The sequence below is a fragment of the Punica granatum genome, chromosome 7 (genome assembly GCF_007655135.1).
Source record: "Punica granatum isolate Tunisia-2019 chromosome 7, ASM765513v2, whole genome shotgun sequence".
Classification (NCBI taxonomy): domain Eukaryota; kingdom Viridiplantae; phylum Streptophyta; class Magnoliopsida; order Myrtales; family Lythraceae; genus Punica; species Punica granatum.
In genome coordinates, this window is record NC_045133.1 from 3,512,713 (window position 1) to 3,573,660 (window position 60,948).

Consider the following 60,948-nt stretch of genomic DNA (forward strand, 5'->3'; position numbering starts at 1 on the left):
TTTGCTAAGAGAAATTTCTAAATAGTTAATAAAGGAAAACACTAATCTCACAATGAGACAAACAAAAGCAAGTACCACTGTGCCACATCCTCTTTCTCAATTTTTTTATTAAAATTTTAATAGTTGAGTTAAGTAAAAGTAAGTGTATGAAAAGCTTAATTATGTCGGTGATTTTTTTAGTTGGTTGTTGAAGTTTCATCCACACCCTTTTGTTGTCCTTTTTATTTGGCCGACAAAACTTGTAACTTCATTAATTATCAACCATCCTTCTTTATACATAATTTCATACTAGAGCGACGTACCCGTGCTATGCATGATGACAAATATATAAAAAGATAGAAAATATAATATGCATGGTCACACGAACAATTAAATCTAAGTAATTAGGTGAATTTGAAATATTATTTAAAAGGAAAACTTAAAGGGAAAAAAAAGTTGGATGTTTAGAAAGAGGGAAAAGGTGGGGAAGGGAAGATAAGAGTGTGAGCGAGTGAGAGAAAATAAGAAAATTTGGATAGTTATTTGAGTAAAATTACAAATATAGTCTTAATTTAGTAGTTATTATTGATGATTGAATTTATTTTACTTAGGGTATTTTTGAGAAATGAAAGTAAGATTAAATATTTTTTTGTGGCCGTTTTATTAGTAGAGAAGATAAAGAGAAGAGAAAAGGAGATAAGAGATAGGGAAAAGAGGAGAGAGAGAAGGGAGATAAACTTTAAACACCAGTTAAACAATTTTCAGCTCAATACATAAGTACACTTAGGTTTTCTTTTTTTTTTTGGGGTAAATTTTTTATATATTAAATACTGAATACTTTATTATACTTTAGCTATGAAAAGATCATGATACAATATATTAAGAAGTATTGAGTGATTATAGTTGGCTTGGAAATTATCTTCAAATGCTTCCACACTATTCCTTTTTTTCCTTTTTTCTTTTTATGCCTTTCTATTGCCAATTTCCTCTTCATATTAACTATCTTAACCAATTTATTAACCCTATTTAACATTTTTAACCAAGGATATTCGTATTTCACCCGATTAATTTCACAGCGCGCGTGAACACATTGAAAGCCCATGGCATAGGCTTAAAATTTAAGCCAAATTGTTTTATAGCGTTCAAGTGACTCATGAAAAATTTGAATCTTCATATTTTATGATTTTGTAATATATTTCTCCACATCCACAAGAAGAAAAAATGTCATCCACCCGATTAATTTCACAGCGCACGTGAACACGTTGAAAGCTCATGGCATAGGCTTAAAATTTAAGCCAAATTGTTCTATAGCGTTCAAGTAACTCATGCAAAAAATTGAAACTCCATATTTTATGATTTTGTAATATATTTCTCCACATCCACAAGAAGAAAAAGTGCCATCCACATGATATTATTTCTGAAAATAATATATTAATATATTAAAAAGGTTTTAAATATTTATTCACCATGTTTCTCTTTCAAGTGGTCCTCATCAAAATAGCACGGGATGTACAATATTATTTTCCATGTGCACGATCAATTAAATCATTTTCAATTTGTAGGGTACATTTATTAATAGCCATGTGGTTGCCACGAGAAAAAAAGCCAAATGCTTTATATCTCCTTGAAAATATTTTAATTGCAAATAGAAAAAAAAATCAGATTTCGACCCTCTATCAATGCCCAACTTGCCTTGTGTGAGAAATTCTCATTCTTCTGTGTATTATAATTATGTTACATGAATTAATATTAATTAAAAGCATGAAACATTAATAATTTAATCATATCATTAGGTGGATCCTCGTTTTTTTTTCCTTTCTCGAGGTCATGCATTAAGTAGACCAAAGAAACAATACGTTCTGCCTTCTTTTAATTTTTTATTGTTTAATAAAAAAAACAAGAAAGAAAAGTCGTATGCTCAATTGGTTAGAATGTTGTGAAAATTGAGCATCGATTCAATGTATGGTTATTAGTTTATTGTGCCCAATTACTATATTAATGACTGACCAGAATATCCACGTATGTATATAATATGCAAATTGATTGCATTTTTATTTTTTGATAATACAAATTGATTGCGTGTGCAGGTGATTTCGTAGCATCAATTGTTAATTTGTCATACACTTCTTTTGTATTAGATCATACCTGAAGGCGTATGTGTGTATATACCTATATTATACAAACCAAACGCGAATTCCTATAAGGAAATATTTGCCATGTCAATTACTTTTTTTCAGAACCCTCAATTCCATATCGATTTTCATTTCTGGTCATAAATCATACAATATTACACCAGCATCGACGCATGATGTACATTGAAGAAAGAACTGTTTGAAATATTCCCTCACTAAGGTAATATGCCACATATGACGATTTGGTTGAAGGACATGAAAGCAAAAAATATTTGTTATTTTTTTTCCTTTTGTGCTCAAAGTTTGTTTATGTTATTATTTACAAGCTTTGAAGATAAAGCCTAACTAAATTTGTCGGATTTATGTTTGATCGCCAAAAGCACGAAGATTTTTATTTTTTGGGTTGGAATGAAGTCGTATATGTAGACTCATGTCTGTACATTAAATTTATTAATTTAATTTATCGGTATATTGTGCAGCGAGGAAGCTCCGCGTGACAATTTTTAGAACTTATGCTCCTAAAAATTACATTGTTTGAATAGAATATATTCAATTATTCAGAAAAAATGCCGTTGCTTGCTGCAAATATTTTCGTGCTTAAATAGTAGAGGAAGCTCTTCGAGCCTGATCATTGTTTTTTATTTTTTATAATAAAATATTTCAGGTGTGTGAAAAAAGAAAAGCTATAAGAAATCATAAGGCAGTAATCAATTAAGAATGCACAAACATTTCATTGCCATCTAAATTGTGAACTCAGGTTTTGATTAATTAATTAATCTGCTACAAAGCTCGGGTAACTCGATTAGTCGAATCTCAAACGTTAAAAGCTCTCAATTCTTTCGGCAAAACGATCTGGAAGTCGCTATCTTCTTTTACGCGCCGGTATCAAAACTGAGAACCGTAACCATTGATGATATGGCTAAATAGTCGAGACCTCATAACTGTTAAGAGCAGCCACATATTTCAGCTTATTCCCAGATTGGATTTTTTACTTGGATTGACTTTTGGGCTTTCAGACCATATGATCGAGCCCATCAACTTTGGGCTTTCAACAGCATCAGCCGATCTCCGTGGGCCTAATCCTAGACGGCCCGCTCCTCGGTCTCAGCCATAGCGGATGCCATATTTCCTTCCCTTACATCTTGTTTGGATTGAAAGTTATGGAGGGTTATGAAGTGATGGGTTATGGAGGGATTACAATAATTCATGTTTGGCTTTTAAAATTTTTAAGAGGGGAGGGTTATGGAGGGATAACTAATCCCACCATAACGATTCATAAACTTTCTATTTTAATCCCAAAAATTTGAGGTGTTATGGAGGAATAAGAAGATCAACTATTGAGATAACGTTATAAAAAATAATAAGGGGTCAAGATTTTTTTCAAATTCTCATACCATCCCATCCCACCCTGTAATGAAGTTTATCCAAACATCTTATGGAGAATTAAAGAACCCCTTCATAATCCACTCCACCCAACCCCTCCATAACATTTCATAAGACGTTATCCAAATAAAGAAGTATGATAAACGAGGCCCGATTGTTTTCTCTTTTTCAATAAAGAAATCAAATTACATGATGTATGAAAAACATGGGGAAAATTCAAAATGAAAGCGTAAACGATTTTCGTTCCATCGTAAATCGCATCAAGACAAGGACGCACGAGACTTGATGATCCCGGCAAAATTTTACTTTCGGGCCTTTCGCTTAGCCCGATTTTGGGTAAATTTCCTTTGCCACGTGTATAGGCTCAATGGGTCCACTTGAAGCTATGGGTATGTAAATTTCCTCAGCCCACTCTGCACGCTCATTATGCTTATAGAAATACAATATGTACTATGTTATTATACATGTATTTATGTGCATATATATATATATATCCATGTATAATTATTTTATCCGAAAAGCATTTTTATATGTACCGTTTCTATGCCGCACAATCTGACGATATGAATTGCATTAAGTGACACAATTCCTTTAAAGGGCAGGGCTATGCCATGATGCGATGATTTGCCGTCTTAACGAGTATTCGTTATATTCAATGAAACAAATAGACTCATATTTCTATTTTACACTTAATTTTCCCTCTTTTCTTTTTTTGATGAATGGCTTTTATTAGCCTATACAAAAATGTATAAAAGTATAGTGTGCTCAAATCTAATATCAATATGGTTGAATTTCAATTTGTGGTACTAACATGCGTTGGCCAAGAAATTAACACGCATTCAAATGAGCTGACTTGAAATTGATATGACTCTAAATATTTCATTTTTGTAAAAGATATGACATTAAATACTAATAAAGAAATCCACACTTATGGTAATAAATATCTGCCCTATTAGTAAAGTGATGCTCTCAGATCACATTTGACATCTCATTTTCCATTTTTAACACTCAAAATTCTATCTTTGTGTAATAAATTCAACAAGGCAGCTTAAATTTTATGAATTCCATGATAAGGGGTTGTTTCAAAAATGAGTTCATCTTGTTTTTTTTTAATGGAAAAATGAACATTTTCAAGAAAATGTTAAGTGAATAGAAATACATTAGCCATCAAATATATAAAGATATTTTAGACATGAATATTATGAGGAAATAACATTATTCAGGAAAAGCTATAATAGATGATTGGTCCAAGCCGTCAACAACGATAACTACTGATGATGCTCAGAATTCCAGGCAACTAGCTACAATCATTTGCGTAGGTTTGAAAAGTTATTTGATTTATATAATGCTTTAATTATTTTTGAAGAGAAATTTTGGTAGTTTCTTGGTCCGTTTGGATTCAGAGTTAAAGTTACTTTGATTTTGATTTTAATTTTGATTGTAGAAAAGGACAAATGAGATGTGATTATAAATTTGACTTGGAAAACGTGTGTTTTTGTTGTGTAATGTGTTGAGTTAAAGTTAAAGTTAAAATTTTTGAATTGGGAAATGTGTATTTTTGTTGTGTAGTGTGTTGAGTTAAAGTTAAAGTTAAAGTTAAAATCAAGTAACTATGAATCTAAACGGGTCATTATCAGGAAAATCTTGCGTTTTTATTTATGGTTTTAATATATACTAAATTTCATAAATTTTTTAAGAATTAATTGTTTAAAAATTAATAAAATTTAAAATGAGAGTTATTTAAGTAAAGCTCCAGCGTTTCTTCTTCTTTTTTTTTCATAATTTTAGTATGTTTAAGACAATACGCCTAAGTAATATGTGAATTAAAAAATTAATTGCAGCAATACATATATATATATATATATATAAATGATATTGTAAAATACATAATACTATCTTTTAATGAACGGAAAAATTATCCGATAAAACTTATAAAAAACAAAATTCTATTGATAACAAAAACAAACTTGATTTGTATGAAATTATTATCGTCAATAAAATATTAAGAAATTATATATTATAAAAATATATAAGATACATACCGTACGAATAAAAAGATAATTTTTATTTAAAAATATATAAGAGCATATTGATTTAGAGAGAAATTGGTCGCCATAAGCTGTAGCGAGAAGTAAGAGTAAAAAGAAGATAGTATTGTTGAAAATGAACAAATCAATTATTATCGTCAATAAAATATTAAGAAATTATATATTATAAAAATATATAAGATACATACCGTACGAATAAAAAGATAATTTTTATTTAAAAATATATAAGAGCATATTGATTTAGAGAGAAATTGGTCGCCATAAGCTGTAGCGAGAAGTAAGAGTAAAAAGAAGATAGTATTGTTGAAAATGAATTTTGTTGTGTTCTATTTATAGGACAAATAGTTCATTAAATTTAGGAAAGAATTTTATATTTCGATAAAATTTTTAAGTTATTGAGAGAATGTTTTTTTTTTTTCAAAAAATTCAATTATATCCCTAAATACAAATAACATAGACGATTATAATTTATAGGTACATACAAAATCTGGTAAAATAGATTTAAAATGAAACAGTAACAACAGATACTCTTTTTTTTGAATTCATACTTAAAATTATGCAACGATAAGTTGAGCATCTTATGATTTGGATTATGTGTTGTGGCACAATCAATCCTACTTGTCGACTCTTATGTGTTATTATTATTATTATTATTATAATATTAATTGGAAAGTGTTTAGGGCTATTTTAACTAGAATTTGGAGGTAGAGGGTTCAGTAAGCACCAAATCGATAATTAATACACATGTTATTTATCGCATCAGATCGGTCATCGCTCAAATGCTTTTTGCAAGTAAGTGTCATCGATCCATGATCCAAGCTAAGATCCAATCCGATCAGAGGGTATTTGATGCGATAGAAAATTTAGAAATTCCTCGACCGTTATCGATACACTCCTGAGAGTTTGAGATAATATAACTAATTTGTTTCTGTTTCATGTGTCTTTGCTAGATTAGCCCAGCGTTTCATGTGATTAGGGGAGTATTCCGCGCGAGCAGAGAGGTTAACTTTTCTTAACCGTCACCGACCTAATCCTATCGGTGAGGGGAGGATAGATCAAAACCCTTTCGGTTTCCATATCTGCTCGGCCTCGTGATCCGATCCGGTGACGACTTACATATGCAAAGAGATAAAACAGACCGATCTAGCTCAATGCATGCGGTCGAACGTACATTTGCAAATTAATAAGTAAAAATAAATGAAGTGAATAATAAGTTTACACAAGTCAGTCCGAATTCCAGACCACGGCCACCACATTTTACTTTTATTTTGCTATTTTCTTGTTAGGCAAACGGCATAAGAAAGAAAAATCGATCCTCTTTTTTCCTTTTTTTCCCTAAAAAATTTAATTTTCTCATTCAATTCAAAGGCCCAAACAGAAGAAAATGAATGGAAAAGGAGAGACCTTTTCCTTCTTCTTCCAATCTTCTTCCGATCTTCTTCTTCTTCTTTGCCAAGTTCTTATTGTCTTTCTTCATTAATTTCTTCGAACCGTTTTCAAGGTTTTTACCAATTAACTTCTTACCCCGAAAGAGCCAGAGGACAACAATATCCACACTTTCACGCTCAAAAGTCACCTTCTCTTCCTCGTTGCTTCAACCCCTTCTCTCTCTCTCTCTCTCTCTCTCTCGGCGCAGTACAAAGCTTCAGAGACAGGCAACTTGTGGAGCAGCCAAGCCACCATTAACCTGTCGTCCTCCTGTCTCTTTCTGTATCTGTCGTCGGGCCTGTCGCAGTCTCACAGGAGCTTCATTTCAGCTTTCATGGTTTTGCAGCAGCAGCAGCAGCAGCAACTGCTCAGCTTCTCCTGTGCGGCGCCAATTTAGCCGCCGGAGAAATCAGGGAGGAAGATGGTCTTCAAAGGCAGGTTTTTCTCGTCCAAGAAATCGGACACCTCGAGCCCAGATGGATCCAACAGCCCCCGATCCTTCGGCTCGAACTCCCCCGTCCGATCCGACAAGAAGAAGCCCAAATCCGCCTCCAAGGATGACAACCCTCCCCCGCCCCGCCAAACCCTAGCCAAGGCTGGCTCCTCCAAGAAGAAGGAGCCGCTGATCAAGGGCAAGGAACCCGAGAAGTCTAAGAAGCCGGCTACTAACCCGCCTGACGAGAAGGAGGCCGCTTCCTCGGTTTCCCCGATACTGGCCTCGTCCCTTGGTCTGAATAGGATCAAGACTCGGTCTGGCCCATTGCCCCAGGAGAGCTTTTACGGGTTTCGGGGCGAGAAAGGATCGGGTTTGGGGGCCAGCAATCTCTCGAGGGGTAGTGGTGGGAACAATGGAGGGGATCGGAGCTCGGGTTCTTCAGGTTCAGGTTCTGCCTCGGGGAGTTGGGGGTCGAAGAAGAAGGAGGGCGGGCTGAGCCAGAGTAGGATGGGGATTTCAAGCGACAACTTTGGGGCCGGTTGCGCAAATTGGGTGGACAATGGGAGCAATTCGGAAGGTGTGTCCCCAGGGAGCATTCCGTCGAGGGACCAGAGTCCTAATGTGCTCCCGCCATCGGGATTGCAGAACGGGGAAACGTCTTCCGGAGCGGGTATATATATTTTCAAAAATCAATTTTTTACATTTATCTTTCGGGTTAATCTGTGAAGGTCTTATTGCAGTCTGTGTTATGGCAATGTAGTTCGTGCTATGGTTTTGCGATAGAAAATACTAGGACTAGGAAGCCTGAAGTGTTTGAATTGGTTGTTTTATACGTTATCTGTTGATGAATGTTATTACCATTTTAGTCCTAACTGGACTGCCGAGCTTAGGATGTCACTCGTATAATGGCTGGACCTCATCTTTCAGTGAACTAGCTATACTATGGCTTTCTACTTATCACTGACCGGTCTAAGTTAGTGCCGACTTAGCCTAAAAGGCTAGAGAAGAGAAACCTTTTTAAGACTTTTTCAGTGGCCTTTGTCCCAAAAGATGATCTCTTGACACTAGTGGAGTCAAATGAATGAGATTATTCTGTCTGTGACAGTGTGGGGGTCCTTTAGGTCATTGTTTATATTGCATATGAAATTAGGCAATCTGTGATAAAAGGCATTACCATCGCTTTTGGTCTTACTACCACTGGTTCTGTCATAGGGGAACAGCGACACCAAGTTTGTTAAAATTTTGGGTGGAATCAGTAGGACAGTCCTTTGACTCTTTGACTGTCTTGTTACTTGGGTCCTGCTGGGTTGACCACACAGCTAATTGAACTGTTGATACTGTATTTATTTAAATTATATAATTATTATGGCTTCCCTTCTACTATGGTGTTTGTTTTTGGAAAGGGATATTGTGATATCTGTCATTATGATCCGAAGTGTCTTTTCTGGAGTGCCATTCATTAGAATATATTTGTATGTGATGTTCAGAATATGGCTGCCTGATCTGGCGAGGATTGATTTAGATTTTCAGATAGAGCAAGTCATAGATATAGTTGAGAAATTGTGGACATTCTAAATCTCCACATGTATAGATGAATTCCCAGATAAGTTGCACCGAGGTTAGCTAGTGCTATGTTGACAAGTAATCGGGCTTTGGGTTTCGTCAAAGAAAAAGAAGTACGGGCTTGCGGTTGATTTAGTGGTGCGATATGATTGGTACATGGGGGGGCCTATAAATGCTTCAAGTTGTTGAAAAGTGGTCAGTGGGTCTTCTAGTAAACCAAACTTTTCTTAGATGGACTTCATCCAATGTTGATCATCTCCATCTACCTGGTAATCTACTACGAACTAATACATGCTTTCCAATTCAGTGTGAGCTATTCCCTTGAGCACCCAGATGCATATGTTTTGAAGGAGTGGTGGTGTACTTGAGGGGTGGAGATTCCAGTTTCAAAGTTTGGACTTTTAATTTTTGAACTTATTTGTTTAATCTGGTGACAATTTGAGGGGAGCGTCGAGTTCATCTATGTTTTTTTCTAGTTCCTATTTTTGTTCATTTTCCAGTCAATATTAGCCATGTCCATTATAGGTCATCCTTCATTTATTTTTCTTCTTGATCAAATTTATGGAGCAGGGGATTTTGTCTGTAATAATACTATGCTTTAGCCATCCTGCATGAAGAATTCATGAAATTTTGTGAATCGTTTTTTTTTTTGGGTGAAATTTTCTGAATCTTATTCATTCTGAAAATGATGTCCTTTATGTTTCTCTTTTATCCCCTTTCAAAACTGCAGTAGCTTGATGTTCTGCGTCTTTATCCATGACCTAAAAATGCTTGATTATCCTATTAGGGCGTTTGGATTCATCATGGAACCGTAGTGGAGGCCTGAGAAGTTCTGATGTTTGTACGCCAGAGGTATTCTTCATTTTTATTTCTTTATTTCTTGAAGCAGTGCCTGTGAGTTCCTTTTTCAAATCTGAAAAAAAATGTAAATGATGACTATTTTGTCATAAACTGAAACATACTTGATTTCGATTATGTTTACCTATAGGAATCGGAATCTCCTCGCTTTCAAGCCATTCTTCGTTTAACAAGTGCACCGAAGAAGAGGTTGCCTTCCGACATCAAGAGCTTCTCCCATGAACTAAACTCTAAGGGCGTACGACCTTTTCCATTTTGGAAACCTCGAGGCTTGAACAATCTAGAGGTACTAAAGGCTGCTAATTCTCTCTCAATTATATTATTTCCTCTAGAAATCTGATCAAGTTCTGAAGAGCTCTGATTATTTTTCCAGGAAATTCTAGTTGTTATAAGGGCAAAATTTGACAAAGCCAAGGAAGAAGTGGACTCTGAGCTTGCCATCTTCGCAGCCGATTTGGTTGGAATTCTCGAGAAGAATGCAGATAGTCACCCTGAGTGGCAGGAAACCATCGAAGATCTTCTAGTCTTAGCTCGGAGCTGTGCTATGACTTCACCTGGAGAGTTCTGGCTCCAGTGCGAAGGCATAGTTCAGGAGCTGGATGATCGGCGCCAGGAGCTTCCAGTGGGAACCCTGAAGCAGCTCCACACAAAGATGCTTTTTATACTGACAAGATGTACTAGGTTGTTGCAGTTCCACAAGGAGAGTGGATTGGCAGAAGATGAGCAGTTTTTGCATCTCCGCCAGTCCCGTGTGCTCCACTCCGCAGACAAGCGGATCCCACCTGGGCCTGCGAGGGGGGATACGAAGAGCTTCAGTGCTGCTCCAAAGGCCCCTAAAGCAGCTGCAGCTTCGGCAAGAAAATCTTACAGTCAAGAGCAGCGTGGAAATTTGTTTACTCCTCCTCCTGCTGTTCTTCCTCCTGCTGATGACAACTCAAAGGGCATGGACTCTCCTGGAGCCAGGAATAGAATGGCTTCATGGAAGAAATTCCCCTCTCCTGGTGGTAAAAGTGTAAAAGAACCCCCTCCTGCTAGAGAGCAAAACGAAGTTAAGGTTGAACCTGTGAAATTAATAGTGAACAAGAGAGCTACTTCTGATGATGACATCATTACTTCCACCAAGCCGACTGAACTACCTTCTACTAGAGATTCCCATGATGAATCTTCCAAGCACCAGCACAAGGTCTCTTGGGGTTACTGGGGAGACCAGTCAAATGTTTCTGAAGAAAGCTCAATAATCTGTAGGATTTGTGAGGAGGAGGTTCCGACATCCCATGTGGAGGACCACTCCCGAATTTGTGCTGTGGCTGATCGGTGTGATCAGAAGGGTTGGAGCGTAAATGAGCGGCTTCTCAGGATTGCTGAGACTCTTGAGAAGATGATGGAGTCCTCTCAGAAGGATATTCAACATGTGGGAAGTCCTGATGTTGCAAAAGTTTCGTACTCAAGTGTGACTGAGGAGTCTGATGCTCTCTCCCCAAAGTTCAGCGATTGGTCTAAAAGAGGTTCTGAGGACATGCTTGATTGTTTCCCAGAAGTTGATAACTCGGCTTTAATGGAGGATATGAAGGGCCTGCCTTCCATGTCTTGCAAGACTCGATTTGGTATCAAGTCTGACCAGGGAATGGCTACTTCGTCTGCTGGGAGTATGACTCCTAGATCTCCAATATTGACTCCAAGAACAAGTCAGATAGATTTGCTTTTAGCAGGAAAGGGTGCTTATTCAGAGAATGAAGATCTTCCACAGGTCTTCCCTCCACCCTACCCACCCCCCCTCCCCCCTCTCTGTCCATTACATTTTGCTGATCACATTGTAATATATCTGATTCACCACATATTTTCTGAGTTCGTTATGTCTTGTAACTTCATCTTTAAGATACTGTAAGCTGAAACATCTTTGATGCAGATGAATGAACTTGCTGACGTTGCTCGATGTGTTGCAAATACACCACTGGAGGATGAGAGGTCCATTCCATATCTACTCTCTTGCCTCGAAGATCTGAGGGTCGTCATTGATCGGCGGAAATTCAATGCTCTCACTGTGGAGACATTTGGTGCACGCATCGAGAAGTTGATTCGGTAGTTATTCTTTCTTATATTTGAAACTGGGACATCAGTAATATTTATGATCATGTCCAGCTGCAAGTAGCAAACTGAGAGGAATGTTGCAACTTCCTATTGCAGGCAGGACAAAATTGTTACACTTTTTAATGGCTGAAAATTGTTTCTTGAAATCTTTGCAATCTGATTCTTGCTGCCAAGGAGAAACATGCCAAAAATGGCTGGGAGGAATTAGTCTTTCAATTATTCCTCCAAAGAATACGTTTTGATTTAGTGCCTCGTGAATATAACGGGGTTATATTATACAGGGAGAAGTATTTGCAGCTCTGCGAGATGGTAGAGGATGAAAAGGTTGATATTTCCAGTACTGTAATTGATGAGGATGCTCCTTTGGAGGATGATGTGGTCCGTAGCTTGAGAACAAGTCCTGTACATCCTTCTAAAGACCGGACCACGATAGATGACTTTGAAATAATTAAACCAATTAGTCGTGGTGCCTTTGGACGAGTTTTCTTGGCCAAGAAGCGAACTACCGGGGACCTATTCGCAATAAAGGCAAGCAATTTCTTTTTTCCCTAAGTTTTCCCCCTCTTTTAGTTGGTTTTATAGAACTACTTTGGGGCTTCCTTCTTTGATGATTGCTTTTGACTGTGGTATATCTGTATGCAACAGGTTCTTAAAAAGGCAGATATGATCAGAAAGAATGCTGTGGAAAGTATTTTGGCAGAACGTGATATTTTAATCTCAGTCCGAAACCCTTTTGTGGTGAGCAGGTGTAGCTATGTTAGGGTTGTATCCTTTCTTCATAATTTTCTGGTTTGCTAACTCTTGACTAATTTCATCAGGTTCGTTTCTTCTATTCTTTCACTTGTCGGGAGAACTTGTATCTCGTGATGGAGTATTTAAATGGAGGAGACTTGTATTCTTTGTTGAGAAATTTGGGCTGCTTAGATGAAGATGTTGCCCGTGTATATATAGCAGAAGTTGTAAGCGTCATACTCTCCTTTTGAAAGAATATATATGTGTATATATATATATATATGTATGTATGTATGTATATATTATATAATATTTATATATGTTGGAATGGAATGTTCACAAATATTAAAATATTAAACTATTTTTTCACAGGTGCTTGCTCTCGAGTACTTGCATTCACTTTGTGTAGTTCATCGTGATTTGAAGCCGGATAATTTGTTGATTGCACATGATGGCCATATCAAGGTAATTCCTATGAAGTTTCTTATTTCTTATATTAGTAGTCATATAATTTTTCTTCTTTTGGGCACCTTTGAGATAATCACAATTTGTAATTTTGAAAGGAGGCAGATAATCGGTGAGATGATGACAGCTTTTTAAACAGTCTTGTTAATAAGGATCCACTCAATAGTATTATTATGGCTATTTCTCGCCTTGAATTGCTGCGAAATATTTTGAAGGTAGCATTTCTGATTGAAATTTTCTACTTCCTGAACAGTTGACAGATTTTGGACTGTCCAAGGTAGGTCTCATAAACAGCACGGATGACTTGTCGGGTCCGGCGGTGAGTGGGACTTCAATGCTAGGGGTTGATGAACAAGCTCAATTATCAGCATCTGAGGACCAGAAAGAGAGGTGGAAGAAACGCTCTGCTGTAGGCACACCGGACTACTTGGCCCCGGAGATTCTTCTTGGAACAGGACACGGTATGTATGGCCTCTACTTGAATGAAGGCGCTCTTAACTTTTTTCTGGTTTCATTATATTCTGTTACCCCCTTGTTCTGCAGGCTTTACTGCCGATTGGTGGTCAGTGGGCGTTATATTATTTGAGCTAATTGTTGGTATTCCACCCTTTAATGCTGAGCATCCACAGGTTAGAGTCAATAATAATTCATGTCAATTGAATGCTAATTCTCTCTTGAGTTCTTGATATCTTGAAACCCTTTGGCTTCTGTCTACACAAGTTACTCCATTAGTCATCTGTATTGAATCGTTTTATCTTTCTTGATTCAAGACAATATTCGATAACATTCTCAATCGTAATATACCTTGGCCTCGGGTGCCTGAAGAAATGAGCCCTGAAGCAAAAGACTTAATTGATCGGTAAGTAGATAAGAATGTTTTGCCAAATTTGGCAAAGTTCATTTACTTCCACTTGATAGCTGATTGTTTATGACAACATTCAACGTGCAGATTACTTACAGAGGATCCTTATCAGAGACTTGGAGCTCAAGGAGCATGGGAGGTAACCCTCTTGTTCACGTACTTCAATTCCTTCTGCTTGCTCCTAAAAAGAACTGAATTACTGATAGAAAGCGGCGGTGACAGGTGAAGCAACATGTGTTCTTCAAGGACATCAACTGGGACACTTTAGCGAGACAAAAGGTTTCCTAGATCATTTTCCCGAATTAACTAGAATGCGCTATAATATCAGTCTTTCCTTAACGATGTTTTAACCAACCTGCGTCACCTGGATGTTCTTTGCAGGCAGCATTTGTTCCCTCCTCAGAGAGTGTGCTGGACACAAGTTATTTCACGAGCCGGTACTCGTGGAATACTCCAGACGACAATGTCTACCCAGCAAGTGACCTTGAGGACTCCAGTGATGATGATAGCTTAAGTGGAAGCAGTTCCATGAGCAATCGCCAAGAAGAAGTGGTACTACTGACTCCTATATGATCAAGAATTGATTCTCTGCTAACTTTAAGCATGTTTTATTAATCATTGTGGTACTGGAACCCGTATATTTTTAATGTGACCGATTTGCTATTTCTCGGCAGGGCGATGATTTTGGGGGTCTTGCGGAGTTCGACTCCAGCTCATCTGTCAACTACTCATTTAGCAACTTCTCTTTCAAGGTATTACTTTTCTCAAATTTTCTGCTTATTAAAATATATTGGTGAAAAGCGGAGTTTGTTAATTTTCTTCGACACTAACTTACTTTTCCTTTGGTATCTTCAGAATCTCTCCCAGCTTGCTTCGATAAACTACGACTTGCTTTCCAAGGGATGGAAGGACGATCACCCAAAGAATTCCAGCACGTGACTGCTGAACATTTTCGAGGATGTTGGGGGCCCATTCACCTAATTGATGTTTGTATACTTTGTACATGTAAGGTTCTCAATACCGATCTTAATTCTTGAGCTCCTTTTTTGAGCAATCTGTTCCATGATGCGTGTACTTTTCTCTTTTGATGAATGCAGAAACAGGAGATGGATCTTCAAACTGAAACTCCGGGGCGCGCTCTTTCCGGCGTGTTGGTTGCTATCTTCCACGCTGTGGGGGTTTGACGAGAATCTGTTTTTGTAAGGGAGTCGGGACGAAGAATTGATGTTGACCTTTTAAAGTCACATGAATCGATGGCAAGTCGGGACCCTATGCGCGTGTATTGTTTTGCAAGTTCTTCCTCCGTAGCAATGAGAGCACATCCCCGCTTTTGTGTTCCATCTGTGTTTAATTTGTTGAAATTAAATTTTTAGCAATTAATTAGATTCAGTTTGTTTAATATAACAAAAAATGACTTAACTTAGAAGACTTAAGCTTGGTTTGTGAGTGTTCATGCCGATGGAGAATAAGTGCTGGAAGATGAATGTTGATTTCAGAATAAGTTAAACTGTTTAGAAGAAATTAATTTAAAACTCCTGAAAATAAGAAAAATAATTATTAATCCTTAAAACATAATCAGTAAAAGTATATTTTATAAGCACTTATTAATCTGTTTGAAAAAATCACATTTGTAATTTCAATTTTTGTTCAAATTGTGGTTTCAAAACGTTAAACATCAAATCTATTTAAAATTATAAGGAAAAGTAATTATGGAATTTCACACCGTACTCCAAAACGAACTTTTAACTGAAAAGTATTTACTACTCCGATCTAAAACCAGCACCCGCCCACCCACCCCTACCCCCAATGACCCCGGCCAGATCAGGTGAAGGTCACCAGCGACTACTGCCCCCTTCCTCTCCGATCTCAAAATTCTTTAATTATTATTATTGTTTTAATTTTTTGAAATAGCAAAAGAAAATCAAAGGATTCGGTCGAAATTGAACAAAAATGTTTTGGGCAATCATGTGAAATAACATTTCAAATTTTAAGCATTTAACCCACCAAATAAGAACAACTTATTTAAATAAACACCTAAAATATCAGCACTTAATTTTTCAACACTTAAATTGAAATTAAAACAAACACACAATAGTTTTTTTGCCCATTATCATCTAAAGCCTTCATTTCATGTATTTTCCTTTTCCCCATTACATTAATAAATTCATATTGGATATCTAATAATTATGGAATTTTTTTTTTTATCTTGTAACAGTGATGTATTTATCGGAAAAAAGCGTGCATCGTATCAGAAATCTATTAAGCGAGAGATCAGTTCCTCGAAAATAAATAAGCTGTAAACAAAGCACTTGAAGATCAAGTGAATGAAGGCTGATGTTCAATAAAACGTATTAGCGAGGAAGAAACCGAGTTATCAAACTTGGGCCTCGGCCCAAAAGGGTTACCTAGGGCTCTTAAGCATCCAAATAATTTGGAGCCCTAGGACCAATTGGTCTGGCCCAGCAAGGATTCTGGATCAGGCCCACTGAGGTGCAACGAAAATTATTTAAAAAATAAGTAAAAACCCTCTTTCGTGTACGCGATACTTTCCCGCTTATCGCATCCATTCTCCATTGTCATCTCGTTGAAAGAAAGATACTGTATGTGCCGGTTTGAAATAATCGGTAAATGAAGATATGATCTTATAGATATTTTAAATTTAATCGATTGTGAGTTCCACAACCAAAGGAAGATACTCAAAAGGCTCTTATTTATGTTGTAGCCTTTAGTTTGCTAAGCATATCTATCTTAATTTATGTCAGTAGATCTGCTGGAAAATGATGGATTTCGAAATAATTATTAAAATTCGAACTGAATTGGTCCACTAAAGAGTAAGGTGGCGTTTGGTTTCAGAGTTAAAAGTAACTTTGATTTTAATTTTGATTTTGATTGTGGAAAAAGACAAATGAGATGGTATTATAAATTTGACTTGGAAAACGCGTGTTTTTATTGTGTAGTGGGTAAAGTTAAAATCAAAATCATGATTCTAAAATCTGATCATGAAACCAAACATGCTAAAACTCACTTAATTGGACACCTCAAACTATTGATATGGCACAAATCTAATGATCATGGAAATGTCTAACTACTATAGTTATTTTTTCAAGTGAATAATAATATTGTAAAGACATCAATCAGTAGGGAACATGATTTGAAAAGTATTTTCTCTGCACCATAGCAGTATCCTGAAGTGGGTCCCTTTGCTGGAACATAGAAATGATGACTACTCCATTGTAATTGGCATTTGGCACGAAGAGGACTCACGGAGATATGTTTATTTTAATTTAATTAAATAAGTGTTTAAAAATTAATTATTATAAAAATGTATGTAAAAAAGGGAAAAAGATGAGAAATTACTTAATCATTAAGTAAAAAATTATTTAATGAAATAAGAAAAAAATTAACACGATAAAATAAGTCATTTTTCATTTATTGGTACTGTTTATTTCTCATAAGACTTTTTTCATCTTTTTTTATTCCTCCATTCCTTCTATAAATTTTTTTTTTAATAATTAAGTACTTAATTTTTAACTATTTAATTTATCAAACACTCCTCCGACCAAAAGATCCTCAGAGTTTTGTACTGTCTGATCAACATTTTTGTCACCCACCCTCACCAAAAACAAATAGAACATGACAGCGTCATGACAAAAGACAAGGGAAATCACCATTTTAGAGAGAGAGAGAGAGAGAGAGAGAGAAAAGAGAGGTATCCAATAATTGAAAATGAGAAATTAGCAATGGAAAAAATATATAAATATTTTTTAAAACAGCAAAGGTGAAAGCTACACAAAATTTAGGACCACAAGACAAATTCTCAGACCTGTCTGTCCCTACCATTTTTTTTTAATAATTAAAGAGAGTATCATTCATCCAACGAAGAAATGATACGAAAAATTTCACGGATGAATCCTACTGGGAGCGTTTTGATCTGAAAAATATGATTGCGTTTGACTTTAGAGTAAAATCATACTCCATTTCACTTCACTCTATATTTTTATTTATTAGAAAAATTATTACTTTTTTTTTAATCTTTTTTCTCATTCTGATAATAAATTCTCATATAAATTTTTTTTAACTATCGTTACAATTAATTTTTTAATAATAAATTCACCATTCACTTTCACATATATATATATATATACATATCTTTTATCTTTTTATTTAATTTAATAATAAATTCCCACATTTATTTTTCTTAATTATTATTATAATTAATATTTTAATATTAAATTTCATCACCTATTATTACTTAATTTTTTTCCTATATGTATAGAGTGAAATAGAGTAAAATCCCACATTATATAACAGCACTTTACCCATTTCTGGTGCCAACATTACACCAAGCCGCCCATTTTCCCATGTTCCAACTAGGGCCCACCATAGAGATCTTTAATCATAATCTTCAGCATCTTTTTTATTCTATGGAAGTTGTAACATATATAAAAGAAAAAGTACATGCCACCCTAAAAGTGACAGAGATGCACATGTTTTGCATTACTAATGAATTAATTGACATTTTCTTTTTTTGGATAGAATCATTAATCTCTCCAACCATAACCGGCTGTTTCAGCAAGGTGTTCATGGATGTAAAGGCAAATCCCCAGGAGGAAATGATCAATAAAAGTAAAGAGTTCATCGAGAGCATCTCGGTTTGCCGAAGTTTTACAAGAATGGAAGAATAAAAGTTTGGTGGATCAAATTCATCTGATAAGAGCATTACACCAAACTTCTTTTCCTTACAGAAACATCTCAATCTGAGCAGATGGAAAGTTGCATCAAAAGCATAAGTAAGAAAAAGAAAAGAAAGAAGATGAAATAATTACAGAGGATAACAATGATCCACCAAACAAAGAGGAACAAATTGAACAGGCGATCAAACTCAAAAGTGTAATTCTTGAAGAAGAAAGAGAGACGACTACATGTCGGTTGCTTCCGGCAGATGGAATGGAGAATCGGCCCGAGATTTTAAGGTACAATATGCTCTATACGGGCATTATATGCCAAATGATCCTTTAAGAGATTGTGTGTTGATATCGACTCACCGGGAAGAGAAGTCGTCTGCGTTGCTGATCTGGTCGGGTGCTTGTAGGAATTGTCCTTTTTGCCCGCTTGTGTGGATTATCTCCTCGATTTGGATCCTAACCTCAGACATGGAAGGGCGGTTGTTGGGATACTGTGCTGCACAGTCTATCCCGAGCTGTAGGAGCTTCACCATGTCCTCTTCCACGCTCGGGTCTCGCTGGAGCTCTAGGTCGAATACCTCAGAGTTCCATTCCTCGCGGACTATTGACTGGACCCACCTGGGAAGGTCGACCCCTTCCTCGTTGAGGAGGGCGTGCGTTGGGGCCTTGCCTGTAAGGAGCTCCAGAAGCAGAACTCCAAAGCTGTAGACATCAGCCTTCTGGGAGACCTTTCGTGGGTCAGTGACCTCAGGGGCACGGTAACCTGCCACACGATTTGGTGTGGTGGACGGACCCACGAGATGGGCTAGTCCAAAGTCAGACACCCGGACTTCGTAGGACTGGGTGAGGAGGATGTTGGACGATTTGATGTTCCCGTGGGAGACCATGGGCCCCCGGGAATGTATGTACTCCACGCCCCGAGCGGCTCCAAGGGCAACAGCGGACCTGATCTGCCAGTTCAATGGAGTTCTTCCCGCTCCTTTGTTTCCTGCAGGAACATAAAACGCGTAAGAACAAATGGCTTTATTTCATCTTCGGGACAATAGAATGGATCATAGTACAGAATTGTCCAATTTTATTCGGTAATTATGTCTCTAAATACCAAACATGGCATTACAGCATCGTCCCTATTGCTCGGCTATTCCATTTGTAGATAGAGAGCATGGCATTACAGATTGTCCATCCGATAGCATCAGCTATCAAACTCAGCCTCAAAAAGAAAACATACTAACAGTGTAAAATCATTTGAGTGCAATTTGATTTGATCCGACCATACCACGAATCTATGAACTTGACCAGTGGCAAATATGAAGGATACAGAACAAGCCGTGTCGAACAATACAGAGGGAATGATTAGACTATCAGGTTTTCATTGTATTACCAAGAATACCTAGCTAAAGCAACTAGAGGCAGGTCAGTCACGACGAAGAAACAAGATTCCAGGAAAGCTAAGAAATGATCAATGCAGAGAAATGATAATGAAGAAAAAGCAACAGCAATCCACTAATTGATTCATCACCAAACAAAAAGGCTTCTGTAGAAATTATTATAGCCGAAGATGTGAAAATGAGATCATAACATATGAAATAATTGAAACCAAACAAGAAATGCTGACCATGTAATAGAGCAGACAAGCTTCCCATGGGCATGTAGTCATACACCAAGAGCTTCTCATCAATGCTGTAATAGTAAGCTCGGAGAGGCACCAAGCTATCGTGGTCCATGGCCCCGACTGCCTCGATCTTCTCCTTGAACTCCTTCGCCGAGACATTCACGTCCTTCAGCCTCTTCACTGCCACCACGGTCCCGACCTCCAAGACTGCCTTGTAGGCCGTCCCAAAGGTCCCCTTCCCAAGAACCTCTGCAGAAGCCCTCAGCAGATCCTCCAAATCAAACACCCTAGCAGAGTTGCCGAAGAACACCAACTTCTTGGCATTGGCCTCTGCAGCTCCACCTCCCTTCCCACTTCCCGTCATGGCCGCTGCCGCTGCAGCCGCCACAGAATAACCATTACTGACCCCACCGTTCTCAGCCTCGGGGGCAGGCTTCTCGGCCCAAAGCTCTGTCTCAGGCTGCTTGATAGTGGCAATGTCCATCGATCTACTCGTCTTCTTGTTACGGGTCCTTCGGCATAAGAGGATCACCAATGCTACAATCAGTAGGAACCCGAGAACGGATCCGATCACAATTCCCGCCACTGCAGCCCCCGAGAGCTTCTTCTTCTTCTTGTTCTCGGTCCCATTGTTCCCGTTGCTCTGGTCGCCGGTGCCGGGCTCAGCTGGGGGCAAGTTTATATCTTCCGGGCAGGACTTAAGGGGTTTTCCACAAAGCGAAGTACCCAAGAACGAAGTAGTCGTGAAAGCCTGCAAACTATCGGGGATCGACCCGTTAAGCTGGTTGTTCGAGACATTGAACTGCTCGAGTTTTGGGAAGTTCAGGTCGGCGGGAATCGACCCAGTGAGCTGGTTATCCTCGAGGAACAAAGTCCTGAGCCGGGTAAGGTTGTTGAGGCTCAGGGGAATCTCGCCGGAGAAGTTATTGGAAGCAAGGTTGAGCCTAACTAAGTCAGGGAGGCTGAACAGAACCTCCGGAATTTGGCCGGAGAACTTGTTGCCTTGCAGGTAGAGGTTCCTCATGTTGGTGCAGAGTGCGAGATCTGAGGGGATTTGTCCAGTCAACATGTTGAACCGGAGGGAGAGCGTCCGGAGCTCAGTGAGGTTGCCGAGAATGCCGTTCGGCAAGTCGCCGGAGAGGGCGACACCGGGGAGTCGGAGGGCTGTGACCCTGTTGGATTCGCACTGAACTCCAGCCCAAGAACAGGGGCTCTGCTGGTTCACATTCCAGAGCAGAGTCCTCCCGCCGACGGCGGCCCTGAGGGCGAGCAGGGCCGCCCTGTCGGAGGTCAGATCTGGGGCGGAGAACGGGAGGAAGAAGAGCACCGCAATGGCGAGCAAAGGGAGGATTTTTGGCAGCATTTTGCTTGGAAGCGGCCAAGAGATGAAGACCCAGAGAGGGGCTTTAGGCTTGATTGGCCGGTGAAAGGTTCAAGCTTTGAAGGAAGATGAGAACATCTGGTTATGGAGTCAGTGAGAGAGTGAGACGAAGAGGAAGAAGAAGAAGACGGGTGAGCTGCATTCTCTCCGGGTTCTCTTCTTCTTCTTCTTCTTCCTCTATGCTGTGTTTAATGGCCTCTTGGGCACAGAGTGGAATTGGAAGACTACGAGCAGTCCAGTCCAGGCTGTGTCTGGAGAGAGAGAGAGAGAGACAAAGAGAGAGAGAGACTTTCAGACAGAAAATATTATTATATAATTCTTTTTCGACCCCCAAAGTCTCACATTTGTTACACATCGCGCTCTACTGTAAATGTGTCGTCAATTTGGATCCCAAGTCTCATGTCTGATCCAATGAATGGTCCTCGCAACAAAGCATCGCGGTCGTGCTAAAGCCCGATACAATAACGTCTTCCAAGCCTACACAATCCTCGGAGCTATACCGAGCAGGGAAGCTTTCGGTTTTCATCGAGTCTCACGTGGTGGTTATGGTTTAGGAAAACGTGAAAATCCGTATAAAAGTTCACGGTGCAATTAGGATAGAAAACAGATGTGCAAAGCGGATTGAACTTGAAATTTTGGGATGCAAAAGCGAAAATCCAAAAAACATATGAAATGAGGTAACCTAACTGGCTCTCGGTCTCTGGACAAAGCAAATGATGTAATGCAACGACACGTATTCTCGTTCAGAATCGAGAAATTCTGAATTTAATTTTCACCATTACGATTTCTTACCATTTTGTTTAACCGAAAAACATTTTTTCTTTTTATAAGCAATTAACCGAAAAACTTGCTATCTATAGTTGTATACAGGGACCAGTGATGATACTGATGGTGGTGGTTAGTCATTAGTCAACATGTCTTCTTTTTTAATTTTTCCTTTTCTTTTTATTTTTTTAATTTTCCCTTTTTCTTTATTTACTGCTTTTTGGCTTTTGCATCCACGCTCTTGCCTGCTTAGTGCTTATTATTCCTCTATTAAGTTAAAAAATTAAAATAGAAAAAAACATAGAAGGAGCTCTGTGGCTCTGAGGTTTTATTCTGTTCGATGCTGCCTCTGTTCTCTGTTCTGCCATGGCCCCCTCCTGTGTCCATCTCACAGAATTTCAGGAAAATGACGGAGAATGTAAAAACCTAGGCTTTCCTTCGCCGATGATTGCTCGATACGGATCGTTAATAACAATAAATATTTTCACGAAAAATATATAAAATAGTATTTTACACGTATTCGGGCGTTTTGCAAGCGCGCAATAACGGTGACTGGATTTGTCGGAGTCAATCTAATTTCAGGTACGTTCACAACGCCGAATTGTATTTGCTTCTGCACCTGTATGATAGGGATCGATCGGACCAACAAATATGGTCTATTTTCCGTAGGAGGTTGAGGAAGCAATGAAGAGTTTCACAGAGTCTCTATTCTAAGATCCATATTTTCATATCGACTTTTCGATATGTAGTAAACGTGGTACAGTGTCTTAGTTTGCAATGTTTAGTACATGCCCAATGCCCATTGGAATTAGTACCAAGAAGTAAAGTGACTTAACCAAAGTTAACCAGTCACTTTATCATTTCGAGGTACTAACATGTCCTTCTAGAAAAAGCAAAAACAAAAGACGAAACTTCATGCTTTTATCGTTAATCATCTCATCGGTCTCGCAAGTCGAATCTACGACTAGCTAGGCATGCTTGCATGAGTGTTGAGGACCTAAGGAACTGTTATGAATTGATAATATGACATTTTATCACGCGTTAAGAATTATGTTTTGAATTTTAACCCGATTTTATTTCCTATTTTGTAAAATCAAATCTCTATTTTTTAGTCAAGTAATATCTTGAAAATATCGTATTTTGGAACATTATTGATAAAGATTATAGGGATAATTACGTTGAGAGAGAATCAAAGTCTATGTATATATATCGTGAGCTTTTTTTTTTGATAAATGGTAGAGACTTTCATTAAACAAAATGGATTTACATCAAGTGCCATTTATCCAACAAAACTACCAAATAACATCAGCTATCTATGAACTATATCAAAAGGGTTAAACATGTGATTGACTATGATAGAATTTACAATTTTGTGAGAGAGACGGGGGTAAACACAGAGTTTTACTTTCACATCTGCAAAAATCTTCTGAACTATAGCTTTTGGAGATAAGTTTTGCCTTTAATAAATCATTGCGTTCCTCTCATGCCATATGCAGTAAATGTAGTGAGTCCGTGAAAGTTTCAAACTATATCGTGAGCTTTGATGTAAAGTGCGTGAGAACGTTTAGAGAGTGGGAATATTCATGAGATGGAATATCTATTCGAGGGTTAGGATTCCTCGTTTGTGGTTGGCCATTATGCTTATGTGGGATGCACTCGTATTGCACTCCACTCCACGATTATTTCTCAATGAGAAGTCACTGCCGAGCTTCCTCTGTCCGTGAATATTTTATTCAAACGTTTCCATCGCGTTTGAGGATTTACCGCATATATCTTGTGTGCATTTTCTTCTTACTTCCGCATTATCCTCGTCGATTTTCAACATAGTACTAGGACAAAAAGCTTATTGGATTAACTATATTTGCCGTAATTCCGAATCTCATAACTAATACATGGACGACGGATACAACACTAAATGGTACAATCGATTACTCATTTTCACATTCATACCCGATGATCCAATGTGAAGGTCAATGAGCAGTTTAAGTAAATTTGACATCATAGAAACAAATGAGTGCCAAATGATGGAAGAGGAAAAGTTGGCAGAACAACCGTTGAAAGTCTACCAGCATAGACAAACTTCAGCTATAAGTTTAACCTTTCTTTTTTAACGTGTTACTTTCTCCAATTTACTGCTCACACAACGATGACGCAGTGACATGTAAACGAGTTTTGCCAATTAGGTCGATCTTCTTATAATACACAAGGAGATGAACTTCATAAGTTTCGAGAACTATTCGAGCATACGGTCGAATGGCAATCGATTATTAGAGAGATGGGAGCCGTTTGATGGATAGAATAGCTACGGTACTAATTGGAAGCCATACTTTGCTTGTTTTATTTTACGCAAGAAACACACCACCCCAGTGTTGGGGCCATTTTTCCATGGAACAATTTGATCTTCCTCTTCACATGTATTTGATGTTGACTACGTGTTTTTTTTTCCTGGTTGCAAGAAAAGTTTGTCGGAATAGGAAAATGGAAATAAAATGATACAAAAAATCTAATTAATAAGGATTTGGTGTGTTTGGCAAATGAGTAATATTCATTACACTACTCCATTTTAACTTAACTTACCTTCAATTCAACAATACAATTATTACTTTTTCCATTTTTCTTCAATTTTTTTTATCTTAACTAATATTCAATTCAATTTTTAATATTAAATCATCTCAATTATTAATTACTTTTCTTATAATTTAATAACACAATCATTACTTTCTCTCAATTATTTATTACTTTTTCTCATACTTTAACAACACAATCATTACAATTCTAAATAAATATAATTATTTATTATTGGAATGGAGTGGAGTTAAACTCCACTACATTCCCAAATAAAGCCTGAAATTCGGAGACTTACATTACTCATTTAAGTCCCTTTCTTATGTCTTTAATATTTTTATTTATGTACTATATTTCTATATTCGATAATTCGAGACTATGACATCAAGTCCAAGGTTCTAAGGGCTCCCTTTGATCTCGTCCATTGTTTATAGTGTCGACATCACTTTCAGATATAATCGCAATATCACAACGTTCATTTCTTATGTCATCCGTCTGGTCTAATTATGCATCTTATAATTACGAAATCTTGGGTTTGAGATTAGTAAATTCCAATTTTAATTTTAGAAGTTGTGACTAATTCAATCATTAGTACAAGCACCATTCAACAGAGAAAAATAATTGTCTTCCAGCAAATTGATGCTGGACCTCCTAACAAACATTTCTAAATAAATTCCAACACAAAATAGAAAACTTGTATAACAAAATAATCCCTATCCATTTCATGGTTAGGCAAACCCCAATTATATTATTACAGACGTAATCTCGGCATATTATCAGCAATCGTACGTGAGAACTAAAGCGCATCGAATTACTTCTATTTACGAATATATCTATTCGGATTTGGTGCTGACGGTATGGAATCTAACTGGAAATTATGATTAAGAAGAATCTCATTGCACCAACAATTGGATGAATGAATGGAAGCATCATACTCATAAATTATCACTTTAAAAACGGAAAAAAATCCACGAGGTATTCGTTTAGTTGGTAAATTATTATATTGTCAGCAAGCGGACTTTATTTATAATGTAATGATTCGAAATCACTAAAAACACTTTACAATCACTGCAAGTGGACATATGAACGAAAAACTAAATTCGATCAATATGATGAGAATAACTCGTGATATTTAATCAAGAGAAAACATAACAATAAAGTTGAAATGGACAGACAAGAGTTTAGGTGAGACTATGAGTTAAACCCTTTCTTAAAGAAATCATATAATTAAGTTTTTGCCAACCTCAACCTAATTTAAATATTTAATACATTATAATAAAATTAATAAATATAATAATGTCCAAAATTAGCTGTTTCTCGGTAAGAGCTTTAATTATTGCACCGAAATTTACACGTATGCCAGTCCCCAACTGTCGGCTCACACGCACACCATCACAACCACTCTCATCAGCTCATTACTAATTAGGATATAACTGACTGCATCTCGTTCGTAATTTGAGAATATCACTGAAAAAGTATACATACATATATATATATATATATACGTATCTCCGCATTAAGATTAGAGCACCTTATTAAGATTGCACCAAACTCATTTATCTAATTTCTATATCCTCATCGAAATTGAAAGAATTTCAGGTCCTCGCTCCGCTTTGAGTTCGTCGATACATTGATCGAAGTATACGTCTATACTGATCTATCAATGTATGTCTCCGTGACTCTATCGAGAAAGGTTAGCGAGCGATCTTATAGCACTGAAGATCTCACATCATGGGATAGTGACTATATAAGTATACGGTGTATCCCGTGAATTTTATGCGGAATAGCTCAGGTAGTTGAGACATACAGGAGAAGGGTTAGGGACAATTTCTTTCTGGTCGCTTCACTTTGAGGGGCTAGCTAATGAGTTAAATGGTGAATTACTAGGCAATACAAGCTATGGGCCCATGTTTTTTTTGTTCTTTTTATGAACCAAATCACGAGGTTTCCACTTTTTGGTTAAAATGTTAAATCTAATATGCACTTAATCCCGATCACAAGATACTACTAGTAAGCTTCGAATCCCTGTGCTGCAAGTCACATCCAAGTCGAGCACAGTTTGCCAACCGAGCCAAATCTTGTGGTTAATACGGTCCCAAATTTAGTAGGGAGATGTGGTTGAGTCTCACCAAACTTGACCTTAATGTGTTACTGCCTTTTTTCTACAAAGTGGAAAAATGTAATTTACAAGAAAAGAAACCAACTTTTTGCAGTTAACTTGCAGCGAATGAGAACAGATTATGGACATAGGGATTTCCTAGTCTAGGGAAAACATCATAAAACATGACAAAGACAGAGATGAGAGAACTGTGGAATTGGCTGAGAGTTTTAATCCCTTCAACTGCCCCCTTAGGTTGTGCCACAGCCCTTTCAGCAAATGTTTATACTCACGGAGAGATCTCCACCGCTGGCAAAAAACCACAGTTTGTCCCTGTGATTTGTTGCCGATACCGGACATTGTCGGCGATAAGTGATTTCTGTGTACGATGAAAACCTGTGTTGCCTATGTAATATAAAATACGGCTGTACCAACTGCACTGTCCCTCAAATGCAGAACTGAGTACCTCACATCTCTATCATGTAACATGAGACGACATGGACAAGCAGTTGTGAGCTTGGCGCTGGAAACTTTCAAGATGTTTTCTCCGAAGCATGACATGACTCTGAACTGAAAGAGGCTTGATAGTAAAAAATACTGGAATTATAAGGCAAAGTCGATCACTATAAAAGCTCCCCGATTTTCAACATCTGGGGTAATGTACACAATTTCGAAAAGAAACAGAATAATTTTTCAAGTATTTGTCGAGGAGAGATCCCTTGTATGCTCATCTCTTAGTATCCTACAGTCACCAGGACCTGTATTCTGGTAGCGGAATAATTTGCAGTAACTACTCTCTTTTAAGGTAAAAATAAAAGTTATAATGAAGGCCATACAGATTGAAACGATCTCCACGGGATCTTGCTTGGTAGAAAATGGTGGTACCCATGAAATCACACTCAGAGATGCAAATCCTTCCCGAGAATTTTTCTTCCTGCAATTTTGCTCATAACATGTTACTGGATATATCGAAATCAAAGACACGATGTATTGTGTGACAGAAAATGTTGATGAAAAATTCAAGATCGGTTTAGTTGGACATGGAGGAGGCGAAAAGTAGCCCTAATGGGCCTTGGAAATCTGAAGTTTCGCCTGACTTCCTGCCCTGCCGGGCCTCCACAGTCGGGCTCAGAGTCCTCTCCAAGCCAACTAGCTAAACAAACTGGAAAGTTCAAGACGCTCAAACCTACCAAATTTGTGATTTTTAAAGAAAATGAATAACTAAATATAATGCATTTTTTTTAATGCACATCAGGCCAGGTCAATATCAGTGCTATGGTCCCGCACGGATCTATTATGGACGTAACCTTTTTAATAGAAGCCCAGATTTTTCCCCAGGCCTAACTAAAGAAGAATGGGCAACCTGGTGCATGATAAGGTCGATCCTATACGTACCCGAAAAGGTCCTTAATAGATTTCCAACGAGAATGGTCCTTCGTGTCTCTAGTTTTTTGCTTGCTGAAGCTGGCCTCAGAGTCACCTGGGCAAAGCAGACCAGACATTGAATTCAAAATCATCAATACCAAATTCAAATAATTTACATACTGGGATTTTGAGTTAACCACCTCTACCGTTGCTAGGCGTTGAGTGGATCTTCTTTGATGCCCTGAGTGATGATAATTTCTTGACAAGTACTCGCTCTTCCTCACTGCGACACAACAGAGTTAGTTCCAAAAATATCACGTATTTCACTAGCATATTTTGCTACAAAAGCTTTCAATTCACGCGTACAAACAACATAAGCAATAACTACAGAGTGGAACGAATTTAACCTTATATCTTTTGGAATAACGACATTCACGGTAAAGAGGTGATCCCCTCGTGAAGTTGGTCTATTGATGTCTGGTACCCCCATGTGGGGCAACTTTATGGTATCCCCGGGCTGAATTCCTGATGGTATTTTGAGCTCTCGATGGCCGTCCACAGTATCCACCTAAAAGTTAGACAAGCTATTGCTTATAAGTGACCAATATCAGAATGCATAAGGCGGATATAGACTCTACATAAAGCTGTAGACAGTCCAACACTCTAAACACTTTATAGTAGATCCTGAAGAAGATGATGTGGAACATTTTGGGAAATTTTTTTTTTTTAAAAAAAAAAGAGGAAAAGACAATAGAGAATATTATCCAAGTCCTGTGAAATTCTTAAGATAGATACCTTTACTGTAGTCCCTAGTATCGCATCTGTATAATCAATAGTGATTTTTGAGTAAAGATTGATTCCTTCCCTCCTAATCCCCTGTTTTTGATCAATATGGATAATTATGTAGAGATCACCAGCTATACCCCTGCCAGAACATAATGAAGAGAATGAAACAAAATAAGTCAGTTTCATCTAAACATTAATGAAATAGAAGGGTAAATGATTGCTAACAGAACAAAGAAAAATATCCCCTGAATGAAATAAAGCGGTAGAATCTGCACCTCTTATTGTCAAAATTTCCCTCTCTCTGGAGTTGCATCGTAGCTCCATCACTGACTCCAGGGGGAATGACAACTTGCATACTTCGCTTTGACTGAATGTTGCCACTGCCACTACAGCGAGTGCAATTTTCAGTAATGATCTGGCCTTCTCCGCTGCACTTGAAGCAAGTAGAAACCTGTAAAGCATTCAGTTAGTACAATGATAGTTCAAATAGAACTAAACTTGAACAAATCGGAATAGTAAGATTTGCAGCAACTGAAAGTCCAAAGGATGATCAGTGTGCTTGATAAAGTCAATTTTAATGCTCTTTCTGTGTCAAAGTTACCTGAGACATCACTCCAAAAGGAGTTTTCTGAGTTTTCATCACCCCACCTCTGCCTTCACAAGCAGTACATGATTTTATGGAGGAACTAGACTTAGCGCCGGTTCCAGCGCAACTATCACAAACTTCAGAACACGAAACTTCGATTTCCCGCTGGCCTCCGAAAATTGATTCTTCAAAGCTCAGGTAAAGTTCGTATCTGAATCAAGAGAGTATTAAATGTCAGATAAAGATTTACATAGTTACAGCTTTACTACGATGAAACAGACAATTTGGAAGTCTTCGTCGCTCCTCCATCCAATAAAAGAAGAAGACCTGGCGTAATGCAATATTCTTCTAAACTAAAAGTAAATTCAGACTAAGCCTTCATAAAACATCTTGGAAATGTATTCGGTAATATTCGGCAGTATTAATAATGAGTAAAAAAAATCTAATAATTACCGAATGTCAAGGCCCTTTCTTCCCATGGCCCCAAAACTGAAGTTGATGCCTCCTGATTCACCTCCCGCTCCAAAAGGATCCTCTGATCCACCGAAGAAAGCACTAAAGACCTCAAAGGGATCCACCTAGAGGAAGAACACATTAGCACAACGAGCAAAGCATCATCTTGCATTGGACATATTGAAACAGTCTCAAGTACACAGGAGACTGACAAGGAAAAACACGAGAAGCGGTCTTACCCCTGATGGATTGCCCGCAGAACCTCCATATTCTCCCTGTAAACCTGCCTCACCAAAACGATCATATAAAGATCTTTTCTCTTCGTCTGATAGCACCTATACACATTCTCCGTAAGCTCATGAAACAGAGGACGTAACAATGTTGAACAAGCATTACATTGAGCAGCTCGGACAAAACAGATTTAGGATCATTTGCTGCCATATAAAGGCCACGGGGAAAAGGAGGAATGCGGACAAAAACGAAGGAAAGGAGCTCAATTTCTAGCAAATGAGCATTGAATTGAGCACTGAGAGCCTGAAAAAGCCACCTCGTATGCGGCACTGATCTCCTTGAACTTATCTTCGGCTCCAGGGGTTCTGTTTACATCGGGATGGTACTGTCGGAAATCAAAGCAGACAAGAAACGAGAGCTCAGTTCATACAGTATGGGCTAATGTAATCCCACAAACCAATCAACCAATGAACAGCATGAGGATGGTAACGAACGGAGCTCACCTTACGGGCTAGTTTGCGGTAAGAGCTCTTGATTTCCTGCAAAGATGCGTTCTTGCCGACGTTCAGGGCCGAGTAGTAATCGGCTTTCGCTGCTCTGATCGCGACGCCTCGGGACCATCTCCGGTGAGTGGGAGAAGAAACGGGTTTAAGGAAAGCTCCGTTGTTCGTTCCGAAAATACTGGAATTGGCCGAGCTCAAGAAGCTGAATTTGGGCAGAATCAAGAACGAGCTCGAAAACCCAGAAGCTCGGGGCCGAACCGTGGAGGGCGGAGCCGGAGGGGGGCCGTGGAGGACCGCCATTGCCAGAGCGAGAGCGGTCAGGTGTTGTCGAGCATTGAAGCTTTTCGATTGATTGCCTGACAGAACTAACGCTGAAGGAACGAGAGGAAGGTTATGGGGGGGCTTTCGTAATATTATGAACTATTGTTATTGCCGAGATGGTTGATGAAGGACAATTTGTTTTTGCACCCTAAAGTTTTTCATGTAAACCAACTTGCCACCTGTAGTTTCGAGTTTAGGACCTCTAGGCGTAGCCCAGTCCCAGAAGTTTAAAGTGACACACTGATATGCATCGTGTTAGTTTCGTTTTGGCTCGGCCTTTGCTCTCGAATTATAAACATCGTCGAGATTCTCAACTAAAACCATCGGTAGGTGTCAATCGTTAATGATGCAAACTTCAGGGTGTAAAGTGGTCCAAATGACAACTTCAAATTACAGAATTTGATTGACTCGCAATGTGAATTGTGAAACAATGGAACCGGCTTTGCCAATTGACAGAAACTAGGAAACAAAAAAATAAAAATAAAACATTTACTTCATTAGAAAAAAAAAATGCTTAGCTTTCTTTGCATAATCGAACCTTCCTAGCTCCAAGTCCAATCCAATCAATCAGATTCTAGTTCCTCTAATGGGATGTTCCCACGAATTAATCTTCATTTTCTGCTGCAGCCATCTCAATAGTCGGCTGTGTTTCTTGGAAAGCATGCGTCCATGTTTTCGCCTTTGGCGCTCTCCTGTAGTCTTTCCTATGCCAAGGATGCTCGACGCCTGCCGTTCTTGACATGTTCCAAGAACTCCACCAACCACGAGGATGTTAGATCGAAAGCAGTTCCACAACTTCACTGCTTCTGCTGGAATCGGGAAAACAAAATCACAATGATAACTTCCAAAGCTCACAAACATGCATCATGACGCCTCAACCAAAGAGGTGGCTTCCTCCACAGAACAATCCCAGAATGGTGAGAGAGCAACTACTTTCCCGATGATGATCAGCGTGGGGGAGACTAACTCTGCCTCAGCAATTTTACCGGCAAGATCCTTCAGCTCGGAAAATACCTGAACAGAAAAAAGTTCCCACTGTTAGTCCAACTCATGTTTGCCTCGAGCATTTTGTGCTTAATGGACAGAAGCTTTTTGTTGAACTCACAGTCCGCTGTTGAGGCGTGGTCCCACGCTCGATTGCAGCAGCTGGTGTATCAGCAGAGAGACCATGATGCATCAATTTTTGGGCAAGAGAAGGGAGAGTTGAGAGGCCCATGTAAACGACTAAGGTAGAGTCGGGGTCTGCTGCATTTTCAGCTACAAACAGAGGATCGGTCCCACCTTTCCTTGAATGCCCAGTAAAGAATCTAACACTGTTCGCTACTCCCCGATGGGTTAATGGAATCCCAAGCTCCGCTGATATTCCTGAAGCGGCGGTTATGCCTGAAGAGCAGTAAACATATGAATTTACCAATGTATCCGAGGAAGAAGATTACTATTGCTTTCTAGAAGGCCAAGTCTAATTTGAATATAAAGACCTAATGGTAGCACATTCCATACCATGAAGCTCGTGGATTTCTCGAATCTTTACAGGAATATATGTTCTCTTACATAAGATGGCAGTAGTGTATTAATGAGCAAACTAAATTTTTACCTGGAATAACTTTCACATGAATCCCTTGCTGTTGCAAAAAGTCCATCTCCTCCCCACCTCTTCCAAATACCTACAGAAAGCAAGATTCGATTCCGAAAGGGAAGTCACTTCGAGATTCCAACCCATGTCAGCAGACTTTATATATCTGAATCTTTTTTCCTCGAAAATAAGAAACTTACCAGCGGATCCCCTCCTTTAAGTCTCACTACTGTAGCTCCTGCCTCTGCAAAATTGAGAAGCAGCTCGTGTATCTCCTCCTGCCCAACAAGATACAACAGATTTAGCCCTCATCCTCAATTCATCAAGTTGACAATGATACCAAACACAAGTTGGGTAACAGTTCAAGATTCATTTTTCCTTAATGATGATATATTTGAGGAACCAAACCCCCATTTCCAAGATGAACAAGTTGAAGTTTGTGCTGTTTATACTGCAGTGATTCGCACATTGTAAATCTGTCAGCAAACAAGCTGATAGATTTACAAGGTAAACTCGAAGGACCCCGAAAATCCACATCTTAAATCCCCTCAGCACGTCGAATTTGGATTGAAAGAGAGATTTTCTCACTGGATTCCTGCTTTTTAATACCGAAAAGTTCCGAAGAACCATCATGAAGCAAGCAAAGTTGAAACATTTACGATTCATTACCCACATTCAGCTGGCAAAGATCAAACAAACCCACAACCCACCTCACAAAACCTCCCAAGAAGACAAATTTCTTTACCTGCGTCCTGCTATGGTACCCTGCAGTCTTCCCGACATACAGAAGCCGGGCATCAGGGCCAACCAGATCGAGCACCTCATGGGACACCAACCTATCATAGAGCAGCAAATCAGCGCCCTTGATCACCCTCACCGCCTTCAAGGTCAGCAGCTCCGGGTCCCCGGGCCCGGTCCCGACCAAGTACACGTTCCCGGGCCCGCATTGGTCCCCTCCCCCGTCGCCCCCGTGCTGCCGCCGCCTCTTCTCCCGCAGCACGTAGAGGAGGTTCTTGAGCTCGGGGAGCTGGAGGGCAATGTCGTTTCGGCGGATTGAGTCGGAGTCGTGAGGCAGAGGTAGAGACTGGTCGAAGGGAGAGGCAGCGGCGGAGTTCTTGTAGAGCCAGCTGTCCCGAGAATACCTCTCCCCAGAGTGCTTCTCCGTGAACGGTGACGAGGAAGAAGAAGAAGAGGGAGAGGGAGAGGGAGAAGGAGAGAAGCGTAGGGAGGAAGAAATGGAGCGGGGAGTTGAGGGGCCGTGATGGGTTCGGAGATGAGGTGAAGAGGAAAGAGTTGAAGAGATTCTGCTTGCCAGAGCCGCCATTGCGGTCGGATACAGAGAGAGAAAGAGGAGAGTGGGAGCTAGGCAAGGATGACAATGAATGGAGACGCGAGAGAATATAAAAGGGAAGGGTGGAGGAGGAGGAGAATTTGTGTTTGTATGTGTTTGGGGGAGGCTGAGGAGGCAGAGTGGCTTTTGGGCTTTGGAGAGGGACATTGTGGTCTTTCGTGGACTTTCACGGTGGGTTTTCTTATAATTCTCGAAATCTTTTTTTTTTTAAATATTTTATTTACAGCTCTTTTGTAATAGCACAATCAATATTTATTTTTATTTATTTACTAATAGTAAAATACTAAATGCCCCTTAAAAGTACGCTTAGTTGTTTACAAAATTAAATACCATTTGCTATATCCTCCTAATTTATTATATTATAGATATTTAAAGTTCGTTCTTCAGTATCATGTGATAGGAAAATTTCGTTTGTTTTACAAATAATATTCAACTCAACTCAATTCAACTCCACTTATTTTCAATTCAACATCACAATCATTACTTTTTTTATTTTTTAAATGTTTTTAACAATTCAATTCGATTTTTAATATTAAATTCTCTCAACTATTCATTACTTTTTCACAATTCAACAACACAATCATTACTTAATCATTATTTTCTCTCAATTATTTATTACTTTTTCACACTTTTTCTCATAATTCAACAATACAATCATTACAAACCAATTAAAACCAAAACTCAATCCAACTCAACTCTCAATCCAAACACACTCTAAAACACCAAGATCTCACATGTCGAATTTGTCAAATCGATTGAGTAATCAGAAACATGCCTAAATTAATTGCGAAAGTTAGACATGAGCAAGAGACAGATGTTGTGGTCTTCCAAAAATATACATCATAACCTAGATTGTATCTTAATTTGAGTAATGGGCCTCAGAGAAATATCTATTTAACGTACGACTCGGGAACATAACTCCTCAATTGCTTCCAGCATGAGGTTATTATAATTTCTAATTTTGCCCATCATTAAATAAGAAAATTACCTTATGGTATTTGCGCATTAGACCCCATACTATACCGAGATGTCGTTAAGGCCCAACACTTTAAACTATAGTAGATCACTTAATCTCGCCAATAATAAAGTAGCCATAATACATAACTAGTTATTATCTATGTTGGACCATAATTATTGAATAAAATCCAACAAAAAACACTTATACTAATCGTGATTATTAAAAATACTAAATACTTAAACTTAAGTATTAAATGCTTGAACTGAAAGTACTAAACGTGTCACGATGATACGAAGTAATATTAGCAAAACTCTAAATAAAATACTCTATATTTATATGTACAGTCTATTGGAAGCAATGATAAATGCATCCCTGAAGCAACAATGCGGCAGATGATTTTGACATTATAAGGTACTTTTGTGATAACCTATACTATATCTATATCTATTTAAATTATAAAAGCCAAAATAAATCACCGAGTGAATAATACTTAAATCATAAATTACTTATGCTTGAGTGACTTTTCAAATTTCACCCAAATATAGTACAACAAATAGCCTGTTATTATCTCGTTACTTCACACATAAAATTTTAAAAGTATTTTGAGTTATAGAAGTCGAAGAGTCTTTTGTTTATATATTTATATAAAAGAAAAATTCGCCTCATGTGGACATACAATTTTATTATCTTATTATCTTCACAATAACAATATAAAATATATTCTATCTTAAGGACCAGAGACCTCCCATTATTGAGAGATACAAAAATGTATATCCAATGCACTATTCTGTAAACACCATAAGCCTCACAAAATAAATAGAGAAATTTAACCAAAATCACAAATTAAAAGAATAAAAATAAAACTAACTTTCCATGGGCAAAGTTAGTCACGAATAAATATTTGTGTTACCTGCATACCCCTTTCAAGAAAGGTCACTGTCTTTATATATATATATATATATATATAACTAAAAATTCTAACGCGTGCATGCGCGGGTTGTTTCGTCTAGTTTGCATTCAATTTGCACAACAAAAATGAATGGCGAATTTAGGTGACGAAGTTAAAAGAATTATATTGAGGCCTCTTCCTAGTGGGGCCAAGCACCATGCAACTGTTGAAACTTGTCATGGTTTAAACTCATTGGATCTTCCACATGCCCGTAAAATGAACAGGTTCGTTAGCTTACTTGAGATATATTTTTTCCGTATTTTTGCCACATTTAATACTCTTTAGAACTAGAGGTTTAAGCGAGACGATACGGCTTGCAAACTATTCGAGCTCGCTTGGTGAAAGTTCAAATTCACTCTCAGTCTTATCAAATTCGAGCCGAACCGAACAGTCTCAAGTGTCGAGTTCGAGCCTGGGTGTGCTTAACTCGAGCAGCGTGCAAGCCTTATTAAGACTTTGAATGTGTTTATTGTAATTTTTGTCAAATTAGAATTCTGTCGAATCCGAGCTGCTCGAAATGCTCACGAGCCGAGCTCGAGCTCGCCTCTCCAGGCTCGATTGAACTCGAGCCGAGCTTCGAGTCCCTTGAGTTCGGGCTCGACTACACCCCTATTTAGAAGTGACTAAGTTATTTGGTTCTTGTTCGATTGAACTTGCAGGGATAATTATAGATTAAAAAAAAAAAGTCCCCCTCGATTCATTGAAACGAGCGGTGGGCTGGTCTTTTGCTTCCGATCCTGTGGTCTCAATTAGGATGCTATTGGTAATGTGTGCCAAATATTACAGTAAAATAAAAATTTTAATAACTAATAAAGGGTATAAGTAATTTCATAAAATATCGAACCTGTAATCTCTTGATTATCAAACGATGAGTATGTTATTGAGCGACATTCACTTTTGATAGTACATTGACTACTTTAATATATTAAAAATTGAACTAAAGGCATGTTTACTTTTAGAAAAGCTTTCTTTATTTTTCTTTTCCTCTTTTCTTCTCATTCTCTAAATTTATTTTTCCAAAGAAAATTGAGATATCACATTTACAAATTCAAAATTGAGAATTTTCAAACTTATATTTAATAACTAAAAAAGAAAAATTCAAGTCATCGTGAATACAGAAAATTCACGCTGCGAGAGCTTTATCCCTTAGTGAGTCGACCAGGCTGGACTGGATTGATCGGGGTCCAATTAAGCTTCCGAATACTGGGATTCACATCGAAAAAAATAATTGGTAAAAATTCTAATTAAAGAGAAGTAAATTAGAAAACCATTAAAAATATTTTTTTCTAAATTGCTTTGAATTTAGGGAATTAAAAAGTGTCTCTTTCAAAAAACGATTTTTTTTAATTTTAGATAGGTAAATGCATATTTAAAAAAAACCTAAAGAGAAGAAAGTTAAATAACTATGAAAAATACTTCTCTAAATTGTTTTAAATTTAGGAAAATAGAAAAGTGTCTTTTCCCTAAAAAAGATTCTTTATTTTAAGTAGGCATACACACATTTTACGATTTTTCATTTTTATGAAAATTTTCAGAAAACTGGAAAATTTTCTCCGAGCAAACACAACCTATTTTTCCCCAATCTATATATAATATATAAAAGTCGAAGAGCAAGAAAAGCATTATTTAAGAACCTTCAGCTTTTGGTAAAATGTTGTTACTTGCTTGAATCAATCCATTCGATAACACTTAGCTTCAATGTTAATTGACCTTTCAATTCCATTTTAATGAATTTTAATATATTTTATTTGTGTCCATATTCGACTTATTTTGATTAATCGTCCATATTATTTTTATGTATAATTATATTTTTGGAAAATTAAATGATTTCTCGATAATTTATAAGAACTCATCGATTTGAGTGATATTTTTCAAGTTCGATGTACCAATTGTTCTATAAATACGAAGCAAAAATCATCATTTTGCATATTTTTCATTCATAATAATTTTTCGACACTCTGAATATCCCATTTTTCGATGCACTAAAGCATATTATGATATATTATTTTATAACTCGGGTTATTCGGATTTCTCTTGACTAATTATCGCAACTCACAATAAAATCCCTGTAAACCCATGGGATAAGTCATCCAGCCACACATGCCAATCCTTGGGTTCATATTGTAGAATCATTGACTCTCTATGCATATGATATCACATATAATCATGTGGCTAAATTACATATAGGTAGATAATATTTAGTCATTTTTTCATTTTGTTGTATGATTACGTCTATTTGATAAATATATGATTTTTAAGAAATAATTTCTTTATGTATATATTTATCCATTTATACATCATATATGTCAATTATTTAATTTTTGTCATATAAAAATTTACAGAGCAACGCGTAGATGCCGACTAGTTTTTATTCAATTTGTGTATCTCCATCAACTTTACGACCACCAAACCCGACTTGAGGCAATTGAACATTTATGGGCAAAAACAAAAAGAAAAAAAGTTGCACCTTGGGGACGCATATGGGCCATCTAGTGGATGGGGTTGGGAGGTGTCGGCTGGGGTGGGGGGTGTACGTGTTAGGTGGGAGGCGGCGAAGCGGGCGGGCGGGCGGGCGGGCTGGGGCTGTAAATGGACATTGGGCCTGAAGAGGATGTCGGCCCACTTTCTGATGGGGAAACAAAGATCCGGGTCATATCGGGTGCAGTCTTGCACTCCGTTGCACGTGATAACTGTTCGGATCTCCGGGGTTCAGACACTCTGAGTTTGAGCAATGAGTTTCAAAATCTCATGCTATATGGTCATGTTACGATGGTTTCCATCGTCGGCCTAGTTACGAGATAAACAGTGAATGCCTAACTTGCATGAATCACGATTTACTCTCAGTGTCATGGCTAATCGATGTATAATTGTATATAACTCGACTCAGTATAACTGTGTAAACATGAACTGGGGATAACTTTTTGAACTTTCAGCAGAGTATCCGTTTCTACAAGCAAAGTAGACTCGAAATGGTAGACAGAGGGAAAAGATGACACCTGACAAGCTATAGCATACCCAATACAATATACACAATACAGTAAAGTTTTGTGTTCTGTTCATTTCCCTTTTGCCTACCCGATCTGAACGGGAGAATTACGCATTCAGTTCGACAGAATGTGTCCTAAAACCCGATCTCAACTAGATTGCTTTCAAGTTGGCCAATAACTAATTGATTTTGACCGAAGAGTCCTCGAAACCTCATTTTCTGCACTAGCCTGCTGCTCGTTGGAGCTCCGCCATCAGTAGATGCGCCACAGATTTGTAGCCCATTTCCCGTGCTTCATTATCGAAATCCATCCAACAAAAAGCAAGGATAAAGTACCATAAGTTAAACGACATCCAGCTGAGAAGCAATAATCCGATAATGATGAGGAATGGAGAAATTTTAATCAATACCTCGACAGATTGCACGTCCTGTTGGCATTTTGTTGCGCTTCCTCAGGCACATCGAACTTCAGAAAAACAAAAGGGAACACCAACTTCTAGTTTCATCAGGCATATAATTAAATTGCTTTCACATAACGGGTCGACTTTGTAAGCTAAGAATACCTATTACATATCCAAAAGGGATTTAATCCTTTGGCCTCTACACAATGAGGGCACATCCATTCCTTGTTCTCTCTCACTTCCTCCATTTCTGCTAACAAATACCACCAGAAGAAAGTGAATCCTTTTCGAGAATTTGTCTCATATTATCGAAAACCGGAGTATACCAATCTGCTTCAAGCAATTACAGATCTTATTATCTTACCTTCTCCATATCTAACCTTGAGACAGCCTCGGCACAGAACGCCGTACCCTGAATGACAAACTGAACAATCTGTCTTTCCTGTGGTATGTAAACATGTTTGTTCATGAAAATGGTAGGAGCAGGTTCCATTTGGAAATACCAAAGGGGTCCAAGTGAAATACTAACCTATGCACGGCTCATTCACATTGAGATTACCGCATCGCTTGCAATCTTCTTCGCTGCACAATGTCTTCTGCCTGCAACATGAGTTTGCACGTAAAGCTTTCCATCACCAGGGATGCCAGCAACTCAGAAATTATTTGGGAAAGGAATGTAAACCTAAAATGTTAATGAACCTGCAGAAATGGCAACAGATTCCAAAAATAGGATCATAGACGCTGCCACGGCCTTTACTGTTGCATCTCCTAGCTGAGGCCTCGGGTGAGAGTTGATAGTCCGTATCCCCGAGATTCAGCAAAGGTTTATTTGCAGGAGTATGCTTGTTTACTACTTCAGCGCTTCCCCCTAATATTATTTTGCAGATTCAAATATTAGCTTCATTATGCATCATCCATCAGCCACAGACATCCCTCTCTCAACACCTAACTTGTCTTAGTTCGATGGAACGGTTTAAAATATCCAAAACCTTGATTCAAAACAGTGAGCTAGTGAGTTATTTAATTCATGCAACCTTTGCAAAATCCTGAAAATCCTTCTTTACCTTTGGAAAAGGGTCCAATACCACATAGGATAGCTTGGCAACATGATTTAAGAATAAAAATGGTGCCAAAAATGAACTTGTGCTCTTCTAATCAGCTATCTTTAAAATTAATGGTGCAGATCGACGATCAGGTTCAGGATGTAAAGTTAAGAAATGAAACTTTAGGGTGCAAAATATAATTTTTGCTGTTCTCTTCCATGCTTTTGTTAGTTATTCTTCTCAGAGCAGTAAGTGGAAAAAGAAAGGAAAGAGGACATGCACCGGTGCGAGGGACGGATTTGCTGAATTATCGTTCATGCATTTGAGTTGGTTGGAATGACACAGAGAGTTCTTTGTATCTGTTATGTTCCAAAACTACGGCAAACAAGGGCCCATTCACATCCTGAGTTTCAAGGTCGGTCAGTCTTGCTCGGATCGAACAGTTATCGCTATCCAAAGTCTTGATCAAGAACAGGTAGCTAGCAACTTATTTGACTAGTACAGAGGTCACAATATTGATCCTCTAAAATCATACCTGTACCCTTTAAAATCAAATTGGCTCCAAATTTATGTGCGAAAGGGTTCGGCAATATTACAGTTTAATAACAAAAACACAGTGCAAAAATCTGAACTTTGCACACTGCAGACCGCTGAGGTTTATAGATTTCGTGGTGCAATATGGTCCCAAACTTGAAACTTTAGGATGCAAAATATAATTTTCCCAGTTCTCTTTTCATGCTTTAACCTTCAAGCAGGTCTTTAAAGCGCAGCAAGTAAAAAGTAAGGGAAAGACAGAGATTGATTCTTTGACCTGCCGATACTGGGAATGGATTTGCCAAATGATTCTTCACGCGTTTGAGTCGGGCGGAACGACGAAGAGAGTTGCTTGCATCACCTGTGTTACCTGATAAACGGAAGCAAGTAAACTTCATAAAAACCTATAAGAATGTCCCGAAAACAACTGCAAATCAGGAAATGAGGTTTCTGAATCGAAGCCATGGGAGCTCAGAATCGATCAAAGGCGCAACCTTGGGCAGGTAACCTCTTCAATCGGTCAGAGCGACGCAGCGATGCAAGAGAATACACCTCTTTGGTGTGCTTCCGTACACTGGTCGCAGCTGATTTTGCAGGAGAAGCTATGGCGCGAAGGTCGGAAATGGTCTGTTGCAGCCCTAGCGAGGCCAATCGAGCCTGCACCCGCAAAACTACCTATTATCAGACCGAAATTGAACACACTGTCGGGCAAGTGAAATAGCCGGCGTAAGATGACCTTGTTCTCGAGGATCCGAGCTCGTCTGAGGTCCTCGTAGTTGATCGTCGTGTTGAGCCTCCCAATGGCCATGGTAGCATCATCTGCGTTCCATGATAAACAGAAGGAAGTAAACTACATCAAAACCTAAGCGCCCCGAAAACAACTGCAAATCAGGAAATGGGGTTTCTGAATCGATGCCATGAGAGCTCGGAACCGATCAAAGGCTCGACCTTGGGCGTGTATCCCCTTCAATCGGTTGGAGCGGCGCAGCGATGTGAGGGTGTACTCCTTCTTGGGCCATTTCCGGATATTGGTCACAGCTGATTTTGTAGGAGAAGTTATGGCGCGAAGGTCGAAGATGGTCTTTTGCAGCCCCAGCGAAGCCAATCGAGCCTGCAACCGCAAAACTACCGATTATCAGACGAAAATCTGGACTTAACCGAGGTCGAAAACACAGTCGGGCAAGTGAAATAGCCGGCGTAAGATGACCTTGTTCTCGAGGATCCGAGCTTGCCTGAGCTCCTCGTAGTCGATACTCGAGCTGAGCCTCCCAATGGCCATGGTTGAGCTTCTCGGCTAAAACCGAGAACGAAGAAGAAAGAACAGCGGTCAATGTTTTGCTGTACGACAGCAGTCCCGGGTCCGTCCGTAGAAAGTACCTTATGGGTCCAACGGCTACATTTTCTTGAGGGGAGGGAATATGTCAGAACTTCGGAGGAGAAGCGCATTGGACTTTTAAAAAATTTTCTTGTTAGCCATTCACCAAAGAAAAAAAAAAAAGTCATAATACAGCGGCACGCGTCTTTATAAATTTATAACAAGTCTCCATACTAATTACAAATAGATAGATACGAGGAGTCTCACTGACTGAGAATTGAAAAAAGGACCTTTTGACTGTACATGGACGATTTAATCGAATTACACCTCCTTTCTCGTCATCATTATTTCTTTCTATAAGGTATGAGAAGGGCTCAAGGTTCGAAGGAAGATAAATATAGTATCACAAGAGTAGGGTGTTGTTTGTTCACATCAAAAACGTCCAACACCCAATTGGAAACACGTAGGGAAATTCAGGCGTGCTAAAAAGCGGTTCCAAAAAATTGACGTGTCATTAGCCGATCCTACCGAAACAAAGTGTGTACCACGACCTCAAAAGTCCGCAGATTAAACGGCGGCTAGGTTTTAAATTTTCGAATTAAAGTGAGCCTCGGACGATTCACGATTCAAGAGCACAAATTCGAATCCGAAAATAAATAAGTGGCCCATGAGCGTACTTATTACTCTCAGTCAAATACAACTCAAAGGCTGAGTGGCAATAGGAGAAGATTCACTTGAATAAGTGTACCCACAAATCCTTGAGCGTCTTTGGCCACCGCTGTCAAAGGTAGATAAATCTTCGCCTTGATCGCTCGGAAGCTCCAAGAACAGAAGTGGTTTCAATCCATAGGGAATTGGTTGAAGAAAAGATAGAACGGGAATTGAAAGTGCAATAAATGAAAGTGCTTGGAAGGTAAAAATGCAAGAAAGATAAAGGATAGGAAAACAAAGTGCGAGAAAGAAAAAAATAAGTAAATGGTACGATTGAAGTGTTGGTCGGAGACCCTTATAACGAACTTCGATTCACGCATTTATAAGCGTTTATAATGAAACCCTAGAAAATCTCTCTAAATGAATACGTATATAATTACAATATCGCGATAATATCAGAATAAGAAATTGACTCATAACCTATCTACAAATAAAATAACAAAACATATCGGAGAGATATCCGACTTAATCGACTAAAGATATCGCGAGATGACACGAAATATTACTTCCTTGATCTCCAACAATAATCGGCTACCAAAAATCTTCTACAGCCTCTTGCAAAGCACGCATCCATGCACATGTATATATTACAACCAAATCAATTTCTTCCATGATAGGCTGCCAGACTAGGCTTCCTTCAATTGGGCCAAATTCTAATATCATGGGCCTATCTTCAATTACATGAACCTCAATCCGAACAGGCTTGATCACGGCATGCCCTCTTTAACTTGGACCAATATGCTGCTCTCCAAACTCAAGAAAATCATTGAAATTAACGATTACACATATAGACTCGGCATACTTCACATATTATGAAAAATGAGTGTAAACAGGTGTAGGGGTATAAATGAGTCGAGCCAAGCTTGAATATACAATGCTTAAGTTTGAGCTCGTCAAACATTTCCTAAGCTCAAGTTTAGGCTTGAGTTTGATTGAGCTTGAAAGCATGAGCTTGAGCTCGACTTGTCAAACAAATCAAAGGCTCGGGCTGGGCTTGTGTGAGGCTCGTCCAATGGGCCAAGTTCAATAGAAAAGTCGGGCTCAAGTTCAGGCTCGGGCTCGGGCTTAGGCTTGAGTTCGGGCTCGTTTAGGCTCAAAAAAATGCTATAAACTAAATTATAAAATAATAATGTCATGCAAAATATAATTCAAAAATACAAATTACAACTTGATATTACTCAAATTCAAATCACATGGAGTTCAATTGATAATGATGATGAAAGCTCGTTCAAGCTCGGCTCGGCTTGTTTCACTAGCAAGATCAAGCTCAAACCAAATTGATAATGATGATGAAAGCCAAATATTATCAAGCTCGGCTCGGCTTGTTTCACTGGCGAGCTCGAGCTTAATAAGAGCAAACCGAGCTCAAGCTTTTGTCCAGCCAAGCCCGAACCATTCATGAATAGTCTGGTCTCATTTACGTCCCTAGTCAGGTGCATTGCAAACCCATATGGATGCAAAATCAAACCGCATAAATGAGGAATCGAACTCAAGAACCCATGTTGTTGCTGACATGCATATGAAGATATCGCTGCACTAGTACCCATTTGATCAGATATTGTATTTCATTCTCAAGTTATCTTGTATGCTCGTGTCTTATTTAATGAATGAATAAATAAAACTTGTCATTTTTAGGTGTCCGCCATTTTGTATTCAGAAGTCGAATGAGCTCTGACTAATTCAGTTGGATCGGTTCATTAATAGATAAAATTTTCTCAATTTTGGAATTTCTTCATTTATAAGAGTTGACTTCCGAACGTTGCTTAAGAGGTACTAGCACTGAACTATCTAAACCAACCTCTAAATAAATGTTACCTTTCAATATAGGACAAATACACAAGAAATGATTGATATGTATACACGTGATTCACGCCGTGCAAATTATAATATATGTGGAGAACGAGAATGTGGCATTGTGGAGCTCGATCTCATCTATCAACTAAAATGTTACATGTTTGTTTCTCGTTGTAAAATTACAGCATATTCCTTTATTAGTTGTTAGAATTTCTATTTCATCGTATTAAATCTGTCGAATTTTCCTACGAAAAGAAAAATTACAACATATATTTACATATACACACACATACTGAGATGTTGTACGTCGAGCAATAGCAATATTTGGCCATGATTTGCACCTACCAAGATGTTGTTACCCCTCCTGAAGGGATCCTTGAAGACTGCCTGGGTCGTTAGCAAAGAACACCAAACAAACACGTCACGATCCCGTTTCCGAGATTTTTATAACGGTCCGAATAATTGTTTGGAGCAGCTCGGACTTGACAGTGGAATCAAGATGGAAACTTACTATAAGATCACTTCACTGTCCTCGCCGGGGGCCTGGCCCGTGCTGGATCCATCGAAGTTCCACTTTGGCAGCTTGTTCGGGTCGGTGACCGGCCCAGCAAGCGTCTGTTACGACATCCATTACCCGGTTAGGTTAGGTGAACGTAAAAAGGTATCCTAACCGACGATTCAGCACAGTCCGGAATCATAACAGAATAGATAATAGGTATATTCTTATGGCCGCGATTTCATTCGGTCACAAGCTCAAAGCCTCAAAAGATGGAGGCTTTTCGTATTATGGCTAGTCGGGCAATACTTCATGCATCGAAATGGAATCGGAGAAGTAGGAAAATAATTACTCTGGCTTTGCTCCGGAGGTCCATGCCCGATCCGCCGATCCTGCCATTGATACGCCGATCAAATGCATCAAAAATCCAATATTTCTTCGATCGGTGACGCTTAAATCAATTTCAACACATGAAACAAGCAACCCCAACAAGGGAGGAGACCAAAACCCGACACTCTATGACAAAAAGTCATAAACCAATCCGTAAATAAATGTTACCTTTTAATTTAGGACAAATACACAAGAAATTATTGATATGTATACACGTGATTCATGCCGTGCAAATTACATCATATGTGGAGAACGAGAGTGTGGCATTGTGGAGCTCGCTCTCCCCTGTCAACTAAGAGATTACATGTTTGATTCTCACTGTAAAACTACCACATGTTCCTTTATTAGTTGTTAAAATTTTTATTTCATTGTATTAAATCCGTTGAATTTTCCTACTAATGGAAAAGAAAAATTACAACATATATATACATATACACACACATACTGCGCCCTCCTCTGTGTCTCAAAACTACTGCACTTCCATGGAGATGTCTTCGTCCCTCCTCTCAACACCAACAATTGTTATCACCACGATCATTGCATTAGCAGTCTCTCTTTACTATATTTCTGGCCTTCGCAATATTAGAAGTGGCCAGACGGGTCGTGGAAAGAAAATGGTGCCTTCTGCAGGCGGTTCGTGGCCCTTGATCGGCCACCTCCACCTCTTAGGCGGATCGATCCCGCCCCACATAGTCCTTGCTGAGATGGCAGACAATTACGGTGCGATGTTTGCGGTCAAGCTAGGGATCCGTCAAACTGTGGTTGTGAGCACTTGGGAGATGGCCAAGGAATGCCTCACTACCAATGACCGGGCTTTAGCCACCCGGCCGAGGTCTCTGAGCTCCGAGGTGATGGGCTACAACGGCGCCTTCGTGGGCTTGAGTCCGTACGGTCCTTACTGGAGCCAAATCCGCAAGATCATCACCCGCGAGCTGCTCTCCAGCCATCAGCTTGAGCTACTCAGGCAAGTCTGTGAGTCCGAGGTCCTTGGCTGGATGAAGGACATGTACAAGGAATGCACGAGCACAGAGAGAGATATTATCGGTTTGACGAGGACAACAGTGAGAACAACAAAGGTGGACATGAAGAGGCGATTCGGGGACTTGGCCCTGAACATGATGCTCAGGATAATTGTAGGGACGGAGTACACTAAAGCTGACGGAGGAGTGAATGACGGAATGAAGTTTCTCATCAGGGATTTCATTGAGCTGGCCGGGAGGTTCGTGGCATCAGATGCGCTACCCTTCCTAAGTTGGCTAGACTTGGGCGGGTATCAAGCGGCAATGAAGAGGACCTCCCGGGGGATAGATCGGTTGCTGCAAGAATGGTTAGACGAGCACAAATCTAGGAGGAAACCAAAAGGAGAGGATGGGGCAATGAATCCAATAATAATCAACCGAGGGCAAGACTTCATGGATGTCATGCTCCCTATCCTCGAAGACGATCAAGATATTCAGAGTTATTATGATGCTGATACTATCAACAAAGCTACGTGTTTGGTATGTATATCGTTAGTCAATAGACCCAGCATATCTCATCTTCTCATTAAAATAAATAAATTAATTTTGATCACCGGGGAAAAAAAAATGGCACTATCATACCCAATTATTTGACCTATAATAACATAACGCTATATATTCACTTTTTTCATGGGTTTTAACTATATATGCTCTTGCCCACATGCCAAAAAGCACAAATCACTTGAGATTTACCTCAACCAAACTAGATTTAATAGTGCAGTCGTGCACATTTTCGTCTGATAATTAAGAAATTTTAATTTCGATATTCATTATGAAATTACTCGTATTTTTTTATTAGTTATTAGAATTTCAATTTTATTATATTAAATTTATAATCCTCCATTGTAACCGAAAAAATTAGATGAACATCCACTCCGAAGCAATACACATATATCTATATATATTATTTTAGACCTTTTCAAAGCGAAACCTGAAAAAATTATGATACATATGCCTTAAATGCATGTATAGTACATACAATTACTTACTTGAAAAGGCTTAAGTAAATTACTTTTAACTCAAGTAAATTATGTAAAACCTTAATACATGTAATTTACTTGCATGTAAAACCTTATTTGATGTACTGGTCCATTTATACGTGGGTAATTAAAGGCTCATTTGGTTTGCAAGTGTAATTTTAAAATTATAATTTAACTTAATTTTACCAACAACTAAACAAAATAACTTATTAAAAGTCAAACAGGTGGGCCCCATATATAAACATTTATACTACTCCATTATAATACAACTCCATTATAATAAATTCACAACACTATCACTCCATTTTGTCATTTTCAAAATCAAAATCTCATTTTAAAATGCTACTGTCAAACCAAACGCATTGTAAGAAAGCCTCCTGCAACGAGATGTGACGAGGGGCTTCCACTGGTGCAAGGAGGATCTCCATCAGTAATCTGCATCAATTTTTATTTTTTATAAAAAAAAATAAGCACGTAACTTTCACATTTATTTAATAATGAAATGAAACCAGGAGTTGCGATGCATGTTTGCAAACTATGTCGTCAGTGAGCGAACTCTATTAAAAGCAAGCATTTGAAATCTACTAAAATACTTCGTGATTGGGATAAGTTGATAATCGAGCGGGTATTTTTGACTGATAGCCTAGAAACATGTCAAATTAATTTATCTACCAATGTTTGCAGGCTCTGATTTTAGCTGCATCAGACACCACATCAGTATCCTTGATATGGGCCCTTTCTTTGTTACTGAACAACAAAAAAGCCCTGGAGAAGGTCCAGCAGGAACTGGACAACACCATTGGGAGGGCCAGGCAAGTCCAGGAATCAGACCTCAAGAACCTCCCTTTCCTCCAAGCAACCATCAAGGAAACCTTGAGGCTGTACCCGCCCGGCCCGCTCGCGGTCCCGCACCAGGCCTTCGAGGACTGTTGCGTTGCTGGCTACTTCGTTCCGAAGGGCACCCAAGTCCTATTTAACCTCTACAAGATCCACAGAGACCCGCGAGCCTGGCCTGAGCCCACCGAGTTCCGGCCCGAGAGGTTCCTGACCGTCCACAGGGACTTGGATGTAAGGGGACAGCATTTTGAGCTCATACCTTTTGGCAGCGGTCGTCGGATGTGCCCCGGAGTCTCGGTGGCCCTCCAAGTCCTAGGCCTCACGCTGGCTTCTTTCCTTCACACCTTCGAGGTCTGCTCTCCCGGCGAAGAGGCAGTCGACATGCAGGAAGCTAGCGGATTAACTAATCTTAAAGCCAACCCGCTGGAAGTGCTCATCACTCCTCGTGTTCCCGAAAACCTGTTTCAGTAGATGATTATCTCTTTCTATATCGAATTAATCACAGCCATCGGCAGTTGTTGGATAATTTACATAAAAAATCTCCATTACTAATCCTTTTTAAGTATTTTGGTGTTTCTAACCATCCACTTATTTTTTTTTCTCAATCATCCATTATAGTGCTATAATGAAAGGATAATAAAAACTATATATGATCGATCTTTTGAGCCCGCTTTAGGATTTTGGTCGAAGGGCGAGTCTTTATGGGATACCTAGCCAAGGTGGACGGTTATATAGTTGGACCAATCGTTATAATCAGGGGCGAATCCAAGATTTTTGTTCAGGGGGGCAAAAATATTGCTTGATGTAAATAGTACATAAATTTTTTTTTCGGGGGGGGGGGGGGGAAAGTGCAAATTTTACATAGAAAAATTCATAAATTAACATAATTTTGGGGCAAAATTATAAAAAAGTCAAAGTTCAGGGGGCAATTGCCCCCCTGGTATTACATTGGCTCCGCCTGCTTATAATTATGATATGCGGTATCCACATCATTAGTCTAATAAATGAAAAAAAATAAAAATGAACCCCTACTACCAAACACACTTCTGGTATATAGGGAAATTTTCTTACAACTTACTCCAATATAGAAGGACTATCTCTAGCTTCTTTTTATTTTTTTTTAAATTTTCCTGTTATCTGGTTCTAGCCGAATTGGAATAAGTTGGTAAATATAACTTCTATAAATTTGTGTGGTAATTTATTGACTTAATACCTTTTTAGGTTAGGGCTATTTCCATCCCTTTTTGGCTAATCCGCCCCATTTATTGTCCATCTTACCAAAATGCCCCAAGAATATATAAATTCTAATTCATATGGATAAAACTCTTAAATTACTCTCTCATTCTCACCTCTTCCTTTCTTAATCACCACACAATTTATTTCCATTTATACATTTTATTTCTCTATTTAAATATCTAGTTACAAAAATTATCGTAAAAGATTTTTTTTAACTACGTGCAAAAAATGAGAAAAAGTATAATCTTAGTTTAGAAACCAAAATCCTATTTGTTTAGTGTTTCATTATTTAATTAAAGATCTCGATGCCAAAATAATACAAATCTTTATATTCAAGCAAAATGATTTTCAAGAGAAAACAAAAACAAGATCATTTGTTTATTTGTTGATAATTTGTTAATTGTGGCGTTTTTTTATTTACTTGTTGATTATTTGTTTTTACAAAATGTACATACAAGTGATGAATTTGTGTTTTTTTTGAAAAATATATTTACACGGTTGTGCTCATATATAATTATACTTTTTAGTTTACATAAAATTTAGTTAGATAACTTTTTATACATTGTGAAAATATCAATTATACAATATTCATGAATTTTAAATTCTAATTATATGTTGGCATTATTTTAATTATTTACATGAAAAATTAATATTATCATGCTGATAAAGAAGCAATCAATGTAAATGACAAAAAAAAGCATCTAGTATATTGTATTCTCGTAATAATTCATTTGCAAATCAATTTACCTTGCATATTTGGCCAAGGAGCGAGAACACTATTTTGAAAGAAGTACACATATTCTTAAATATTTATTTCTTGGTATTTTTCGAGCAAAGAAATTACTTTTGTAAATGTATATGTGTGTGTATATATATTTGGTTATTTTTTAAAATTTTTGTGCATCAAGATTTTCAATTGATCAATCCTATGTTGTAGAAAATATTTAGGACTTACGGGAATAAAATTGTTTACTTATTCATTAGTTTATAGGAAATATGAAATTTTATTTAAATAATATTTTAGGTAAGTGCATACTTTAAATAATCTAGAAAGAAAGAGATGAGAAATCGAAGAGTGATTTAAGGCGTTTATCCATATCTAATTAGAGTTATTAATTTGCTGTTGGGAGCCGGCATTTTGGTATTATGGTCAATAAAGGGAGTGGATTAGCCAAAATGAGGGTGGAAATAACCCCATAACATCACTCAACCCAAGTTAAGTAACGCAAATTTTAAAAAAATTATGATAATATACTAGTTTAATAAAACTTTGGCATTTTCAATAGCTGGTAATATTTTGAATATTTAATTACCTTTTTATAAGGACATAATAACAATATGCCCCGTGTGAATCTCGAGAGCGAACATTGCGTTTTCCTCATACTGGCATACTTACCTGATCTATTAATAGAACTAAGTAATCGAGCAAATTAAGGTGCAAGATGAGGCAGTTTCCTCATTTATTTATTTATTTATTTATTTTTATTTTATTTTGAATTTGTAGAGACGACATAAAAATGCCATGGTATGATTTAGAATCTCTTCAATTTGTCCATTTGAAAAAAATACATGAGAAACTTATACTCGAGGACTTGAATTGTAGTTCACCATCTATATGTAATCTACTGATTTTTTTTAATAAGTTTATATGTAGTCTCATGGAGGATGAGAAAATTAGTTGTATAGTCCCTCTAGTCTACCTTTTTTATTTTTATTTTTTTGCCATAAGTAGCTTTCAATTCGTTCTGACTCCTACCCCCAGGTCCAGTCTCTATACATCGAACACTCTAGACACGGATCGTTTCATATGAATATCGATCGGAATATGTAAAATGAGCACAGCCCTACGTACGCATCAGAAAGTAGTGAGGGGATTTTGATTGATGGAGATCGGACGACGCACAGATAGGGACCACAGTAACTCCTGATGCGACCGCGTCCACAACAAGCAAAATGCCCGTCGTCTTCCTCATTTTCAACGTGGTCCAAAAGGACCGATCTTCCTCACCAAACACCTCTCTGTATATAAACAGATTCATTCAAGAACAGAGAGATTGAAGAATTATAGAGAGAGAGAGAGAGAGAGAGAGAGAGAGAGAGAGAGGAGGTGGGGATGGAGCAGAGGAGTGTTAGTGAAGTGGGGCTCGCCATTGCCGTCCACAGGCAAGTGAAGAGGATCAAGATGGAGTCGGAGAAAGCATGCGATTGGTGGCCCAAAACATCGAGGGAGAAGAGGAGGGACCCCCACCGCCAGAAGATCTCCCCGTCGCCGCTGGGGTCCGCCGGCCAGAACTTGTGAGGAAAGAGCATTGCTGTTTCAGATAGGCGTCCACTGTTCTGCTCATGTTCAATAATTTTTGGGATTTTCAGTTATTCTAATAAATATTTTGCCAAAAGTAATGTACATACATAATTTTTGACGTCCGTAATGCAAAGTCCGACTACGAAGTCTCGATGACACGTCAAAGTCGACGAATGAAGTTAAGGAACTAGAGATATATCTGTGCGACGCACGTCTTTAAAAGATTTCATAGCAATCGCGGAAAAAAATAAAAAAAGATTTCGTGACAAGAATGGATAAATTATACTACTACAAACTTTATTACAAATGTAATACTTTGATATAAAATTAACAAAATTGTAACAATCAATTACAAATCTTCTTCATTTCGTAACAATATTGTGCATTCCATCAACTTGAGACTAACGGCGTCGATGGTTGCTGATGTGACTTCCTGCGTGGATTGTTTATGTAGTGCTCGCGTGGCGTTGACATGTCATTTAAAATTAAAAATAAAGTAAAAAATGAAACCAAAATAATAAATATGAAAAACTAAAAATGTATTAAAGTTTTTTAAAAATAAATAAAAATAAAAGCAAGACAATTCTTAAAATTTAAAGTAAATAAAAATAGAATAATTAAAACTAAAACTAAGAAATTAAAAAAATTAATATTAAAATTTTAAAAAAATCTGAAATAAAAAGAGAGAGAGAGAGTGAACAATAATCGGGGATGGAGGTGGGGCGCCGCCGCCGCCCACTACTCCAACTGAAGTCGCCGGTAGGCTCACACTTTATTTTCCTTTTTGTTTTTTTTTTTTTTTGGATAGGTACACCTTATTTTCCTATGTAATTAAGGAGTTGAATGAATATATATATGGATGGAAGGCGAGTCTACTGTCTCTTGAGGGGGGTCGTGTTTTTATGGTTGATTCTATCCTTCCCTCCATACCTTCCCACATAATGCAATGCACCCTCTTGCCCCATGATGCCTCTGAGACTCGCTCTCTGAATTATCCTCCTTTGGAACCACATATTTCCATAAGCTCTCTGGTTACTATGGAAACAAAGAAACAAGAGAATCTTGGAGAGTGTCCCTCCCCAACCTCAACTGTTGCATCGCAAGTGCATAGAGCAAGCAGCTGAGTTTTTTGCCTTGCAAAAACATTCCATCACTTCCCACAAGACAACCATCTTTCGGTGGCTTCCCCCATGATAATTGGTTGAAACTCAACACTGATGGCTCCGCTAGAGGCTGCCCGGGATGTGAAGGAGCGGGAGGCCTTTTCAGAAACCATGCAGATGGCTGAATCGAGGGTTTTAGTCAATTCCTCTGGGAACTGGGAGCAACATCACAGCTGAGGCTTGGGCTCTTTGGGATGGACTTCCGATGGCACTCGACATGGGCATCCAATTCCTTATAGCGGAGTTTGATGCCAAGGTAATTTGTGATCTAATTTCTGGAAATTATCGTGATAACCTACCACTAATGCCAATCATTTTGGATTGCAAGAATCTCATACGGCGCTTCGTCGGCTTTAGGATGCAGCATACTTATCGGGAAGCCAACTCCATAGCTGACTACCTTGCAAGGCTAGCTTCTAATTAACTCTATTGATAGCCCCTACCATGACTCACGATATTATGTACTTTAATTCACCTCCCGCTGAGGTGGCTAATCTCCTTTTGGCTGATACTTTGGGCTTGTCTTGCCCTTGTTCTGTTTATATTGACGCCACTTATGTTGCGCCGGATTAGTCATTAATATATTATTCATTTCTACGGAAAAAAAAGGAATATATGGATGGATCTATTAGAAAATATCACGGGATTCTAGGCTTTTAGCAGTGACAACTACCGTATTTATTGTTTTTTTTAAGAGGAAAAGAATATTTTCGGTCCTTAACTTTTCATAGTTTGTTATTTTGAACCTAAATCTTATTTTTATTGTTACTATTGTTCTCAACCTTTCGCATTTTTGCAACCTTGGCCTGACTGTCAGCTTTTCCATGGACAAAGGCTGATGTGGATTTTTGAAGCCACTAAAAGGACGGCACGTCATACTTTTTTCTAAAAACAAATTTGGCTTTTAAAAATAAAATTAAATTCTTAAAATAATAATAATAACAATAATAACAACAACAACAACAACAACAATGAGTTGAACATAAAAGTAAGGGCCGAAAAGGGAGGAATAGCTTGTTGCTCTCACTCCACCACTGAGGTCGCTCGCATCCTCTGATGACATCGGTAACCTCGGTTGGGTGGGGTGGGGGCGGTTAGCGCTGCTGGCCTATGCCCCTACTCCTACCCTTAGAAATTAAAATGCACGTCAGTTAACATTAACGAAAAAGTTTGCATCATGAATAAAGTGGCAAAGATGCAAAAAGGTTAAGGATGAGAGTGATAAAAAAAGAATTTAGGAATAAAATGGTAAAAGCGCGAAATGTTGAAGAGTAAAAGTATCTTTTATTTTCAAAATTTGCTTTCAAAAATGTGATTTTTTAAAAGAAAACTACTAATTTTTTAAAAGATTAATTATTTTCATAATGTTCATAATCAAATAAAATATTACAATATTATTAAAATTATAACTCATGATGCTGTGAGTAATGAGGACAATAATCATGCATTTTTTTTTGGGGGGAGATAAGCAAAACTCTAGTGGTATCTTCAAGCAATTTTGTATAAGGTGCCATACGTATTTGTATCGCATGCAGTCTAATAACAACAAAGAAAGACAAAAAAAAAACTTTTGAAAATATGCTTGATTGGATTGGAAGAGTTTTACCCTTAATGAATTAATCGATTTAAATTAAATTTGTCAAGATTCGTTGAACTTTTAAATATTTTGTTAAAAAAAAATCTTTTGAAAATATCGACGACTTTTGGGGTTAAAATAATCAAATAAATTCTCAAGATTGAGTGGTTGGGATTGGAGAAACAATTTCTTGACTGGGCCACTCATGCCAATAATGGAGTCAGGCTCAGCCCTAACCATCCACTTTAACATACAAAGTGAGAGATATTTTTGTGCGATTCATGGTCAAAAGCGAAAAGAACGATTGGATACCGCCAAGAATATTATTGTAGAGAATCCACGTAAAAGACGCAAAATATTTCGGTTTGTTCATAACACACTAAATTCATATAATTTTATCGTTATGGTGTGTGCTCTATAACGCTCATATCGTATCCTTTCGAGTTGATATCTCACATATGAGTAGGGAAGAGGAAGAATTTTATCAAAATCTTTGAAAGACATCATTTTCAAGTTGTTGACAATTGACAAACAAGCCCAGTGGTTGCTTCGGATCCAATCAATTCGATGGCCATTGGTCCCTCTCATGGGGTTGTTGAGTATTTCTTTGTGGTCAAGATTCTCCACACCAGTCCATAACTATCAATGGCGATTAGCCTTCCCATGGGGTCACCCTTATTTTCGTGTGGACGAGACTATCCGTACAAGTCCATAAGTATCATAGATTAACTCCGAACAATCGGGACGGTTAGATATAAGTTTTCGAATCCAGTTGGTAAGTTTCTAATTCGATAACGTCTCTTGACTTCAGTCTTAAGCTTGTGGATGGTGCGCGGTCGATCCGGATTCATCCAGTGTAGACAGGAAGAGTTGATGAAAGGTTATATAGAGGATCGCATCGTAAAGACAATGGTTGCAGCTTAAGGAAAGAGTTCGGATAATTGAAAATCGAAAACATGTCCTTAAATTGTCCAGTTATTGTGAATACCATCAAACCAAAGAGACAGAGCCGTGGCTGTCTCAAACCCATAGACCACCATTGACACATAACATACCACCATTGACACATAACATTACAAATATGAGGACCAACTGAACTAAGAAATCCTAAGAAACTGAAGATGTTCTAACATTCACCAGAGAGACAATTCAAAGGACAAACTCCCCCATCAGGGCTTTGAAATCAATAATTGAGTCCTACGATTGCTTCATGGTTTCCACAGGATGGTGGTCTCGGCAATCATAGAGGTGACAACGTACGGGTCCATGTTCGAGGCAGGCCTCCTGTCCTCGAAGTAGCCCTTGCCCTCCTTCTCCGTGTCCCTCCCAACTCTGACCGATGCCCCGCGGTTCGCCACTCCCTGCTCGGTCAGACAAAGATTTAAAACATCAGAGTCAAGTTCTCGTTCTCCTTTACAAAGGTCCCTCATTTATGAGTCATTCCTAATCTACTTTCCGTTTCCGGGTTGGTTTCAGCTTCTATTCGTATCAGTAATTGCGCCTCTTAAGACAAAAGATATGGCGAGACGAGTTTTCTCTTCCTTTCTTACCCATGAGAAGGAGTTAATGTCGGCAGTCTCGTGCCTTCCAGTGAGGCGGCGCTCGTTACCCTCACCATAGGCGGAGATGTGCTCCTTGTGCCTCAGCCCAAGCTTCTCGATTGCTTTCTTGATAACATGGATCCCTCCGTCATTCCTCATGGACTTGGTGCTGCAGTAAATGCATACATACATACATTCAGCCCCCTTATTACCTAATATTTGCATAAAAATAACCTGAAAGAGGATTTTATTTTCATTTTCGACTTCCATTTCCGTTTACCTGTAGTTGCAGTGAGCTCCAGCACCATTCCAGTCGCCCTGTTCGAAAAAGTAGCCATTAGTTAACATTGGAAAAAAGGATGAAGGAATTAAATGCAAAATTAATGCAGATTTTTGCAGCTTGATCATGAACAAATATTTTACCGGAATGGGTTTAGGGTCGAAAGAGACGACAACTCCAGCAATTTCAGCAATCCTCTGCTCAAGAAGACAAAACACGTAATCAGTGACTCAAGATATTCCATAAGCATCACAATGTAGTAAAAAAAAAAAAAAACCAACTGACACAAAATCAGAAAACACATATGGATACCTCCAAGATGTAACGGGCCACCCACAACTCATCCCCAGCAGAGATGCCGACAGCAGGCCCGACTTGGAACTCCCACTGCAAGATCACACGGTAAAACAAACCCAAAGAACATTAAACAACAAGCACAGTTACCAACAGAGCAAAAACTCAGAATATACTCCGGTAAAAGCAGACGGGACTAAACATTTTACCTGCCCGGGCATGACTTCACCATTAATTCCACTGATGTTGATGCCAGCATACAGACAAGCCTTGTAGTGCGAATCGACAATGTCCCTCCCAAAGGCCTTATCAGCACCGGCACCACAGTAGTATGGTCCCTGGTTTTTTCATTGATATCCACACAAACTTATCAGTTATCACCGCATGCTTATATATGTGTGCAGATAAAGCCACAACATCAACAGCAGAAGGCTTGCATTGAAAATGAGAGAGAAATTATTATTATTATTATTATTATTTCCACCTAAATTTCTGATATTGTACTCAGCATATCCCATATCTTCCTAGTTCAAACACATGGGCAAGACTCCGCAGATATGCACTTATATTTGGTAGACGTCCTGCAGATCCTTCAGCAAATGTCTAAGCATCTACCGTCTCTGCTTTCTCGATACGTGACCACCATATTAAATACGTACCGACATTCATTATCTACTCTGTCAACATTCGGGTTTCTCGATTAACAGCAAAAGGGTTTTTTCGAAAATGAGAATCAAAGAGTTCAAAGATTCAAAAGAAAAGAAGAAAATGACGAATTTAATATACCTGTGGACCAGGGAAACCACCAACAGGCCAGCCAAGTGGCCATTTAGTATCCTTCTGCAGCAAGGTGTACTCCTGCTCGATTCCGTACCTTTGATGATGAAATTTCATCCTCTTTAATTTACTTATATATATTAACAGAAGAAATATTTGAATACACATTACCAAATAATAATTATATTAACAAAAAAAGGGAAAAAATTACCAGGGCTCTTCAGCAACAACCTCAGGGTGGCTGAAGATCTTGGCAGCATTGTGCCTCTTGTTAGTAGGGATGGGCTCCCCGGCAGGGGTATAAGCATCACACATCACCTATTAATTTGAAAAATTAAATCAATCAAATTCAAAATTTAATCCCAGGAAGATGTTATACGTCGAGCAATAGCAATATTTGGCCATGATTTGCACCTACCAAGATGTTGTTACCCCTCCTGAAGGGATCCTTGAAGATTGCCTGGGGACTGTCAGCAAAGAACACCAAACAAACACGTCACGATCCCGTTTCTGAGATTTTTATAACGGTGCGAATAATTGTTCGGAGCAGCTCGGAGTTGAAAGTGGAATAAAGATGTAAACTTACTATAAGATCACTTCACTGTCCTCGCCGGGGGCCTGGCCCGTGCTGGACCCATCATAGTTCCACTTTGGCAGCTTGCTCGGGTCGGTGACTGGCCCAGCAAGCGTCTGTTACGACATCCATTACCCGGTTAGGTTAGATGAACGTAAAAAGGTATCCCAACCGAAGATTCAGCACAGTCCGGAATCATAACAGAATAGATAATAGGTATATTCTTATGGCGGCGATTTCATTCGGTCACAAGCTCAAAGCCTCAAAAGATGGAGGTTTTTCGTATTATGGCTAGTCGGGTGATACTTCATGCATCGAAATGGAATCGGAGAAGTAGGAAAATGATTACCCTGGCTTTGCTCCGGAGGTCCATGCCCGATCCGCCGATCCTGCCATTGATACGCCGATCAAATGCATCAAAAATCCAATATTTCTTCGATCGGTGACGCTTAAATCAATTTCAACACATGAAACAAGCAACCCCAACAAGGGAGGAGACTAAAACCCGACGCTCTACGACAAAAAGTCATCACTTTCCGACCCCCAAGAAAGAGGGAGAAACAGAGACTGCAGGAAAAGGGGGAAAAAAAACAGAGAAAGGAGGAAGGATGATAAGCCGTGGCTGTGAGAGTGAAGCAGACCAACCATATGTACTCGGCAATGATCTTCTTGGTGGTCTCCGAGAGGCTGAGGTTGATGAGATCTGAAAGCTGAGACATATCTCCTCTTCTTCTTCTTCCACAGGGAAGACTGAAAGCAGAACACTTTCTTTTTTAGAGGCAACAGATCAGAGGATTTTCAGCTCTCTGTTCTCTCTCTCTCTCTCTCTCGCTCTGTTTCAGCCTCTGCTTATATAAACAGAGAGATCGCAGTGAGGAAGGAAGGAGACGGGAACATCGCCTCAGAAGTCATGAGCTGTAAATTGATTTTTAATCCCATAAATGAAATTAATTATAATTATATTAGAAAAGAAAAAAAAGAAAAAAAATTAGCCTAGTTAGAATAGAATCAATCAATTATAATTATAATATATATAAAACCAGGCCGCAGGACGTGAATGCTCTATGCTAGGCCAGTCGTAAAATCCGCAGCTTCACGTTAGTGGACTTTTCAGTTAAATGAATTATTACTATATTTTATTATATTTAATGAATTTTTTATTTATCTATATTATCTGTATGTTTTTATATATAGATTATAAGTTTTATTGAAATATCAAAAGCTTTTTTCGATAATTTAGATATACTCTTTGAGATACGAGATACCTTTTTAATTTTAATGCACTGAATGTCCTATAAATAGATGACATATTTCATTTCCATTGCATAATCTTTCTATTCGTTTTTTCCTACTGCTTCAAGTCATAAATGATTTCTTCCTATAAGTATTACAATTTGCATTTTTATAAACTATAGTAAGTATTTATTTCTTTGTTATAATTTATTTTTTTATTTCACTCAATATTTATATTGACATATCTTTTTGGAATATGCATTTTTTATTTATATTTATTCGTAACATATGTGTTAAAATATTACTGCGCAATGGGAGGAATATTAACTATTTAGATTAATATCATAGATCCTCCTTATATTTAATCGTTGCTGTCTAGCCTTCCAATATATATATATATATATATATATAATAGATTTTTTCTGTTGTTTTTGGAAATAAATAAATTGACAATCAGTAGAGTTTATTTTTTAAAAAAAATTGATATAATGAGGGATATTCTGATGTGTCCGACTAATTCCGAGAGACAAATCAATATAGTAGTATCGGTGGTGCATGCGAACAAACATGAATTATTCTCTCGTAGGGTTTCGCGGTCACTCAAACTTGTATCGTTACTAAAGGATTCGCATCATTCGATTACGAGACGAACCATATCTATATATATAATTATAAAAGTCGAAACGAAGTGTCGAACAATGTCATATAGGACGTAGCTAACTCATGATTGCATGATTCTTGAAGTTCTCACCAATCACAATAGAAAAAATGACTTAATATCATCATCATGAAATTCTAAAAATTCTTCAATTACGAGAGATGAAAAGTCATTTAATATAATCTTAACAATAAAATTTTTAGGTTTATAATTTTTAGCATATTCATATAAACAAGGCGCAAACTTTCATGCCCTACAAACTATGAAAATCTATATTTTTAAAGCACAAAAATATTTAATTAATTATTTTGTAATACATCATCAACTTATTTGAGAACCAAAATTAAGAACTTTATAGGATTAATAAGAAATAAATCATAGTTTAGATGAAGTCTGTTAATGTAATCATGAACGTTTTAATATCATCTATAAGCTTATGTCATAAGTGATGAATCTTGTTTTTAATATTAAGCTGGCCCTACATCTAGTTGGGATAAAAGAAAATTCTTTTTCGAACGGTGTGAATGAGATTATAAATTAAAGTTATGGATTAAAAAAGAAAATAATACAGTGATATATATTTCTTTTAGTGATTAAGAGATCTCAAGTTTGATACTCAATGGGACTATTCGTATTTTTTTATTAAATATTT

At 38.2% G+C, this 60,948-nt stretch overlaps 7 protein-coding genes and 1 long non-coding RNA gene across 9 annotated transcripts; 3 read left to right on the forward strand and 5 right to left on the reverse strand.

Moving 5' to 3' along the window:
* Positions 1-7,089: 7,089 nt before the first annotated feature.
* Positions 7,090-15,319, forward strand: LOC116213670 (probable serine/threonine protein kinase IREH1). Its single transcript, XM_031548694.1, has 18 exons — positions 7,090-8,076; positions 9,757-9,821; positions 9,958-10,113; positions 10,201-11,574; positions 11,734-11,906; positions 12,197-12,443; positions 12,561-12,653; positions 12,734-12,874; positions 13,020-13,112; positions 13,366-13,573; positions 13,656-13,741; positions 13,883-13,971; positions 14,062-14,113; positions 14,197-14,253; positions 14,356-14,526; positions 14,649-14,726; positions 14,830-14,979; positions 15,072-15,319. The coding sequence occupies exons 1-17, from the start codon at positions 7,392-7,394 to the stop codon at positions 14,911-14,913; spliced, it is 3,852 nt and encodes a 1,283-aa protein (XP_031404554.1). The 5' UTR covers positions 7,090-7,391; the 3' UTR covers positions 14,914-14,979; positions 15,072-15,319.
* Positions 15,320-18,564: 3,245 nt separating this feature from the next.
* On the reverse strand, positions 18,565-21,908 carry LOC116214654 (probable inactive receptor kinase At1g48480). Its single transcript, XM_031550060.1, has 2 exons — positions 20,275-21,908; positions 18,565-19,647 (listed from the first exon to the last, which is right to left on the reverse strand). Exons 1-2 carry the CDS (start codon positions 21,632-21,634, stop codon positions 19,016-19,018), a joined length of 1,992 nt encoding a protein of 663 aa, XP_031405920.1. The 5' UTR covers positions 21,635-21,908; the 3' UTR covers positions 18,565-19,015.
* Positions 21,909-27,657: 5,749 nt separating this feature from the next.
* LOC116214178 (chaperone protein DnaJ) lies at positions 27,658-31,427 on the reverse strand. Of its 2 annotated transcripts, none has more exons than XM_031549508.1 (11): positions 31,005-31,427; positions 30,818-30,886; positions 30,510-30,605; positions 30,271-30,395; positions 29,833-30,028; positions 29,507-29,682; positions 29,241-29,370; positions 28,853-29,013; positions 28,652-28,728; positions 28,476-28,560; positions 27,658-28,014 (listed from the first exon to the last, which is right to left on the reverse strand). In XM_031549508.1, the coding sequence occupies exons 1-11, from the start codon at positions 31,302-31,304 to the stop codon at positions 27,774-27,776; spliced, it is 1,656 nt and encodes a 551-aa protein (XP_031405368.1). In that variant the 5' UTR covers positions 31,305-31,427; the 3' UTR covers positions 27,658-27,773. The 2 variants fall into 2 exon arrangements, with proteins under 2 accessions (XP_031405368.1, XP_031405367.1); XM_031549507.1 differs by having other exon boundaries at positions 28,646-28,728; positions 31,005-31,425.
* A 261-nt stretch (positions 31,428-31,688) lies between these two features.
* Positions 31,689-34,332, reverse strand: LOC116214179 (siroheme synthase). Its single transcript, XM_031549509.1, has 5 exons — positions 33,644-34,332; positions 33,099-33,176; positions 32,920-32,989; positions 32,431-32,708; positions 31,689-32,339 (listed from the first exon to the last, which is right to left on the reverse strand). Exons 1-5 carry the CDS (start codon positions 34,220-34,222, stop codon positions 32,190-32,192), a joined length of 1,155 nt encoding a protein of 384 aa, XP_031405369.1. The 5' UTR covers positions 34,223-34,332; the 3' UTR covers positions 31,689-32,189.
* Positions 34,333-39,053: 4,721 nt separating this feature from the next.
* On the reverse strand, positions 39,054-42,570 carry LOC116212864 (cell division cycle-associated 7-like protein). The gene is made up of 11 exons (XM_031547585.1): positions 42,328-42,570; positions 42,069-42,231; positions 41,857-41,939; positions 41,615-41,777; positions 41,398-41,490; positions 40,243-40,411; positions 40,073-40,143; positions 39,908-39,985; positions 39,706-39,793; positions 39,553-39,608; positions 39,054-39,434 (listed from the first exon to the last, which is right to left on the reverse strand). The coding sequence occupies exons 1-11, from the start codon at positions 42,397-42,399 to the stop codon at positions 39,367-39,369; spliced, it is 1,104 nt and encodes a 367-aa protein (XP_031403445.1). The 5' UTR covers positions 42,400-42,570; the 3' UTR covers positions 39,054-39,366.
* Positions 42,571-46,263: 3,693 nt separating this feature from the next.
* LOC116213290 (cytochrome P450 CYP82D47-like) lies at positions 46,264-49,224 on the forward strand. Its single transcript, XM_031548167.1, has 2 exons — positions 46,264-47,325; positions 48,510-49,224. The coding sequence occupies exons 1-2, from the start codon at positions 46,309-46,311 to the stop codon at positions 49,131-49,133; spliced, it is 1,641 nt and encodes a 546-aa protein (XP_031404027.1). The 5' UTR covers positions 46,264-46,308; the 3' UTR covers positions 49,134-49,224.
* A 3,584-nt stretch (positions 49,225-52,808) lies between these two features.
* On the forward strand, positions 52,809-53,872 carry LOC116213181. The gene is made up of 2 exons (XR_004158014.1): positions 52,809-53,619; positions 53,692-53,872. It is a non-coding gene; the product is annotated as an uncharacterized LOC116213181 (long non-coding RNA).
* Positions 53,873-55,877: 2,005 nt separating this feature from the next.
* On the reverse strand, positions 55,878-59,271 carry LOC116215080 (glutamine synthetase nodule isozyme). The gene is made up of 12 exons (XM_031550649.1): positions 59,051-59,271; positions 58,755-58,794; positions 58,418-58,521; positions 58,250-58,298; positions 58,043-58,149; positions 57,841-57,928; positions 57,264-57,392; positions 57,073-57,147; positions 56,904-56,957; positions 56,761-56,798; positions 56,490-56,649; positions 55,878-56,300 (listed from the first exon to the last, which is right to left on the reverse strand). The coding sequence occupies exons 1-12, from the start codon at positions 59,122-59,124 to the stop codon at positions 56,148-56,150; spliced, it is 1,071 nt and encodes a 356-aa protein (XP_031406509.1). The 5' UTR covers positions 59,125-59,271; the 3' UTR covers positions 55,878-56,147.
* Between the last annotated feature and the right edge of the window lie 1,677 nt (positions 59,272-60,948).

Bases quoted from the DNA above. Each gene is read 5' to 3' on its own strand.
- LOC116215080 (XM_031550649.1), bottom strand. From the start codon at position 59,124: ATGTCTCAGCTTTCAGATCTCATCAACCTCAGCCTCTCGGAGACCACC. The intron at 58,522-58,754 runs GTAATCATTTTC...ATGTCGTAACAG, and splicing joins ACCTCCGGAGCAAAGCCAGG to ACGCTTGCTGGGCCAGTCAC. The intron at 58,299-58,417 runs GTAAGTTTACAT...CTTTGCTGACAG, and splicing joins GACAGTGAAGTGATCTTATA to TCCCCAGGCAATCTTCAAGG.
- LOC116214654 (XM_031550060.1), bottom strand. From the start codon at position 21,634: ATGCTGCCAAAAATCCTCCCTTTGCTCGCCATTGCGGTGCTCTTCTTC. The intron at 19,648-20,274 runs GTCAGCATTTCT...ATGTTCCTGCAG, and splicing joins CTTGTCTGCTCTATTACATG to GAAACAAAGGAGCGGGAAGA.
- LOC116214179 (XM_031549509.1), bottom strand. From the start codon at position 34,222: ATGGCGGCTCTGGCAAGCAGAATCTCTTCAACTCTTTCCTCTTCACCT. The intron at 32,709-32,919 runs GTAAAAATTTAG...ACTGCTCTTCAG, and splicing joins TCATGTGAAAGTTATTCCAG to GCATAACCGCCGCTTCAGGA. The intron at 32,340-32,430 runs GTGAGTTCAACA...TTTTCTGTTCAG, and splicing joins CCACGCCTCAACAGCGGACT to GTATTTTCCGAGCTGAAGGA.
- LOC116213670 (XM_031548694.1), top strand. From the start codon at position 7,392: ATGGTCTTCAAAGGCAGGTTTTTCTCGTCCAAGAAATCGGACACCTCG. The intron at 12,444-12,560 runs GCAAGCAATTTC...TGTATGCAACAG, and splicing joins GGGACCTATTCGCAATAAAG to GTTCTTAAAAAGGCAGATAT. The intron at 13,113-13,365 runs GTAATTCCTATG...CTTCCTGAACAG, and splicing joins CACATGATGGCCATATCAAG to TTGACAGATTTTGGACTGTC.
- LOC116213290 (XM_031548167.1), top strand. From the start codon at position 46,309: ATGGAGATGTCTTCGTCCCTCCTCTCAACACCAACAATTGTTATCACC. The intron at 47,326-48,509 runs GTATGTATATCG...CAATGTTTGCAG, and splicing joins TCAACAAAGCTACGTGTTTG to GCTCTGATTTTAGCTGCATC.
- LOC116212864 (XM_031547585.1), bottom strand. From the start codon at position 42,399: ATGGCCATTGGGAGGCTCAGCTCGAGTATCGACTACGAGGAGCTCAGG. The intron at 40,412-41,397 runs GTCAAAGAATCA...AAATAATATTAG, and splicing joins TCCATTCCCAGTATCGGCAG to GGGGAAGCGCTGAAGTAGTA. The intron at 39,609-39,705 runs GTATTCTTAGCT...GTTTTTCTGAAG, and splicing joins CCCTTTTGGATATGTAATAG to TTCGATGTGCCTGAGGAAGC.
- LOC116214178 (XM_031549507.1), bottom strand. From the start codon at position 31,304: ATGGCGGTCCTCCACGGCCCCCCTCCGGCTCCGCCCTCCACGGTTCGG. The intron at 30,887-31,004 runs GTGAGCTCCGTT...GATTTCCGACAG, and splicing joins ACCGCAAACTAGCCCGTAAG to TACCATCCCGATGTAAACAG. The intron at 28,729-28,852 runs GTTAAATTCGTT...GTTGTGTCGCAG, and splicing joins GTTATTCCAAAAGATATAAG to TGAGGAAGAGCGAGTACTTG.